Source organism: Scyliorhinus canicula, chromosome 9 (assembly GCF_902713615.1).
Source record: "Scyliorhinus canicula chromosome 9, sScyCan1.1, whole genome shotgun sequence".
NCBI classification, from domain to species: domain Eukaryota; kingdom Metazoa; phylum Chordata; class Chondrichthyes; order Carcharhiniformes; family Scyliorhinidae; genus Scyliorhinus; species Scyliorhinus canicula.
Window position 1 is genome coordinate 104622329 of NC_052154.1, and position 72089 is coordinate 104694417.

Below are 72089 nucleotides of genomic sequence, written 5' to 3' on the forward strand. Positions count from 1 at the left end.
ACAGTCGTGTCTGTATAGGGAATATAGAAGGGGCTAAGTGCGCAGCCTTGCAGGGAGGCCAGTATCGAGAGGACTATTGTGGGGGAGATAGAACATAAAACATAGAACAGTACAGCACAGAACAGGCCCTTCGGCCCTCGATGTTGTGCCGAGCAATGATCACCCCACTCAAACCCACGCATCCACCCTATACCCGTAACCCAACAACCCCCCCCTTAACCTTACTTTTTAGGACACTACGGGAAATTTATCATGGCCAATCCACCTAACCTGCACATCTTTGGACTGTGGGAGGAAACCGGAGCACCCGGAGGAAACCCACGCACACACGGGGAGGACGTGCAGACTCCGCACAGACAGTGACCCAGCCGGGAATCGAACCTGGGAACCTGGAGTTGTGAAGCATTTATGCTAACCACCATGCTACCGTGCTGCCCCAAATGTTGTTTATTCTTAATGATTGTGGTCTGTGGGTCAGAAAGTCGAGGATCCAGTTGCAGAGGGAGGAGCCAAGTCCTAGGTTTTGGGGCTTTCATATGAGTTTGGCTGGGATTATGGTGGTGAAGGCCGAGCTGTTGTCAATAAATAGGAGTCTGACGTAGGAGTCCTTGTCGAGATGCTCCAGGGATGAGTGTAGGGCCAGGGAAATGGCGTCTGCTGTGGACCGGTTGCAGCGGTATGTGAATTGCAGAGGATTTAGGCTTCCTGGGAGTATGGAGAGAGAGGCTAGAGACAGGGAGAGAGAGGCTAGAGACAGCGAGAGAGAGGCTAGAGACAGGGAGAGAGAGGCTAGAGACAGGGAGAGAGAGGCTAGAGACAGGGAGAGAAAGGCTAGAGACAGGGATAGAGAGGCTAGAGACAGGGATAGAGAGGCTAGAGACAGGGATAGAGAGGCTAGAGACAGGGAGAGAGAGGCTAGAGACAGGGAGAGAGAGGCTAGAGACAGGGAGAGAGAGGCTAGAGACAGGGAGAGAGAGGCTAGAGACAGGGAGAGAGAGGCTAGAGACAGGGAGAGAGAGGCTAGAGACAGTGAGAGAGAGGCTAGAGACAGGGAGAGAGAGGCTAGAGACAGGGAGAGAGAGGCTAGAGACAGGGAGAGAGAGGCTAGAGACAGGGAGAGAGAGGCTAGAGACAGGGAGAGAGAGGCTAGAGACAGGGAGAGAGAGGCTAGAGACAGGGAGAGAGAGGCTAGAGACAGGGAGAGAGAGGCTAGAGACAGCGAGAGAGAGGCTAGAGACAGGGAGAGAGAGGCTAGAGACAGGGAGAGAGAGGCTAGAGACAGGGAGAGAGAGGCTAGAGACAGGGAGAGAGAGGCTAGAGACAGGGATAGAGAGGCTAGAGACAGGGAGAGAGAGGCTAGAGACAGGGAGAGAGAGGCTAGAGACAGGGCGAGAGAGGCTAGAGACAGGGCGAGAGAGGCTAGAGACAGGGAGAGAGAGGCTAGAGACAGTGAGAGAGAGGCTAGAGACAGGGAGAGAGAGGCTAGAGACAGGGCGAGAGAGGCTAGAGAAAAGGAGAGAGAGGCTAGCGACAGGGAGAGAGAGACTAGAGACAGGGCGAGAGAGGCTAGAGACAGGGATAGAGAGGCTAGAGACAGGGAGAGAGAGGCTAGAGACAGGGAGAGAGAGGCTAGAGACAGGGATAGAGAGGCTAGAGACAGGGATAGAGAGGCTAGAGACAGTGAGAGAGAGGCTAGAGACAGGGAGAGAGAGGCTAGAGACAGGGAGAGAGAGGCTAGAGACAGGGAGAGAGAGGCTAGAGACAGGGCGAGAGAGGCTAGAGAAAGGGCGAGAGAGGCTAGAGACAGGGAGAGAGAGGCTAGAGACAGGGAGAGAGAGGCTAGAGACAGGGAGAGAGAGGCTAGAGACAGGGAAATAGAGGCTAGAGACAGGGAGAGAGAGGCTAGAGACAGGGCGAGAGAGGCTAGCGACAGGGAGAGAGAGGCTAGAGACAGGGAGAGAGAGGCGAGAGACAGGGAGAGAGAGGCTAGAGACAGGGCGAGAGAGGCTAGAGAAAAGGAGAGAGAGGCTAGCGACAGGGAGAGAGAGACTAGAGACAGGGCGAGAGAGGCTAGAGAAAGGGAGAGAGAGGCTAGAGACAGGGAGAGAGAGGCTAGAGACTGGGAGAGAGAGGCTAGAGACAGGGCGAGAGAGGCTAGAGATACGGAGAGAGAGGCTAGAGACAGGGAGAGAGAGGCTAGAGACAGGGAGAGAGAGGCTAGAGACAGGGAGAGAGAGGCTAGAGACAGGGCGAGAGAGGCTAGAGAAAGGGAGAGAGAGGCTAGAGAAAGGGAGAGAGAGGCTAGAGAAAGGGAGAGAGAGGCTAGAGACAGGGCGAGAGAGGCTAGAGAAAGGGAGAGAGAGGCTAGAGACAGGGCGAGAGAGGCTAGAGACAGGGAGAGAGAGTTCCAGCTCAGGGTACTGAACTGAGTGGGAAGCTGCCAGAACCTAGAGGGAACTTGACCTATAACTGAACTCAGTGGTGATATGATTAAATGTATACAGGCTCTCCCAAAATTTGAAGAGAAGGAAGTAGAAACGTTTCATTAGGCTTTTGAGAAAATAGTAACCCAAATGGAGCAGCCAAAAGCAAAGTGGACATTCCCCCTGCAGAGTAAATTGACGGGGTGGGCACAGGAAGTTTATCCAACCTGACAGAGCAGGAGTCTAAGAATTATGAGACAGTAAATAAGGCTATCCTGGATGCAGATGAATTGGCTTCCGAAGCATAAGTAAAATTCTCAGAATTTAAGGAGACAGCTGGGACTTATGCAGAATTTGAAAGCGTGAAGCAGAACAATTTTAATAGGTTGGTACGAGCATTGGAGTTGAGACTACCTATGAGGCTCTGAGAGAGGTCATTCTCTTAGAGGAGTGTAATAATTCCTTACCTTGTGTAATAACAACCCATGTTGAAGATCAGAGGGTTCAAACTGCAAGGCAAGCAGCAATTATGGCTGACGATTTTGAGCTCATCCATAAATTTAAACCTCTGTTCCATCACCCCATAACTTTGAAAAGGATAGGAAGTGGGAGAATGAGAGGAAGGCAGGTAGTCAAGGTAGGGAGTGAATAGCTGGGAATCCTCTGAGCTCTCCTTCTCAGACCAGGAAAGAAGGTACTGAGGCTGGAGATGAGACTTGGAAGGTGTTACCATTGTAACAAGTTGGGACACATTTGTTCAGCGTGTTGAAAGTTGCAAGGAAGGCCCGTGGGACTTGTGGGGGTTCATGAGGCGTATTCTGAAAAGGGAGCGAAAGTAAAGAATACTGTGGTGCAGACTGTCACGCTAACCTTGGGAGGCTTAAGGTAAACACTGCTGTGGGGGCAAGTGCAAGGAATGCGGTAGATGAGAGATTTGCCGGAGTTGTGTCTAAGCTCCAGGCCCTGTGGCCTTTGATGTCCTTGACGGGCATCCTCTGGAGGACCTATCCCTGGAGGGTCCCGGCTGACTTACCAGTGTTACAGGCGGCATTGTGCCACCCAATTCTGCCCACTGCCCTTGAGATGCACCCGTGTCAGGAGGGAGAGCTTTGGAAGAACTGATGACCGCCATTGTCTCCTTGGTGGCAAGCCCTGGGTTGGCCTCCAGCACCTCCTCCTCCCTGTTGGTGCCCTTCGGACCCTGGGAATCCACCTGGGATGGAGGGACAACTGGATTGAGGTCCAGAGGCTCCTCAGTCATTTGGTTCTGCCAGTCCTGGCGCTCCCCAATGTCTGTATCATGGTGTTGAGGCCCTCAGCAAAGTTCCTCAGTGACTGGGTCCTCAGTCATGGTTGTCACAGACTGAACCATGCCACTCAAGATGTGGCATTGTGCTTCAGGCTATCCACTGTGGCTGCCATGCTAACCATGTTTGCCTCAGTGCCATACATTGTCAATACCATCTTCTGTACCCAAACCCTTTGGGACTCCTCTAATCCGCTATGGACTCACTAGAATGTCACTATCATCGTCTCCTGAATGTCACAACAGTGTCCTATCATCTGCATCAGCTCTGGGAGAACCTTGTCCAGAGGCTCGGCATCTGACTGGGATCTGGCTGAGTCCTGGGATCCAGCAGATCTCCAACTTCTGCCTGCCTTGAATGTTCCAGTCCCCACCTGATGTGCATCAACAAATGTGCAGTGATCACCAGATTGTGTCCCTGAAGCCTGTCCACTAATGTCGCCCACCATGGTGTGTGTCTCTGCACTGGTGGAAGGTGCAGGTGATAACTGTGACACCTTGCTGGTGGTCTCCTTGGAACTCTCCTCAGAGGTGTGCCCTTGAGTGGCCGGGTTGGGGGGGGGGGGGGGGGGTGGCGCCTACTGATGGCCTGGCCCAATCAGATGGTGATCCTGTGAGAAAGTGGACATGTGGTCAGTGAGAGCAAAGGATATTTTGTGTGACATGAATAACTCACTTGAGACAGGTCATCTGGGTGAAGGGGCAGTGGGTCCTCACCACTGTGGTTCAGGCCAACCTCGCTGTCAGTGACTGTTCTCTCCTTAGACAACCCCGCGATTTCCAGGGTCTGTCCCTCATAGGGGGTGAGGCCGTCTATCTCTGGCACCTCTGGCAGATTCCAAGATCTCCCAAAGTTGCACTGGAAGTCTTGGTCAAGAAAGAACAGAAGATGTGCTGTATTTATAATGGACCAAGAGGCTCCTCCAGATAGACTCTCTGAAGGGAATGGGAGCAGATGGCTGTGGAGATTAATGCCAGGGTTCAAACCCTGAACACCAGCTCAATGGTCTCATAGGAATGGTCAAGATCAGCTAGTGCAATTTCAAATTTATTTTTAAAATTTAGAGTACCCAATTAATTCTTTTTCCAATTAAGGGGCAATTTAGCATGGCCAACTCACCTACCCTGCACATCTTTGGGTTATGGGTTGGAGACCCATGCAGACACGGGGAGAATGTGCAAACTCCACACCGACAGTGACCCGGGGCCAGAATCAAGCCCAGGTCCTCAGCGCCGTGATGCAGGAGTGCTAACCACTGCACCGCCATGGCGCAAGCAATTTCAAATATTGTTTCCCAAGAATGGAAGCACACACTTCACCCTCTGCTTAACAAACCACAAATCTAACTATGTTGACACAATGGACAGCTATAAACCTGACTCTAAACTGTCGTGTGTGGCTTGGCTAAATTTCAAATCAGCAGGTGCGACTGTCGTGGAAGAATCTGGTACCTAAAAGGTTAACATGGGGCTAAATACAGCACCGCCCATAGCAATGATGTAAGAAGACACGTGACCTAGAGCTGAGGCCAGTTGAGATATAGGTAGCAACATGCAATGAGCCAATATGGGGTCCTCTCGACAGCTATACCTTTCACCCTCCCAGATACTCACCATCATTGCATCCTACCCTTCCACATTTCACAGTTTTCACCGGGTATAGTGGAGGAAGAGGAGCAGATGAGAGAGGAAGAGAAGTTTCCTGACGAAAGAACTCTGTCACTCAACCTTATACTCACAGTCATCAGCTCAGATACTGACCACCATGGGTGGGATTCTCTGATCCTGAGGCTAAGTGTTGACGCCATCATAAACGCCGTCGCGTTTCTCGACGTCGTCAACATAGTCTCAGGAGCAGTGATTTTGACCCCTACAGGGGGTCAGCATGGCACTGGAGCGACCCATGCCAATCCAGCTGCCGATAGCGGCGTCAGATGGGCGCCGCAGGTCTACGCATGCGCAGTGTGACCTGTGCGATTGTGGCATGCGCGGTGGCTCCCTTCTCTGCACTGGCCCCGATGCAACATGGCGGAGGGCTACAGGGGTCGGCGCAAAACAAAAGTGGCCCCCAGCCCGAGAGGCCGGCCCGCCGTCGGTAGGCCCGATCGTGGGCCAGGCCACAGCGGAGGCCCCCCCCCCGGGTCAGACCCCCCCCCCATCGCCCCACCAGGCCATCCCCAGATGGATGGACGCTGAGGTCCCGCCGTGTAAGACCACACGTGGACGGCGCAGGCAGTACTCAGATTTTTTTACGGCCGCTCGGTCCATACTGGGCGGCGAATCACCGGGGAGGGGGGGGGGGGCGCATAGAGTGGCCCCCAACCAGCACCGCGCCGGCGCCAACGGCGCCGATTCTCCGTCTCCGAGAATCGGCAGACTGGCATCGGGGCGGCGTTGTGCGATTCGCGTCTGGCCCGGCGATTCTCCGGCCTGGTCTGGGCTGAGAGAATCCCGCCCCATGTGTGCCTTAGGGGATTGCTTTGAGTGGGGGATCCGCATGTGGTGAGACACGAGGTACGGAGAATCCGCAAGGGCAAGGGGAGTAAATGCCATGTCGCCAGAGGGTTAGGTTACTGTGCAGGACTCAGATGAAAATTTTGATAGGGCAGGCTGGGAACTGGTAGACAATGAAATCCACAATACCTTGCCAAAGCTAAGAGAAAGCTTCAAGGAGCAGGAAGGAGTCCAACACTAATAATGTATAGATCTTTGAATAGAGCTTGGAATCCAGTATGATGTGTTGGCCAGCTCCATGAGAACACTTATGGACCCATAAGACCAGCAGACGTGGAAGCAGAAGGAGGCCATTCTGCCAATCGAGTCTGCTCCAACATTTAATGTTGGCCAAGTCGCACGAGTATGTACCGCGTTGGCCAACACTGTCTATCTCATACGCTGCAGGAAAGGATGTCCCGAAGCGTGGTACATTCCGAAGCCGTTCAGACCATGTGACAATGGATGAACGGACATTGTGCGACAATCGCCAGGCAGGAATGTTCTCTTCCAGTCGGGAAACACTTCAGCAGTCAAGGGCATTCAGCCTCTGATTTTTGGGTATGCGTTCTCCAAGGCATCCTTCAGGACATACGACAACACAGAATAGCCGAGCAGAAACTTACAACCAAGTTCTGCACACATGAGTACGGCCTCAACCGGGACCTTGGATTCATGTCACTTTACATTCATCCCCCACCATCTGGCCTGGACTTGCGAAATCCTACCAACTGTCCTGGCATGAGACAATTCACACCTCTTTAACCTGGGGTTACCCCAATCTCTGGATCTGGAAAGACATAGGCTGGGATTCTCCCGAAATCGACGGGGCGGCCCGTACTGGCACGAAAGAGCGGCGCAAACCACTCTGGCGTCGGGTCGCCCGTTAGTTGCGGAATCCTCCACTCTTCCGGGAGCTACGCCAACACTGGAGGGTTTGGCGCCATGGCAACCGATGCCGATGGGCTTCCGCAGGCTGGCATGAGTTGGCTCATGCGCAGGACCGCCAGCGTGCTCTGGCGCATGCACAGAACAGCTGCCGTGATCCCTGCGCATGCGCAGGGGGTTTCTTCTCTGCGCCGGCCATGGCGGAGCTTTACTGAGGCCGGCGCGGAGGGAAAGAGTGGGCCCACGGCACAGCCCCACCCGCAGATTGGAGGGCCCCGATCGCGGGCCAGCCCCCCCTCCCGCAGGGCCGGATCCCCCCGCGCCACCCGAGGACCCGCTAGCCGTCCTCAAAGCCAGATCCGCCGGTATGGACGATGTCTAATCAACGCCAGTGGGACTGCCCGAAAACGGGCGGCCGCTCGGCCCATCGGTGCCCGGAGAAATGCCAGGGGCCGCTGTCAACAGCGTGGCATGATCCCCGCCCCCGCCGGAAAACCGGCGTCGGAGAATTCGGCACCGGCGCCAAAGCAGCGGGGTGGGATTCACGTCGCCTATATATATGTCCCTGGAACCTACCTCTTCATTCACCTGAGGAAGGAGCAGTGCTCCGATAGCTAGTGTTTGAAACAAATCTGTTGGACTTTAACCTGGTGTTGTAAGACTTCTTACTGTGCCCACCCCAGTCCAATACCGGCATCTCCACATCATGTCAAGATGAAGACAGTGGACACTAGATCGTTGATCCATGATAATAGCACTGGCGTTGGATCAGCATCATACACTGATTGACAGTGTGATCTGCCTCCATTATTCACACTTCCGACAGTCTGTCCCTCATGGACAGAATGGCCTCATGGATATTACACATGGGCATTTATATGGCACCTTGAATATAGTAAATCACTTCACAGGGGTGTTAACAATATGAATTTGACCCCAAACCATGAAAAAAAGAGCCTCAAGGTTTACAGGAGCATCTGAAAGGAGGACAAAGTCGTGCCATGTAGAGAAACACAGATGTTTCAGGAAGGAATTCCAGAGCGGTGGAATGATTAAAACTGAGAGGCCTGCATGAAGGGAGCAGAGATCGGTGATTATGGGGCTGAAGGAGATGGCAGAGACAGTGAGTAGAAAAGCCATGGAAAGGCCATAAACTGCAGCAGCCAGTACCCACAAAAAAGCATGCGCTTCCCATTTAATAAACTTTTCCAGAACGATGGCAAACGGAATCACTTTGCCGAGTATTGCAAGTCAAAGCCACAGCAACTTTCCACTACAAGTCACATTGCAGCTAGCTACCCCTCCAAGATTCGGAACATGAACAATGTGAATGAGTTGGAGGTAAATCCAAATAACCAGATCATTGGACCCCTTAAAATATTCAACTGCAAAAGTGTCAACGTTATCACGGGAAAAGGTGAAATATTCATAACTTGCTCACAGCAATGCAAAATTGAAAGTCAAGGTCAGCACTGGGGCAAAATGCAATGTATTGCTGAAGCCACATCTGTGGGAAATTGAGCCCTGTGCTGCACTAGATTCCACCAACAAAGTAAACCTTGTAGCATATGGTAGACAAACCATAAACGGGGAAGGTGTAGTCACACAGGGCAAGTTCCAGTTACACCTCATCGACCAGGATGCTGCTGGGTGTCCAGGACAGCATTGCACTGGGGCCAATCCACCTGGGGCTGGCTGTACACACCTTACAGCACCAAGCCCCATGTTAATGTACAAACACCTGTTCAAGTGTGATATCATTGGGAAGCTGCCTGTCATATATCACATGATGGCTGGATGACTCAATAACACCTGCTGCCTGCGCTGCAAGAAGAGTAACCCTTGCCATGAAGCAGAAGGTAGTTGCCGAATTGGGTAGAATGATAAGACTGGATGTCATAGCCCTTATAGATGAGGCCACAGAGCGGATTGCGGAGTGAGCTCCGGTAAAGAAAGATGGCACCGTCAGGATCTGCATTTACCCAATCACCTAAATAAAACACAACTGAGACCCCCACCTCAGTGGACATCTTCAGTGTTCAGTATGTCCATGTCTCCGATGGGCAGATACAGATTCCACTACATGCCCTATGGTATCCGATGGTGAAGTCTGCCAACGGTCAGTGCGACTGTTCTCTGCAGGGTAACCTTGTGAAATTATGATGACATCTTGGTTGGGGTACATTGCAAACACATGATGCACATCTGCGCTTGGTCCTCGATGGAACCAGGACCACACCGTTGAAGCTCAACCTTGTTAAATGCAGATTCAGGATCAGTCAGATCCCTTACGTGGACCAGCTGCTTACCGCAGAAGATGTGAAGCCAGACCCAGAAAGGCAAGAGTTATAATTCTCCTCCTGAGGATAAGAATGGCTGCAGTGTTTACTTGACACAACAAATTATCTATCAAAGTCCGTTCCCTGTTACAACATCAGGTCCTTGTTGACAGTCCCAGGGCCCGTCCTCCTCCGGAAGCATGCGTGGAGCCATAAGTCAGATCCCCTGGTCGAGAAGGTTCTGCTCCTCCATGTCAATCACAGCATGCCTACATGGCACACCATGACAGTCTCCCTCAGGGACTTGGCACCCGCAGGTTCCCCAGCGACTATCACCAACACGTCCACCCCTTTGGCACCCGCAGGTTCCCCAGTGACTATCACCAACACGTCCACCCCTTTGGCACCCGCAGGTTCCCCAGTGACTATCATCAACACGCCCATCCTACACCATCTACCACCATCACCACCACTTGGCTGCCTCAGGACTTGGCACCGTCAGCCTCCCCAGTGACCATTACCACCACCCCCGCCCCTACACCGTTTCCCTCTCCGTCGGCTCATCGGGATGAAGACGAAGACGACACGCTTCCGGAGTCGACGGCCTCGATACCCGTGCCCACACCACAGCCGGGACGGAGGCGATCACGGCGGAAGGTTAAAGCTCCTGTCAAACTCAATCTGTCAGTCCACTTCACCCCCGCTGGACTTTCTTTTAAACAGGGGGTGAATGTGGTGAACCACGTTCCACTGTTACTCACTGCTGTATATATATATTCACTGTTATTGTTTGTTCCATTGTTACTTACTGTTGTTGTTGTTGTTGCTTCTGTTGGCTCTGCCTGTGGCTCCGCCCCTCGGGCTTTGGATATAGTTGGCTGATCTGTGGCCCTGCCCCCTGTGAGGGATCAGCAGCAGGGAGGCACACATCTCAGTGTATTAATGCCACAATTTAGTTCTATAACTCGCTCCGTCTATTATTGATTGTCCATTAGCCTGGCTGTTTACCTCCGGGCTGTTCAAGGACTTTGCACATACATGGGATTTTTGAACATATTACAAGCAACTCCCTATATCCACACTTGAATGTTTTGGTGGAAAAATGTCTCCATGGCAACACAGATTTCTACACCGCTAACTTAGTCTGTGCAATCTGCCAAGAGAGGGTCTGCCCTCATCAGCACAGAGAATGCTCTCCAGAAACACCTGAACCATGATCCCTCTTGTAACCCAAAGTGCAAATATGACCATAATGCTTGCAGATTCTGTACTCTGGAGCCTGGGCAGGAAGTCAGAATTCACATCTGAAACATGAAAAATGAAAAAATGAAAATCGCTTTATTGTCACGAGTAGGCTTCAATGAAGTTTACTGTGAAAAGCCCCTAGTCGCCACATTCCGGCGCCTGTCTGGGGAGGCTGGTACGGGAATAGAACCGTGCTGCTGGCCTGCTTGGTCTGCTTTCAAAGCCAGCGATTTAGCTGAGTGAGCTAAACAGCAGTGACCCCAAACCAAACAGTTATGTGGCCACCTCAGATGGTGCCCTGTATGTCAGAAACTGGCATCATCTGTTATAGGTACCCGAAGCAGCACCGTCAACTGCCACACAGTTTGTCACACCAAGTCCACAATCTGCATCCTCTATGCCATTGGAGGTGGGCCACCTCTTGCCCTGCAGCCACACTGCATACCCAAGGCACGCCTGGTGCCATCCGCCATGTGAGCAATAACCCGAGTGTAATTATGCACTCAGGGCAACTGAACAGGCTAAACCCTAAGCTCAAGCACTACGTACTTGGGCAGCATGGTAGCATGGTGGTTAGCATAAATGCTTCACAGCTCCAGGGTCCCAGGTTCGGTTCCCGGCTGGGTCACTGTCTGTGCGGAGTCTGTACGTCCTCTCCGTGTGTGCGTGGGTTTCCTCCGGGTGCTCCGGTTTCCTCCCACAGTCCAAAGATGTGTGGGTTAGGTGGATTGGCCATGCTAAATTGCCCGTAGTGTTCTAAAAAGTAAGGTTAAGGGGGGGGTTGTTGGGTTACGGGTATAGGGTGGATACGTGGGTTTGAGTAGGGTGATCATTGCTCGGCACAACATTGAAGGGCCTGTACTGTTCTATGTACTGCCTTTGCTGTGCCTTTGTTTAAAAGGAGGGGGAAGAGATACACTGGGCTTGCACCAGGTTTTGTGGTCCAGGTTTGTGCTCTGTGCATTGTAAACAGTTATTACTATTATTATTATTATTTTTATTCCGTTACCACCAGCCAACATTATCATATGCATGTGGGTACGGGTGGTCCCGACTATAATGGGGACGATGTGGACTATGTTTTCACATGTACACGGTGGCGACCTGTACACAGGGAGTGACGTGTGGGTTGTGTGGGAGGTCTCACCAGTGTGGCCACACACTCAGCATGTGTGAGCTGCTGAAGAACTCAGAAATAAACCATTAAACTTGTTAGTCTTTTGTCATCGCAGCAACTTTACTTCATGAGTTAGTATAGCTAAATTCATTAATAGAGCTGGAGATTAATGAAATAAACAGCCTCAGCTAAAAGTGATGGACACTGGAACATCAAGGGCCAAGGGTTCGTTGATCTCACTGGGATGCTAGTCCAGGGCTCGGTATTGGCCAGAAGATCGTGCAGCATCCACTTCATAAAACTGCTTCAATCTCCACAGACAAACAAATAATAAATCCCCTGGGCTGCAGCAATATCTTGCATTTATATAGCACTTCTAAAGTACAAAAGACAGAATTTAATATCAAAACTCTGAGCAAATATGTAGTAAGGTGCCTAAAACTTGGTTAAAGAAAGTTTTAAGGAAAATCTTGAGGAATTTAGGGAACTTAAATGCAGAAAGAGGGAGGATTTCAGGTAGAAGGTTCTGGAATTTTGGTCCTCAGCAGCTAAAAGCAGTTAAATATTAGGCCCTCAACATATTGTACACTCTCCACTGCAGAAGCAGAACAGTTTGTGAAGAGCCAATCTCTCCTGTCTGGAATAAGGCCCGGTGGGAAAACATTTCAGGAGGTAGTGAGATAATTGAAAAAAGGAACAAGAGTCACCCCAGTACAAAACAAAATTGTTAAATGGCGTCAGTTGAAAAATACTAACTCTGGTCACATGTTTGTACAGGATATGCAGTTTGCTGGGATGCCAAATACAGTCAGTATGGCGCTTAGCCAGTTCCCTATATAATTCAGAGACAGGCTGGCTGGGGACAAGGCTAATCAGTGATAAATACTTCTGTGCAGACTGGAAAGTCTGTAAAGTAGGTAAACTGCTTGCAGCAAAACTGGAACATTGGCCCAAAGAATGGAAAATCCTAAATGCTAGCTGTTAAGAGTCCTGGAGCCTATAACATGCCTGAACAGTGAGTTCTGGAGGCTGTAACAGACCTGAGCACTGAGCACTGGAGCCTGTAAGAGGCCTGGGCACTGGAGCCTGTAACAGGCCTGAGCACTGAGGCCTGTAACAGGCCTGAGCATTGGAGCCTGTAACAGGCCTGAGCACTGGAGCCTGTAACAGGCCTGAGCATTGTAACAGGCCTAAGCACTGAGCACTGGAGCCTGTAACAGGCCTAAGCACTGAGCACTGGAGCCTGTAACAGGCCTGAGCATTGTAACAGGCCTGAGTACTGGAGTCGGTAATTGGTCTGAGCACTGACTACTGGAGCCTGTAACAGGCTTGAGCACTGCAGCCTGTAATAAGCTGAGCACTGAGTACTGGAGCCTGTAGCAAGCCTGAGCACTGGAGCCTGCAAAATGCCTGAGCACTGAGCACTAGAGCCTGTAAGAGGCCTGAGCACTGTGGTGATTGTAGATCTGAACAAAAGCAACATGAAGCGCGACAAGAACAACAAAAATCGCAAGAAGCACAGCAGAAACGAGAACAAGAACAGCAAGAACAAAAGCAACATGAAGCGTGACAAGAACAACAAAAATCGCAAGAAGCACTGCAGAAACAAGAACAACAACAGCACCAACAAAAACTACAAGCACAACGATAAAAACTACAAGAAGAACAACAAAACCAACAAGAAGCATAACAAAGATAGCGACAACAACAAAGACAGAAACGACAAAAACAGCAACAAGAACGGCAACGAAAACAACAAAGGCAGGAACGACAGAAACAACAGCAATGAAACAACGACTTGTACAAAATGGTACAACTCTGCACATGAAGGACAATGCCAAAGCACACTGCAAAACAATGACAAGACTACAAACATGCCATGGGATGACAACGAATCGCACAAACTCACATCTGCTCCAGAACAAGCAAGCACACCAGCTTTCAAGGCAGATGACATAATAAATCGATACCACAAGTACAGAAAAAAGTCCATGTCAGTCAACATCAGTGGTTCGACCATGCAAACACCATGGGATGACGCATTGGTTACTTAAAATTACAAGAACACTGACAACATTCACCACGTCAGCAACAACAAAAGAAAAAACTCGGAACAAATTCATCAAGTATGGACTCATAAATGTTTTTATTGACTGGACTCATAAATATAAATTGGCTTTGTAAAATATGCAATAGCACCATCACTTGTATAGATACACATATCATAAGTAACTGTTTTGTACAATTTTCTTTAACGATGTACAGAAAATATGTAAAGAGAAAAGGGGGGATGTGGTGATCGTAGATCTGAGTAGATGCAATACAACTGATCAAGCACTAGAGGGAGCATGGGGGAGCTATAAATACACCGGGACAGGAAGTGAGGACACACTTCACAGAAGGCAGAACTCGTAGCAGGACACACAGACACAGGCAGGCAGCATTTGAGGTAGCCGTAAGTTAAGCCCTGAAGAGAGAACAAATTCACAATAAAGCATCTTCTCCACATTTGAGACTACGAGCTTTATTAAGTCACGAGGAACAACACAAGCACTGAAGCTTGTAATAGGCCTGAGCACTGTGTACTGGAGCCTGTAACTGGCCTGAGCACTGAGTACTGGAGCTTGTAACTGGCCTGAGTGCTGTGTACTGGAGCCTGTAACTGGCCCTGAGTGCTGTGTACTGGAGCCTGTAACTGGCCTGGGTGCTGTGTACTGGAGCCTGTAACTGGCCTGGGTGCTGTGTACTGGAGCCTGTAACTGGCCTGGGTGCTGTGTACTGGAGCCTGTAACTGGCCTGGGTGCTGTGTACTGGAGCCTGTAACTGGCCTGAGTGCTGTGTACTGGAGCCTGTAACTGGCCTGGGTGCTGTGTACTGGAGCCTGTAACTGGCCTGGGTGCTGTGTACTGGAGCCTGTAACTGGCCTGGGTGCTGTGTACTGGAGCCTGTAACTGGGCTGGGTGCTGAGTACTGGAGCCTGTAACTGGCCTGGGTGCTGTGTACTGGAGCCTGTAACTGGCCTGAGTGCTGTGTACTGGAGCCTGTAACTGGCCTGGGTGCTGTGTACTGGAGCTTGTAACTGGCCTGAGTGCTGTGTACTGGAGCCTGTAACTGGCCCTGAGTGCTGTGTACTGGAGCCTGTAACTGGGCTGGGTGCTGTGTACTGGAGCCTGTAACTGGGCTGGGTGCTGTGTACTGGAGCCTGTAACTGGGCTGGGCACGGAGCACTGGAGCCTGTAACTGGCCCTGAGTGCTGTGTACTGGAGCCTGTAACTGGCCTGGGTGCTGTGTACTGGAGCCTGTAACTGGGGTGCTGTGTACTGGAGCCTGTAACTGGGCTGGGCACGGAGCACTGGAGCCTGTAACTGGGCTGGGTGCTGTGTACTGGAGCCTGTAACTGGGCTGGGCACGGAGCACTGGAGCCTGTAACTGGCCCTGAGTGCTGTGTACTGGAGCCTGTAACTGGGCTGGGCACGGAGCACTGGAGCCTGTAACTGGCCCTGAGTGCTGTGTACTGGAGCCTGTAACTGGCCCTGAGTGCTGTGTACTGGAGCCTGTAACTGGGCTGGGCACGGAGCACTGGAGCCTGTAACTGGCCTGGGTGCTGTGTACTGGAGCCTGTAACTGGCCTGGGTGCTGTGTACTGGAGCCTGTAACTGGCCTGAGTGCTGTGTACTGGAGCCTGTAACTGGCCTGAGTGTTGTGTACTGGAGCCTGTAACTGGCCTGGGTGCTGTGTACTGGAGCCTGTAACTGGCCTGGGTGCTGTGTACTGGAGCCTGTAACTGGCCTGAGTGTTGTGTACTGGAGCCTGTAACTGGCCTGGGTGCTGTGTACTGGAGCCTGTAACTGGGCTGGGTGCTGTGTACTGGAGCCTGTAACTGGCCTGGGTGCTGTGTACTGGAGCCTGTAACTGGCCTGGGTGCTGTGTACTGGAGCCTGTAACTGGCCCTGAGTGCTGTGTACTGGAGCCTGTAACTGGGCTGGGCACGGAGCACTGGAGCCTGTAACTGGGCTGGGTGCTGTGTACTGGAGCCTGTAACTGGCCTGGGTGCTGAGTACTGGAGCCTGTAACTGGGCTGGGTGCTGTGTACTGGAGCCTGTAACTGGCCTGAGTGCTGTGTACTGGAGCCTGTAACTGGCCTGAGTGCTGTGTACTGGAGCCTGTAACTGGCCTGGGTGCTGTGTACTGGAGCCTGTAACTGGGCTGGGTGCTGAGTACTGGAGCCTGTAACTGGGCTGGGTGCTGTGTACTGGAGCCTGTAACTGGGCTGGGTGCTGAGTACTGGAGCCTGTAACTGGGCTGGGTGCTGTGTACTGGAGCCTGTAACTGGGCTGGGTGCTGTGTACTGGAGCCTGTAACTGGCCTGAGTGCTGTGTACTGGAGCCTGTAACTGGCCCTGAGTGCTGTGTACTGGAGCCTGTAACTGGCCCTGAGTGCTGTGTACTGGAGCCTGTAACTGGGCTGGGTGCTGAGTACTGGAGCCTGTAACTGGGCTGGGTGCTGTGTACTGGAGCCTGTAACTGGCCTGGGTGCTGTGTACTGGAGCCTGTAACTGGGCTGGGTGCTGAGTACTGGAGCCTGTAACTGGGCTGGGTGCTGAGTACTGGAGCCTGTAACTGGCCTGGGTGCTGTGTACTGGAGCCTGTAACTGGCCTGAGTGCTGTGTACTGGAGCCTGTAACTGGCCCTGAGTGCTGTGTACTGGAGCCTGTAACTGGCCTGAGTGCTGTGTACTGGAGCCTGTAACTGGCCCTGAGTGCTGTGTACTGGAGCCTGTAACTGGCCTGGGTGCTGTGTACTGGAGCCTGTAACTGGGCTGGGTGCTGTGTACTGGAGCCTGTAACTGGCCTGGGTGCTGTGTACTGGAGCCTGTAACTGGGCTGGGCACGGAGCACTGGAGCCTGTAACTGGCCTGGGTGCTGTGTACTGGAGCCTGTAACTGGCCTGGGTGCTGTGTACTGGAGCCTGTAACTGGCCTGGGTGCTGTGTACTGGAGCCTGTAACTGGGCTGGGCACGGAGCACTGGAGCCTGTAACTGGCCTGGGTGCTGAGTACTGGAGCCTGTAACTGGGCTGGGCACGGAGCACTGGAGCCTGTAACTGGGCTGGGCACGGAGCACTGGAGCCTGTAACTGGCCTGGGTGCTGTGTACTGGAGCCTGTAACTGGGCTGGGCACGGAGCACTGGAGCCTGAAATTGGCCTGAGCACTGAGCACTGGAGCCTGTAACTGGTCTTAGCACTGAGTACTGGAGCCTGAAGTTAACCTGAGCACTGAGTACTGGCACTTGTAACCGGCCCAGGCACTGAGCACTGGAGCCTGTAACTTGATGTGTTATCTGTGTTGGTCTAACATCGACTGCAACTGGATGCAGTAAAATGAGAAACAGGCTTCCGACACAGGAGATGGTCCAACACTGTTTTACTGAACCTATTGATTGCTGTACATAATCTGCTGTGGGTTGACACTCTATGAACCTAACTGATAACCTCCTACTGGCTTGACCAGACTAGCTCTCTGTGGTGATAACCACTGTAGATATGCATACTTGCAGTAGGGGGATGTATGGCTGTACCTGTAATACAGGTTCCTCCGGTAAGCCCCTGCCGGCTAGCTCCGCCCACAGGGAGCTTGTGTATCAATATGAGTGTGAGTCACTCAGACTCTAGTTTTCAGTTGCAGCCGGAGGAATACCATCACACAGCAATAAAGCCTCGATTGAACTTGTCTCTCGTCTTTGACTGTAATTGTTCGCGCCACACTCTCTACCACATGGTGATGATGTTCATTGGCCCGTGCACTGCGACTATCTCTCTAGCCGTGTCCTGTGAGAGAGGGAGAGCCTTAATGCCCTGTGGGCTTTATAGTGGTGGTGTCCTGTCTGGTGATTGGTTATTCTGTGTTGTGTGTGTTCATTGGTTATCCTGTGTGTCAATCACTGCCTGTCTGCATCTCATAATATACATGAGTAGATATTATGACATCTCCCACTTTTAAAATAAATTTTGGAACGTGGCTGTTTATGCATGCATACCTATGTACAAATGGGGAATGAATGAACATATGTACATGTGAAGGTGTCTATCGTGCAGATACAGAGCAAACTGAACAACATTTACAAGATGTAAGTCTATAGATTCAGTCTTTGTGGTGGGCGACGAATTCTTATGGAGGGAGGGACGCCGGCACCTGGACAGACGGGATCTCGGTGGCCTTGTGGACAGGTGGGATCTCTGCCAGATCGGTGGACTCATGATGCAAGACGTCCGGAGGAGGCATGATGACATGCGGAGAAGTGCGGTCGGGTGATGGGCAGGGAACTTTACGCAGCGCCTTCCTGTTGCGCCGTAATATGAAGCCATCAGCCATTTGGACAACGAAAGACCTGGGAGCAGCCTGTCTGATGACAACAGCTGGGGCTGACCAATCTCCCTCAGGCAGCTGAACGCAAACAACTGGAGACAGCGCAGGCAGATCCGTGGCATGAGCATCATACATGATCTTTTGCTGGTCCCTGGATCACTGCACCTTTTGCAGCACCGTGAGGTGGTCAGGGTCTGGAACATGGATGGCTGGAACAGTCGTCCTTCGGTTGCGGTTCATGAGCAACTGTGCTGGAGACAAACCAGTCGACAGCAGGGTTGTCCTGTATGTCAATAGCGCCAGGTTGAAATCCGAGGCTGTATCTGCAGCCTTGCACAGCAACCGCTTGACAATATGGACCCCTTTCTTGGCCTTCCCATTTGATTGCAGGTAATGGGGACTGGATGTGATGTGACTAAAGTGATAGGATCGTGCAAAGTCGGACCACTCTTGGCTGTAGAAACATGGACCGTTGTCACTCATTACCGTAAGTGGTACCCTATGCCTGGCAAACGCCTCTTTGCAGGCTTTGATGACGGACTTGGATGTGAGGTCCGACAGTTTCACCACAGAACATAGAACATTACAGCGCAGTACAGGCCCTTCGGCCCTTGACATTGCGCCAACCTGTGAAACCCCTCTAAAGCCCATCTACACTATTCCCTTATCGTCCATATGCCTATCCAATGACCATTTGAATGCGTTTAGTGTTGGCGAGTCCACTACTGTTGCAGGCAGGGCATTCCATGCCCTTACTACTCTCTGAGTAAAGAATCAATACCTCTAACATCTGTCCTATATCTATCTCCCCTCAATTTAAAGCTATGTCCCCTCGTACTGGACATCACCATCCAAGGAAAAAGGCTTTCAATGTCCACCCCATCTAATCCTCTGATCATCTTGTATGCCTCAATTAAGTCACCTCTTAACCTTCTTCTCTCTAACGAAAACAGCCTCAAGTCCTTCAGCTTTTCCTCGTAGGATCTTCCCTCCATACCAGGCAACATCCTTGTAAATCTCCTCTGTACCCTTTCCAATGCTTCCACATCCTTCCTATAATGCAGCGACCAGAACTGCACGCAATACTCCAAATGCGGCCGCACCAGAGTTTTGTACAACCGCAACATGACCTCATGGCTCCAAAACTCAATTCCTCTACCAATAAAAGTTAACACACCGTACGCCTTCTTAACAACCCTCTCAACCTGAGTGGCAACTTTCAGGGATCTATGTACATGGACACCGAGAGCTCTCTGCTCGTCCACACTACCAAGAATCTTACCATTAGCCCAGTACTCTGTCTTCCTGTTATTCCTTCCAAAATGAATCACCTCACACTTTTCTGCATTAAACTCCATTTGCCACCTGTCAGCCCAGCTCTACAGATTATCTATGTCCCTCTGTAACTTGTAACATCCTTCTGGACTTTCCACAACTCCACCGACTTTAGTGTCATCTGCAAATTTACTCACCTATCCTTCTACGCCCTCCTCCAGGTCATTAAAAAAAATGGCAAACAGCAGCGGCCCCAAAACAGATCCTTGTGGTACACCACTAGTAATTGGACACCAGTCAGAACATTTCCCATCAACCACCACCCTTTGTCTTCTATCAGCTAGCCAATTTCTGATCCAAACTGCTAAATCACCCTGAATCCCATGCCTCTGTATTTTCTGTAATAGCCTACCTTGGGGAACCTTATCAAACACTTTACTGAAATCCATATACACCACATAAACTGCTTTACCCTCATCCACCTGTTTGGTCACCTTCTCGAAGAACTCAATGAGGTTTGTGAGGCACGACCTACCCTTCACAAAACCATGTTGACTATCTCTAATCAAATTATTCCTTTCCAGATGATAATACATCCTATCTCTTATAAACCTTTCCGAGACTTTTCCCACAACAGAAGTAAGGCTCACTGGTCTATAGTTATCGGGGTTATCTCTACTCCCCTTCTTGAACAAGGGGACATCATTTGCTATACTCCAGTCTTCTGGCACTATTCCTGTAGACAAAGATGACTTAAAGATCAAAGCCAAATGCTCAGCAATCTCCTCCCTAGCTTCCCAGGGGACTTATCTATTTTCACACTTTCCAGAATCGCTAACACCTCCTCCTTATGAACCTCAAGCCCTTCTAGTCTAGTAGCCTGTATCTCAGTATTCTCCTCGACAACTTTGTCTTTTTCCTGCGTGAATACAGACGAAAAATACTCATTTAGCACCTCTCCTATCTCCTCGGACTCCACGCACAAGTTCCCACTACTGTCCTTGACTGGCCCTACTCTTACCTTAGTCATTCTTTTGTTCATGACATATCTATAGAAAGCTATAGGGTTATCCTTGATCCTACCTGCCAAAGACTTCTCGTGTCCTCGCCTGGCTCTTTTTAGCTCTCTCTTTAGAGCCTTCCTAGCTAACTTGTAACTCTCAAGCGCCCTTACTGAACCATCACGTCTCATCTTTACATAAGCCTCCTTCTTCCTCTTGACAAGTGTTTCAACTGCTTTAGTAAACCATGGTTCCCTCGCTCGATCACTTCCTCCCTGCCTAACAGGTACATACTTATCAAGGACATGCAGTAGCTGTTCCTTGAACATGCTCCACATTTCCATTGTGCCCATCCCCTGCAGTTTTCCTCTCCAGCCGATGCATCCTAAGTCTTGCCTCATCGCATCATAATTGCCTTTCCCCCAGATTTCCCCCTTTCTTGCCCTGCGGTATATACCTATCCCTTTCCATCGCTAAAGTAAACGTAATCGAATTGTGGTCACTATCACCAAAGTGCTCACCTACCTCCAAATTTGACACCTGTCCTGGTTCATTACCCAATACCAAATCCAATATGGCCTCGCCTCTTGTTGGCCTATCTACATACTGCATCAGGAAACCCTCCTGCACACATTGGACAAAAACGGACCCATCTAAAGTACTCGAACTACAGTGTTTCCAGTCAATATTTGGAAAGTTAAAGTCCCCCATAACAACTACCCTGTTTCTTTCGCTCCTATCCAGAATCATCTTTTCAATCCTTTCCTCTACATCTCTGGAACTTTTCGGAGGCCTATAGAAAAGCCCTAACAGGGTGACCTCTCCTTTCCTGTTTCTTAACTCAGCCCATACTACCTCAGTATTCGAGTCCTCATCAAATGTCCTCTCAGCCACCGTAATGCTGTATTTGACTAACAATGCCACCTTCCCTGTACTTACTGAAATATCTAAACCCCGGCACCTGCAACAACCATTCCTGTCCCTGCTCTATCCATGTCTCTGAAATGGTCACAACATCGAAGTCCCAGGTACCAACCCATGCCGCAAGCTCACCCACCTTATGCTCCTGACATTGAAGTAGACGCACTTTAAACCACCTTCCTTCCTGCCAGTACACGTCTGCAACTTTGAAACCTTACTCATAACCTCACTACTATCAGCTTCATGTGTACTGGAGCTACAATTCAGGTTCCCAATCCCCTGCTGAACTAGTTTAAACCCTCCTCGAAGAGCATTAGCAAACCTCCCCCCCAGGATATTGGTACCCCTCTGGTCCAGGTATAGACCATCCTGTTTGTAGAGGACCCACCTACCCCAGAATGAGCCCCAATTGTCCAGGAATCTGAAACCCTCCCTCCTACACCATCCCTGCAGCCACGTGTTCAACTGCTCTCTCTCCCTATTGCTCGACTTGCTAGCATGTGGCACGGGTAACAACCCAGAGATAATAACTCTGTTTGTCCTGGATCTAAGTTTCCACCTTAGCTCCCTGAATTCCTGCCTTACATCCCTATCCCTTTTCCTACCTATGTCATTGGTACCTATGTGGACCACGACTTGGGGCTGCTCCCCCTCCCCCTTAAAGATCCCGAAAACACGATCAGAGACATCGTGGACCCTGGCACCTGGGAGGCAACACACCAACCGCGAGTCTCTCTCGTTCCCACAGAACCTCCTATCTATCCCCCTAACAATGGAGTCTCCAATGACTAATGTTCTTCTCCTCTCCCCCCTCCCCTTCTGAGCAACAGGGACAGACTCTGTGCCAGAGACCTGACCCCCATGGCTGACCCCTGGTAAGTCGTCCTCCCCAGCAGTATCCAAAGCGGTATACCTGTTACGAAGGGGAATGACCACAGGGGATCCCTGCACTGACTGCTTACCCCCAGCCCCTCTCACCCTCACCCATCTATCTTTAGTCTTTGGCGTAACTACCTCCCAGAAGCTTCTTTCTATGACCACCTCTGCCTCCCGAATGATCCGAAGTTCATCCAGCTCCAGCTCCAGTTCCCTGACACAGTTTTTGAGGAGCTGGAGTTGGGTGCACTTCCCACAGATGAAATCAGCAGGGACACTGACGGCGTCCCTCACCTCAAACATTCTGCAGGAGGAGCATTGTACTGTCTTCCCTGCCATCTCCTCTAGATGAAAAACAAGGAAAAGAAAGAGCTTACCTGATATTCCCTCAACCCCTTAGGTTAGAGGAGGTGGAAGGGTGGGGGACACTGCAAGTGTAGTGTCTCGGGTTTAGCAACCGCCCGACTTGTATACAGGTACTCACCTTCCCAACAGGCCCCTGCTCCCGCCGAAAATCCGGAGGCTGCTCCCGCTGAAAGGTAAGCAAATTTAAAGGCACTCACTCACCTTCCTGACAGGCCTCTGCTCCAGCCGAAAATCCGGAGGCCGCTCCTGCTTCCCAACAACTGCGGTTGTTTTTTTTGGTTAGAGGAGGGGGTGGGGGGGGGGGGGGGGGAACACTGAGGAAGTGTTCGGGTTTAACTGTCACTTGACAACAGCCCCTACACAAACCACCTTCAAATTACGGTGACCTCACTGCACGTATGCAAATTTCCCCGGAACACCCAATCAGTAGCTCCCCTCTACTGCCCTCTGCTGGATGCTTGCCTTCACTTGAACACCTAGGGTCTCTTGCACAGGTACACCTTCAAATTACGCTGACCGCACTGCACGTATGCAAATTTCCCCGGAACAGCCAATCAGTAGCTCCCCTTTACTTCCCTCTGCTGGAAGGTAGCTGGAGAAGTAGTCGACCAGGACCACGTAATCACACCCATTGGCGCTAAAGAGGTCTATCCCCACCTTGGACCATGGTCATGATCTTGTGCTGTTGCAGCATTTCCTTGGGCTGAGCTGGTTGAAACTTCTGGCATGTTGTGCAGTTGAGGACTGTGTTGGCAATGTCCTGGCTGATGCCTGGCCAGTAAACTGCCTGCTGAGCTCTGCATCGACATTTCTCAACCCCCAGGTGACCCTCATGGATCTGTCTGAGCACCATGTTTTGCATGCTTTGGGGAATGACAATCCTATCTAATTTAAGAAGGATCCCCTCAACAACCGTCAGCTCATCCTTAACGTTGAAGAACTGGGGGCACAGCCCCTTTTGCCAGCCATGGGCGAGGTGCTTCATCACGCGCTGCAGTAGGGGATCTATGGCAGTTTCTTCGCGCATTTGTATAACTTGTTCATCAGTGGCTGGGAGGTTGCTGCCACACAGCTGCACCTGTGCTTTAATGTGGCGAATGAAGTCGCCCTGTTCACACAACATGGTGACGGATCGGGACAGGGCATCCGCGACAATCAGCTCCTTGCCAGGTGTGTAGACGAGTTCAAAGTCATACCAGCGGAGACGAAGAAGAATTTGCTGTAGCTGAGGTGTCATGTCATTAAATCCTTTTGGATTATGTGGACTAAAGGCCTGTGGTCTGTTTCCACCGTGAACTTTAGCAGGCCGTATACGTAGTCATGAAACTTGACTATTCCTGTCAGCAGACCCAAGCACTCCTTTTTGATCTGGGCATACCGTTGTTCGGTCGGAGTCATGACCCTGGAGGCGTATGCCACTGGAGCGCAGGACAAGGAGTCATCTCGCTGGAGGAGCACCGCCCCAATGCCGTCTGTGGATATCTTGGTGTCCTTGATTGGGTCAAAGAATGCCAGTACTGGGGCTGTGGTGAGCTTCAGCTCAAGCCACTCCGCTTGATATGCGGGAAGCCACTGGAACATTGTCGACTTTTTTACGAGATGCCGGAGGGCTGTGGTGTGGGATACCATGTTGAGAATGAATTTCCCGAGAAAATTCACCATCCCGAGGAAATGGAGGACCACCTTTTTGTCCTCTGGGGTCTTCACGGCATTGATTGCTAGCACCTTGTCAGCGTCAGGTTGCACACCCTGCTGTGAAATGTGGTCATCCAGAAACTTGATAGCGGACCTACCAAATGAACATTTGGCCCTGTTGAGCTGGAGGCCGTTTTCATGTATCCTCTGGAAAACTTGTTTGAGGCGAGCGATGTGATCCTGGGGCGTCGTGGACCAGATGATAACGTCGTCCACATAGACTCGCACCCCCTCAATGCCCTCCATCATTTGCTTCATTATGCGATGAAATCCTTTGGAAGCTGATATGATACCGAAAGGCATGCGGTTGTAGCAATACCTGCCGAACGGAGTGTTAAACGCAGGGCCGGTTTTAAGCCTATTTGACCAATTTCATCAAATTGGGCCCCGCACCTTAAGGGGGCCCCGCGCCAGCGGCGACAGAGTTACCGTTTGAAGCCTTTTCTGTATTCTAAGAGGAACTATAGGGTAGTTTTTACTTTTGGGGAACACACCGCATTACCGTCGACAAATCCTTCAGCCCTGCGCCGCCAAATCCTTCCGCCCGGGTAAGTAAGTTTCAAAATTTTAGTATATCAAGCATTTAATGTTTTTTTTTGGTTAAAGACGAGCATACTACACGAAATATAAACATACATAAATTTTTACTTTTGTAGAGTAGGGGCCCCGCCATCACTTTTCTAATTGGGCCCGCAATTCCTAGCACCGGCCCTGGTTAAACGTGCACAGCTTCCAACTGGACATGTCCAGCTGTATCTGCCAGAACCCACGGGAGGCGTCCAGCTTGGTAAAGAATTTGGCATGAGCCATCTCGGAGGTTAAGTCTTCACGCTTTGGGATCAGGTAGTGCTCGCACATGATGATGCGATTCAGGTCTTTGGGATCAATGCAAATGCGGAGTTCACCAGAGGGCTTCCTGACGCAGCCCATGGAGCTGACCCAGTCTGTTGGTTCTGTGACCTTTGAGATGATACTCTGGTCTTGGAGCTCTCGTAGCTGCGTTTTCAGACAATCCTTGAGAGGGGCCGGCACCCTGCGTGGTGCATGGATGACTGTGATGGCATTCGGTTTGAGCAATATCTTGTAGTGATATGGGAGCGTGCCCATTCTATCAAACAGGTTGTGGTATTGCATGAGAATGTCGTCTATCTCAGCCTGGAGATTTACATTGGGCGAGGCAGTCGCCGATGTTGAGGATATGACATGCATGCGCTGGACCAGATTTAGGAGTTTGCAAGCGCGAGCACCGAGCAGGGATGCCTTGTCAGGCCGGACGATCTCGAATCGTAATGTCGCTTTGATTGCCTTGTGAGATACACCTAGCTGACACGATCCACTGGCAGCTATGGCATTGCCATTGTAGTCAAGGAGCTGGCAGGCTGGTGGAAGAATGCCAGGTTGGTTTCGGATGCTGTCGAGGTCCAACTGTGATTTGAGGTTTGCAGATGCGCCAGTGTCCAATTTAAATCGGATGCGAGACCGGTTAACCGTGATGACAGCACACCACTCGTCGTCAGGATCCACAGTGAGGATTGAAAGGCGGTTTGCAGGCACGGTGGAGGCCAGCTCGCACGTGGTGATTATGCCCACCCGGTATGGAGACTCGAGGCAGTCAGCATCGGGGTCCGTTGGACTATCGGGATCTGAATCCTGCATGCCTTGTTGTATGCAGCGGACACGTCTGTGCTGCAGCTGGGTTCGCTGGCTGTTGGTTGGTGGAGCAGACCTGCATAAGGCCGCGTAAGGCCCAGGCTTTCCACACTGTAGACGTCGCCTTCCTTTGGCTGGACATTGCCGCTTTAAATGGGCGGAGCCACAATTTGGACACATCATGACGCTGATGTCTGCGCGTTTTGTGCGCCATCGCGCATGCGCAGTGCGGTCGGCCGACGTTCGCACATGCGCATCAGAGTCTTCAGCCTCGTCGTCCACCTGGTAGTGGCGCGCATGCATAGGGACACGGTAAAAGCGCGCAAAACAGCCACTCTCCTCGATGCTCAGGCCTTGCATTTTTGCGATGACCTGCACCCTTTCTGCCTCGTGGGAGACTAGTTTTGCATTTTCTGCCACCCTGATGCGGGAGTAATGATTCCTGGCATGCTCATGGACAACGCACGTTTCAATGGCGACAGAGAGGATCAACTGTTTGATTTTGAGGAGCTGCTCCCGCAGGGAGTCGGACTGGACCCCGAAAACGATCTGATCCCGGATCATGGAAACAGCCGTCTAGTCATAATTACATGACGGCGCTAGGATGCGGAGATGGGTCAAGAAGGACTAAAAAACTTCATCCTTACCCTGAAGCCTCGGTTGGAAGATGTACCGTTCAAAGCTCTCATTCACCTCAATGTCGCAGTGGTTGTCGAATTTCAGCAGAACCGTCTTGAACTTTGTCTTGTCTTCGCCATCGGCAAACGTGAGCGAGTTATAGATGTGGAAGGCGTGGTCCCCCGTAGTCGACAGGAACAGCGCGATCTTTCGGCAATCTGATGCTGCCTCGAGGTCGGAGGCCTCGATATACAGGAGGAACTTTTGTTTGAAGACTTTCCAGTTGGCTCCGAGGTTGCCGGAGATCCGGAGTTGCGGAGGGGGTTGGATCTTTTCCATGCCGCTGGATGGCTGAGTTCCGGTTGTTGCAGATTCACTCGAGGTAGGTTTGTTCGAGTTAATAGCTCTCTGGTACCACCATGTGTTATCTGTGTTGGTCTAACATCGACTGCAACTGGATGCAGTGAAACGAGAAACAGGCTTCAACACAGGAGATGGTCCAACATTGTTTTATTGAACCTGTTAATTGCTGTACATAATCTGCTGTGGGTTGACACTATTAACCTAACTGATAACCTCCTACTGGCTTGACCAGACTAGCGCTCTATCACATGGTGATGATGTTCATTGGCCTGTGCACTGCGACTATCTCCCTGGCCGTATCCTGTGAGAGAGGGAGAGCCTTAATGCCCTGTGGGCTTTATCGTGGTGGTGTCCTGTCTGGTGATTGGTAATTCTGTGTCGTGTGTGTTCATTGGTTATCCTGCGTGTCAATCATTGCCTGTCTGCATCTCATGATATACATGAGTGGATATTATGACATGACTGTCCTGAGCACTGAGTACTGGAGCCTGTAACTGGCCTGAGAATTGAGCGGGCTAATCACTGTGCCACTGATTTGTGATCCAATTTGCCTGTTGGACCTGCGAAAGGTGCGTTGATAACATGCCAAATTGGTTGGCCTGCAATTCCCTCGGACACATTCCACAGGAGGTAAAAGTGGGAGATAATCCTGGTCAGCCATATGTCGTGAAGAATGTTGAAGCATCTACCTTCATGTGGTGAATGTATTACTGCTACCATTCACCATTGTATTGCATCACATTGTATTGTATTATGTTGATGCCCTTGTGGGCTCTGCCTATGGCTCCGCCCCACGGAGGAGATATATAGATCTGTAGCCTGTAGGCGGCACTCAGTATAGAGCAGTCACAAGCAGGCACAGATCTAGCGGATTAAAACCACTGTTCACTTCAACTCTTCGTCTCGTGTGAATTGATGGTCGCATCAATTTAATCAGCTGCAATATCGCTTTGGAAGCAGCCCTCAAACCTGATCGACCGGAACTTGACCCACAGGCAGCTGAAGCCAAAGGAATATTTTCGCACTGGCTCCATTGTTTTCAGGCCTACCTCGCCGCCTCCTCCTCGCCCGCCCTCATCGAGGAACAGAAACTGAGTCTCCTCCACGCCCAGATGAGCCAGAGAATCTCCGTGCTGATCAAGGAAGTGACCACGTACGCAGACGTGGTCGCGATCCTGAAAAGACAGTATATGAGGCCGGTGAACGAAGTGTTCGCGCGGCATCTCCTCACCACTCGTTGCCAACGCCCCGGGGAATCGCTGGAGGAAAACCTTCGCGACCTGAGGGTACTCGCTCGAATACTACAATTATAATCACGGCCTCACAGCATATGGAACTCGCCATCCGGGACACCGATGTGGCCGGAGTCCAGTCCAACTATGTCAGACAGCGCCTGCTTGAAAAGGGAGCCCTTGACCTAGAAGAGACGGTTAAACTATCCACCTCCTTAGAAGTAGCTTTCCAGACCCTCAATGCGTTCCCCTCCGACCACGCGATTCCCTCGTGTACACCCAACCAGAGGGTGTCCCAGGCCTGTGCCACGCGGCTGTCCGCCCAATCCGGGGGGCTGCCCTGCTATTTCTGTGGCCAGAACCAGCACCTCAGGCAGCGTTGCCCGGCTCGGAACGCGACCTGTAGCGACTGCGGCAAGAAAGGACACTTTCCCAAAGTCTGCCTGGCCAGATCCAAAGCTCCTAAATCGCAGGCCCAACTTACAGACTCACAGGCCCGCAGACCCCACAGCGTGGCTGCGTGCCTGCCAGTACCACCCCCTTCGGACGCGTCATCAACCTCATGCTATCCGTGGGGGCCGCCATCTTTAACCCTACCCTACACGTGCGACTCATGGGGGCCACCATCTTGGCCGCCATCTTCAACGCCACCTGACACGTGCGACCAACGGGAGCCGCCATCTTGGGACCACCCCGCTACCTCCGACCACGCCGGCTACCCGCAGCTCGCCACTGTCACCCTCGACCAGTCACAGCCCAAGCACCTCTGGAACTCGATGATGACCATCCGGGTCAATGGGCACGAAACGCCCTGTCTGTTTGACTCTGGGAGCACGGAGAGCTTCATACATCCAGACACGGTAAGGCGCTGTTCTCACCAGATTTCCCCCGCATCCCAAACAATCTCCCTCGCTTCCGGATCACATTCAGTGCAAATCCGGGGATACTGTGTCGCGAACCTCGATATACAGGGTGCCAAGTAGGCCAATTTTAAACTATATATCCTCCCCCATCTCTGCACTCCTCTCCTGTTAGGACTGGATTTCCAGTGCAGCTTCAGGAGTCTGAACCTGAAGTTCGGCGGGCCCCTACCCCCTCTCACCGTATGTAGCCTCGCGACCCTTAAGGTCGCCCCTCCCTCGCTCTTCGCGAACCTCACCGCCGATTGTAAACCCGTTGCCACCAGGAGCAGGCGGTAGAGTGCCCAGGACAGGACTTTTATCAAATCAGAGGTCCAGCGGCTCCTGAGGGAGGGGATCATCTAGGCCAGTAATAAACCCTGGTGAGCCCAAGTGGTGGTCGTCAGGACCGGGGAGAAGAACTGAATGGTTGTAGACTACAGCCAGACCATAAATCGGTACACGCAACCCGATGCGTACCCCCTTCCCCGCATAGCGGACATGGTGAATCAGATTGCCCACTACCGGGTTTTCTCCATGGTAGATCTGAAGTCCGCCTACCACCAGCTTCCAATCCGCCCGGAGGACCTTTGAGGCAGACGGCTGCCCCTTCCACTTCCTCCGGGTTCCCTTCGGCGTCACCAACGGGGTCTTGGTCTTCCAAAGAACGATGGACCGAATGGTGGGCCAGTACGGGCTGCGGGCCACATTTCCGTACTTGGATAATGTCACCATCTGCGGCCATGATCAGCAGGACCACAATGCCAATCTTCAGAAGTTCCTCCAACCCGCCCAAGCCCTCAATCTCACATACAACAAGGAGAAATGCATTTTCCACACAACCCGACTAGCCATCCTCGGCTACGTCATGGAAAACGGAGCCCTAGGGCCCGTCCCCGACTGCATCTCCCCCTCCCCCACTGGCCCAAGGCCCTGAAAAGATGCCTCGGGTTCTTTTCATATTATGCCCAGTGGGTCCCCAACTATACGGACAAAGCCCGCCCACTTATCAAAACCACCACCTTTCCCCTGTCGACTGAGGCCCGCCTGGCCTTCAGCCGCATCAAGGCAGACATTACTAAGTCCATACCCTTCCAGCTGGAGAGCGATGCGTCAGATGTTGCCCTGGCCGCTACCCTTAACCAGGCAGGCAGGCCCGTGGCCTTTTTTTCCCGTACCCTTAACGCCTCCGAGATCTGACACTCCTCCGTTGAAAAAGAAGCTCTTGCCATTGTGGAAGCTGTGCGGCATTGGAGCCACTACCTGGCTGGTAGGAGGTTCACCCTCGTCACCGACCAACAGTAACCTTTATGTTCAACAATACACAGCGGGGCAAGATCAAGAATGATAAAATCTTGAGGTGGAAGATCAAACTCTCCACCTATAATTACAATATTGTGTATCGTCCGGGGAAGCTCAACGAGCCCCCAGATGCCCTGTCCTGTGTCACATGTGCCAGCGCGCAAGATGACCGACTCCGGGCTGTCCACAATGACCTCTGTCACCCGGGGGTCACCTGGCTTCTCCACTTCATTAAGGCCCGCAACCTGCCCTACTCCACTGAGGAAGTCAGGGCCATGACCAGGGACTGCCAAGTCTGCGCGGAGTGTAAGCCGCACTTCTGTCGACCAGACAAGGCCCACCTGGTAAAAGCATCCCGGCCCTTTGAGCACCTCAGCATCGACTTCAAAGGGCCCCTCCCCTCCACTGACCACAACACGTATTTTCTTAACGTCGTTGACGAGTATTCTCGTTTCCCCTTTGCCATACCATGCCCCGACATGACCGCGGCCACTGTCATTAAGGTCCTGCATAGTATCGTCACCCTGTTCGGTTCCCCACTTACCACAGTGGTCCACAGTGACCGGGGCTCCTTGTTTATGAGCGACGAACTGCGTCAGTCCCTGCTCGGTAAGAGCATTGCTTCAAGCAGGACGACAAGCTACAACCCCCGGGGAAACGGATAGGTGGAGAGGGAGAACGCGACGGTATGGAAGGCCGTCCTTCTGGCCCTACGGTCTAGGAGTCTCCCAGTTTCCCGCTGGCAGGAGGTCCTCCCCGGCGTGCTCCACTCCATTCGGTTGCTCCTCTGCACAGCCACGAACGAGACCCCTCACGACCGTCTATTTGCCTTCCCCAGGAAATCCACCTCCGGGGTCTCACTTCCATCCTGGCTGACAACACCGGGGCCTGTCCTCCTCCGAAAGCACGTGAGGAGCCATAAATCCGACCCCCTGGTTGAGAGGGTCCAGCTGTTTCACGCCAACCCTCAGTATGACTACGTGGCGCACCACGACGGCCGACAAGATACAGTCTCCCTCCGGGACCTGGCACCCGCCGGTTACCCTGCGACCATCACCTACCCCACCCCCCCACCCTGCACCGAACACCGCCCCCGTACCTACATGGCCTACACCCCTCCCTCCCCCCATTGCCGACCTACAGTGATGAAGTTCCAGAACACACACACCCGGAGTCAACGAACCCAACACCCGTGCCCGCAGCAATGAGTACAACACCCGTGCCCGCAGCAATGAGTACAACACCCGTGCCCGCAGCAATGAGTACAACACCCGTGCCCGCAGCAATGAGTACAACACCCATGCCCGCAGCAATGAGTACAACACCCGTGCCCGCAGCAATGAGTACAACACCCGTGCCCGCAGCAATGAGTACAACACCCGTGCCCGCAGCGAAACCGGAGCTCAGGCAATTGCAGCGAACGACCAAGGCGCCGGACAGACTCAATTTGTGAGCCCACTGCACCCCCCGCTGGACTTCAATTTTTAATAGGGGGTGAATGTGGTGAATGCATTCCTGCTACCATTCACCATTGTATTGCATCACATTGTATTGTATTACGTTGATGCCCTTGTGGGCTCCGCCTATGGATCCGCCCCCTCGGGGGAGGTATATAGACCTGCAGCCTGTAGGCGGCTCTCAGTACAGAGCAGTCACAGGCAGGCACAGATCTAGCTGATTAAAACCACCGTTCACTTCAATTCTCCGTCTCGTGTGAATTGATGGTCGCATCACATCACGATCTGTGGCTCTGGACTGCAGCTTGCATGAAAACGTGTGTGTCGTCATCACAACGCAGGCTCCTTGAGTGAAGTGTGACACCGCCACCAGCGCCATTCGCAAAGTGGAGTGAGCCAGTAGGCTACAGCAGTGTGCAACCATGCTCACTGAGAGAAAGTAAACCTGTCAGAGACATTTTCAAACTGTTATCATCCAGTCATCCCATCAGTAAAGCCTGTGTGGCGTCAAGCTGATTCCAAACTTGGGAGACTGAGGAAAATCTGGATAAATCTGGGATCTTTAGCCTTCAGAGGAGTTGGGTGAGAGCAAGCCTCAGAAAGAGAGAAAACGTAGGATTTATATAGCACCTTCGCAACTTCAAAACACCTCGGTGCTTCATACTAACTGATATACAGCCAGTGTTGCCATGGTAACACTGCAGTGAGACTTGAACCCATAATCCTTTGGCTCAGATTCAAAGCTACCAGTTTTGGAGCATCAGCTGACACCTTATGTAAGGGAATAAATGATCGAGAAAACATCTGGAGCTTGATTTTCAGATGTGAGAGTAGGACAAGGGAGCACAGGTTCAAACTGGTGAGCGGCTGCCCAGATCGGACACTCCCTGGTAATCTGTGATCAGAGAGAGTGCTGTGGCTCTCCTATCAAGGCCGTGAGATTAAATCAGAGCAGCAAGGCCCAGCTGCGCGCTGCGGATTTACAAACTGAGAACACTGGTTGACGCAGGCTTGGCGGGCCAAAGAGCCTGTTCCTGTGCTGTACTTTACTTTGTTCTTTACAAGGACATGAATAGGATGGGAATAGAGGAATACGGACCCCGGAAGTGTAGAAGATTTTAGTTTAGACGGGCAGCATGGTCGGCGCAGGCTTGGAGGGCCGAAGGGCCTGTTCCTGTGCTGTACTTTTCTTTGTTCTTTACAAACAGACAAAAGTGAATCATGAAATCTGCTGGATTGTTGTAAATTCAAACATTCCAGCAAATGTCAATGAAAATTGAGTGAGAAACATTGGGCGGGATTCTCTAATCCCACGGCAGAGTGTCCACGCCGTTGTAAACGGCGTCATGTTTTACGACGGCGTTAAAGGGCCACTGCCAGGACTAATTCTGGCCCCTACAGGGGGCCAGCATGGCGCTGGAGCGGTTCACCCCATTCCAGCTGCAGTGAACTGTGCGCCGCTGGATCCACACATGGGCAGTGGCGCCGGCGTTTTTCCGTTTTCATTTTAAAAGCTGTTCCATTGAAAAGCACACTGCGTGTGGCAAACTGCCTTGGTAACTTTAAAGATAGAATTATTTTCCAGAAGGAGTTTGAAACTGCCGGTTGAAACTGAATCGGAAGCTCAGGAAAAGGAGCAGTCCCATACAAGTGAGAACACAGGATTCTGGGCCACACCCTTAAAAGGGGTTTTGGTTTATTGGATTTTTTTACTGAATTGGAACAGACAAGGGGGAATTTATTAAGTGTTATATACATAGATTACTGTAGCTGTTGTGTTGTCTTTATGTTTGTAATTGATAAAAAGTTCTTGCTGTGTTTGTACATATATGTTAAGTACATTCCTAGAAATAAACCTTTTTTGATTAAAGTTTCTAGGCAGTCTGCTGAATCAGACCTGAAGCGAAGGCTTTTGGGCCCATGCTAGCCAAATTCAACATAAAGGTTTTGGTCAGGTGAACGTCAGAATACACTTTGGAGTTTCTAAGCCCTGGCCCATCACAAATTGGGGGTTCGTTGGATACAAATCTATCTTTCATGATTGGGTTGGCTTAGTGAACCTATTGACAGTGAGGGGTGAGCATCTTTGTGTTTGTTTCTCAGGTGTTGCATGCCAGCAGTTTAAATAGGGAATGTGTTGTGGACTGTCATGTGAGTATCCCTTTAAGGAAGGTTTTTGTCTTATTGCATAGCTTCGGTGATGTCATTTGTGGGTGGAGCTGGGCCGTGGCTGTGTGGTGAGAGGAGGTTTCAGTTTCAATTTTACTGCTGATGACTCAGAAGGGGAAATAAGTGTTTTTCCCTGTCTTTCTATGTTGTATTGTGTTCAGTTTTGGTCTCCTTACTTGAGAAAGGATGTACTGGCACTGGAGGGTGTGCAGAGGAGATTCACTAGGTTAATCCCAGAGTTGAAGGGGTTGGATTACGAGGACAGGTTGAGTAACTGGGACTGTACTCGTTGGAATTTAGAAGGATGAGGGGGGAATCTTATAGAAACATTTAAAATTATGAAGGGAATAGATAGGATAGATGCGGGCAGGTTGTTTCCACTGGCTGGTGAAAGCAGAACTAGGGGGCATAGCCTCAAAATAAGGGGAAGTAGATTTAGGACTGAGTTTAGGAGGAACTTCTTCACCGAAAGGGTTGTGAATCTATGGAATTCCTTGCCCAGTGAAGCAGTTGAGGCTCCTTCATTAAATGTTTTTAAGGTAAAGATAGATAGTTTTTGAAGAATAAAGGGATTAAGAGTTATGGTGTTCGGGCCGGAAAGTGGAGCTGAGTCCACAAAAGATCAACCATGATCTCATTGGATGGCGGAGCAAGCTCGAGGGGCCAGATGGCCTACTCCTGCTCCTAGTTCTCATGTTCTTATGTTTTCATTTTAAAGAGCTGTTTCAGTAAAAAGCTCCTGAGTTGTGGCTAACTTGAAAGATTATAGTTGTTTTTCAGAAGGAGCTGTTTGAGACTGGATCAGAATTTCAGGAAAAGGACCAGTGTCATTCAAGTGAGAATACAGTGTGCTGGGTCACGCCCTTAAAAACGGGTTTTTGGTTTATTGGATTTTGTTATTGAATTGGAACAGTTAAGGGGGAATTCATTAAATGTCATACATAGATTACTTAGCTGTGTGATGTATTTATGTTTGTAATTGATAAAAAGTCTTGCTGTATATGTTAACTATATTTTTAAAATAAGCTTTATTTGGATTGAAGTGTCCAGGAAGTCTGATGAATCACACCTGAAGCAAAGGCTTTTGTGCTCATCTACCAAATTCAACAAAAAGGTGGTAGGTGCGTGAACTTCACAATAAACGTTGGAGGTTCTAACCCTGGCCCATAACAAATTTGGGGGCTCGTCTGAGATAGAAGGGTGTGTGTTGTGGACAATAGCTCTTTCAGAGGCATAGAAGTTTGGAGAAAGTCATGCGCAGTACCTTACAAATGGAGACTAAAACAAGGCTTTTAGTATTAGCAAAAACATTGCAGTTAACATTGCCTGACAAATTATGAAAAGAAGAGGTGACTGGGGCGGTAGCTGAGCATTTAAAATTGCCTGAGACACAGTCAGAATCATCGGAAATGGCAAGGATTCAATTACAGATAAAGCAGCTTGAACATGAAAAAGAATTAAAGCAGCTTGAATTTGAGAGAAAAAGGAAAAAGAAGGAATAGCCCCATCAAAACAAAAAGCAATAAAAAAGGGGGTACAGATCATGGAAAAAAGGAGAGAGAGGAAAAAGAGTGAGGGACTTTGAACTTCAGAAATTGGACATAAAACATGAAAGTCAGTTAAAGTTTGAGGACATAAAGTGAAAAGTACAGTCTGAGGATAGTGATGAGGATGATGAGAAAGTGCAAGAGCTTCACAGTCGAAGGCTTGGTGGGGATCTATTTAAATATGTCCAAGCATTGCCAAGGTTTGATGAGAAGGATGTAGAAGCTTTTTCACTTCATTTGAGAAGGTGGCTAAACAAATGAAATGGCCACAGGACATGTGAGTATTACTGATTCAAACAAAGTAGGTAGAGCGAGTGAAGTGTTTGCATCACAATCTGAGGACGTATAGTGGGACGTATGAGGAGGTGAAAAAAATCCATCTTAGGTGCATATGTACTGGCGCCTGGAGCCTACAGACAAAGGTTTACAATTTTAAGGAAAGAACCTGGTCAAACATACATGGAGTTTGAAAGGATCAAACAGAGTATTTTGAGAGGTGGATAAGGGCTTTGAAAATAGACCCAATGTTTGAAGCTCTTAGAGAAATTATAATTTTGGACGAGTTTAAAAATTCAATTCCTGATGTAGTGAGAACTCATAGGGAAGAGCAGAGGGCTAAAACTGTGACATTAGCAGCAGAAATGGCAGATGATTATGAATTAGTTCATAAATCAATTTCAGCCTGTGAGGGATAGAAACTGGGGAGAAGAAAAGTACTCACGTGGTGAAGGTAAAGGGGATCTGATGGATGATGATAAGGATAGTGTATATCAGATTTTTTTAAAAATCCAGGACGGTGGAAGAGAAATTAAAAGTTTCAGATGTTTTTACTGAATAAACTAGGCCATGTAAAGTCACAGGGTCGGGGGTTTAAGAAAAGCACTGGGAAGGCTGATATGGTAAAATAGGATAAGCCAGTGGATTTGTTAAAGTGGTGAAGGAAAGCCCATGTGAAGCGAAGAAGGTGCAAAAGATTGTACAGCCTGATCAAGAGGTGATTGATAAGAAGTTGCCAGATCTCTTTGAAAAATTTGCTTGTGTGGGTAAATTTTACTCATGTGAACCAGAAGGTGTAGGTAAAGAAGTCCAAATTTTAAGAGATACGGGAGCTAGTCAATCTTTGATGGTAAGAGTTGGGGCAGCAGGGTAGCATGGTGGTTAGCATAAATGCTTCACAGCTCCAGGGTCCCAGGTTCGATTCCCGGCTGGGTCACTGTCTGTGTGGAGTCTGCACGTCCTCCCCCTGTGTGCGTGGGTTTCCGCCGGGTGCTCCGGTTTCCTCCCACAGTCCAAAGATGTGCGGGTTAGGTGGATTGGCCATGCTAAATTGCCCGTAGTGTCCTAATAAAAGTAAGGTTAAGGGGGGGGTTGTTGGGTTACGGGTATAGGGTGGATACGTGAGTTTGAGTAGGGTGATCATGGCTCGGCACAACACTGAGGGCCGAAGGGCCTGTTCTGTGCTGTACTGTTCTATGTTCTATGTTCTAAGAGAAGAGGAGTTATGTAGTTTGGGAGGAATATTGCCAGAAAAGGTGGTAATATGTGGAATTCAGGGTGAGAAGAGTAGTGTTCCATTATATAAGGTGAGGTTGGAGAGTCCATTGAAGAGTGGTGAGGTGGTAGTAGGAATAATAGAAAAACTATCTTGTCCAGGAATACAGTTTATTTTGGGTAATGATATAGCTGGATGACAGATGGGAGTCATGTGTCCTATGGTTGATCAATCCTATTCAAGTGAGAATACAGTGTGCTGGACCATGCCCTTGAAAGGGTTTTTTGTTTATTGGATTTTGTTATTGACTTGGAACATATCGGGGGGAATTCATTAAGTGTTATATACATACATTACTGTATCTGTTGTTTTATTTTTATGTGTTTATATATATATGTTAACTACATTCCTGGAAATAAACTTTGTTTTGATTAAAGTGCCTAGGAAGTCTGCTGAAACAAAGGCTTTTGGGCCCATTGTAGCCAAATTCAACATAAAGGCTTTGGTCAGGTGAACTTCATAATACACTTTGGAGTTTCTAAACCCCAGCCCATAACAATGGTAACTTGGTTAGTTGGACCCAAAACCCTCTCCTGTAGCTGTCCTGGGAGTGTTGATGGGAACAGTGTAGAGGGAACTTTACTCTGTATCTAACCCTGTACTGTACGTGTCCTGGGAGTGTTTGATGGGAACAGTGTAGAGGGAGCTTTACTCTGTATCTAACCCTGTACTGTACGTGTCCTGGGAGTGTTTGATGGGAACAGTGTAGAGGGAGCTTTACTCTGTATCTAACCCTGTGCTGTACGTGTCCTGGGAGTGTTTGATGGGAACAGTGTAGAGGGAGCTTTACTCTGTATCTAACACCATGTTGTAGCTGTCCTGGGAGTAATTTTTTATTTTTTTTATTTTTTTATATATTTAGAGTACCCAATTCATTTTTTACAATTAAGGGGCAATTTAACGTGACTAACCCACCTACCCTGCACACCTTTTGGGTTGTGGGGGTGAAAACCACACAAACATGGGGAGAATGTGCAAACTCCACACGGACAGTGTCCCAAAGCCGGGATCGAACCTGGGACCTCGGCACCGTGAGGCAGTAGCACTAACCACTGTGCCACCGTGCTGCCCGTCCTGGGAGTATTTGATGGGGACAGTCTAGATGGAGCTTTACTCTCTATCTAACCCATGCTGTACCTGTCCTGGGAGTGTTTGATGGGGACAGTGAAGAGGGAGCTTTGCTCTGTATCTAACCCTGAACTGTACGTGTCCTGGGAGTGTTTGATGGGGACAGTGAAGAGGGAGCTTTGCTCTGTATCTAACCCTGTGCTGTACATGTCCTGGGAGTATTTGATAGGGACAGTGTAGAGAGAGCTTTGCTCTGTATCTAACCCTGTGCTGTACATGTCCTGGGAGTATTTGATAGGGACAGTGTAGAGAGAGCTTTGCTCTGTATCTAACCCTGTGCTGTACATGTCCTGGGAGTATTTGATGGGAACAGTGTAGAGAGAGCTTTACTCTCTATCTAACCCTGAACTGTACGTGTCCTGGGAGTGTTTGATGGGGACAGTGTAGATGGAGCTTTACTCTGTATCTAACCCCGTGCTGTACCTGTCCTGGGAGTGTTTGATGGGGACAGTGTAGAGAGGGAGCTTTACTCTCTATCTAACCCATGCTGTACCTGTCCTGGGAGTGTTTGATGGGAACAGTGTAGAGAGAGCTTTGCTCTGTATCTAACCCTGTGCTGTACATGTCCTGGGAGTGTTTGATGGGGACAGTGTAGATGGAGCTTTACTCTGTATCTAACCCCGTGCTGTACCTGTCCTGGGAGTGTTTGATGGGGACAGTGTAGAGAGGGAGCTTTACTCTGTATCTAACCCTGTGCTGTACCTGTCCTGGGAGTGTTTGATGGGAACAGTGTAGAGAGAGCTTTGCTCTGTATCTAACCCTGTGCTGTACATGTCCTGGGAGTATTTGATGGGAACAGTGTAGAGAGAGCTTTACTCTCTATCTAACCCCGTGCTGTACCTGTCCTGGGAGTGTTTGATGGGGACAGTGTAGATGGAGCTTTACTCTGTATCTAACCCCATGCTGTACCTGTCCCGAGAAGGGCATTGATATTCCACATTTAGTTGAATAGAACATTTGCCAAGAAAAGCAATCAATATAAAAGTGTGTGTGCTTCAGGACTTTGACACTTAAAGCAGATCAAGTGCCCCCAGGCAGCAGTTCAGCATCCCAGCTCAGAGGAATGGCCTGTTGAACCAGCCTCTGAAAAATGCCTTTGCTTCAGTTGGGGATGGTGTGGATCAGAATGATGTCTCTCAGACTCCATCATTGCTTGTTTGTCTCATCCTGCCGGATGGAGACAGTCTGGCCGATGGTCTCCAGCTGCACACGATAAATCCGTATGGAACCACTTTCAGAAACTGGAGATGAGCCAGACACTCTTTTATTCTCTTACCCTCCCCCAGTACCCACCCCCACTGCGTTCTGATGGTTCACAGCTGCAGCCTGGAACCAGCCACAACGTGAAAATTAGGAAAAACTGATTAACAAATCCAAAGAAGGAGTTGGATTTCACTGATCCCAGTCGCAGGGCTCAGTGATCCTGTCTTAATCCACCTGGATTTCACTGATCCCAGTCTGAGGGCTCAGTGACCCGGTCATAATCCACCTGGATTTCACTGATCCCAGACTCAGGGCTCAGTGATGCCACCATAATCCGCCTGGATTACACCTATCCCAGTCTCAGGGCTCAGTGATCCTGTCAGAATCCACCTGGATAACACTGATCCCAGTCTCAGGGCTCAGTGATCCTGTCAGAATCTGCCTGGATTACACCGATCCCAGTCTGAGGGCTCAGTGATCCTGTCATAATCCACCTGGATTACACCGATCCCAGTCTCAGGGCTCAGCGATCCTGTCATAATCCACCTGGATAACACCGATCCCAGTCTCAGGGCTCAGCGATCCTGTCATAATCCACCTGGATAACACTGATCCCAGTCTCAGGGCTCAGTGATCCTGCATAATCCACCTGGATTACGCCGATCCCAGTCTCAGGGCTCAGCGATCCTGTCATAATCCACCTGGATTAGACTGATTCCAGTCTCAGGGCTCAGTGATCCTGTCATAATCCACCTGGATTACACCGATCCCAGTCTCAGGGCTCAGCGATCCTGTCATAATCCACCTGGATTAGACTGATCCCAGTCTCAGGGCTCAGTGATCCTGTCATAATCCACCTGGATTACACCGATCCCAGTCTCAGGGCTCAGTGATCCTGTCATAATCCACCTGGATTACACCGATCCCAGTCACAGGGCTCAGTGATCCGGTCATAATCCACCTGGATTACACTGATCCCAGTCACAGGGCTCAGTGATCCCACCATAATCCACCTGGATTACACCGATCCCAGTCACAGGGCTCAGTGATCCGGTCATAATCTGCCTGGATTACACTGATCCCAGTCTCAGGGCTCAGTGATCCCACCATAGTCCACCTGGATTACACCGATCCCAGTCTCAGGGCTCAGTGACCCGGTCATAATCTGCCTGGATTACACTGATCCCAGTCTCAGGGCTCAGTGATCCCACCATAGTCCACCTGGATTACACCGATCCCAGTCTCAGGGCTCAGTGATCCTGTCATGATCCACCTGGATTACACTGATCCCAGTCTCAGGGCTCAGTGATCCTGTCATAATCCACCTGGATTACACCGATCCCAGTCTCAGGGCTCAGTGATCCCACCATAATCGACCTGGATTACACTGATCCCAGTCTCAGGGCTCAGTGATCCTGTCAGAATCTGCCTGGATTACACTGATCCCAGTCTCAGGGCTCAGTGATCCTGTCATAATCTGCCTGGATTACACTGATCCCAGTCTCAGGGCTCAGTGATCCGGTCATTAATCCACTAGATTCCACTGATCCCACTTTCATGACCCAGTGATCAGGTAATTACCCCTCTGGATTCGACTGTCCCATCCCCGGACCCAGTGATCCGGTTATGATCCCTATGGATTCCCCTGATCCCGTCTCGGGCCCCTGTGATCCAGTCATTTCCCCTCTGGATTCCACTGATCCCAGTCTCAGTAGTGATCCAATCATTTCCCTTCTGGATTCCACTGATCCCAGTCTCAGGAAACAGTGATCCTGTCATTAACCCCTCGTAGTCCACTAATCCAAGTTTTGGGACACAGTGGTCTGATCAAAATCCCTCAGGAATCTACTGATCCCAGTCTCAGGACACAGAGATCCAGTCATGATCCCTCTGTATTCCCTTGATCTCAATGTCCAGGACAGAAAGATCCAGTCATGATCCCTCTTACTCGCAGTGACTTAACACGGGAGGTGGGGACTGGGCAGATGTTGTCTCTTTTCAGATCACTTTCACACAACAGAAAATAACCTTTTGTTAATATTGAGATGTCTTGTTAAAACCTCGAGCTGACAATGTGATTCCACTGGAGCCATGCTCCATGGAGCACAGAATGAACTCACGGAGTATGAATGAAATCAGCTTCCCATTATTATATTTGGAAACATGTGGAGATAATAGAGAGGGTACAGTGTGCATTTGCTCAGAGACACCGAGATAGGGAATATAGCTACAAAGAGAGAATTGATATTTGAGCAGTGCTATGTTTGGGAAAGAGGACTCGCACACACATTTACATTTTTATCTTTTGTGACGTTCTGCACAAGTTGCTCCTTCAGCCCTCGATAGGTCCATTTGGCACACACAGAAGAAGGGCATGCTTATCATCTGCTTTGACACCTGTCCTGTTCACTGTGTGTCCATCTGTCTTTGTGCCGGAGAAAATCACCCACAACAAAGGGAGAAGTGCCAGACAGGCGGGGAAAGCTCAAGCCACCTTCCTCCACTTCGAGGAGCAAGCGGCAGAAGGTACGATCGGCATCTCCCAAAGAAAATCATCCACTAATTTTCACCTACCCGCCAAAACTGTGAATGCCTTTTAATGTTGGTGACTATTCCGCCAATCTCTAATGACCTCTTCACTCTATCGTAGCCATCACCAAGCAAAGGAGGAGACCATCAGCCCCCACACCATTTTGGATGAGAATCTGAGGGCTCATTAGATGTAGAGCCATCACAGCATTCACCCACCCACCCCCTCCACCAGTACAGAAGTACACACCCCTGTGCAACCTGCTTTCGGAGCAGGCTTGGGGTCACCACCTCATGAGCACAGCACCGATTTGGGTCCACAACAGGCAGAGGCAGTGCCAGTTAAGGTGACCGGCACTCAGATGACTGCTGGAGAATAGGGGTCTGTTGAGACTGAGTCTGGTGACAAGCCTCTGGAATTGGCCCTCAGAGAGATGTTGCTGATCAATGACACACAGGGGCACATTGGGCAGGGTTGTTAGCGGCCGTCACCAGATTAGAAGAGAGTGTGGAGGAGGCTCTCCGCGTTCAGTCTGATGACCATGGCACCAACATGCCAACGCATCGAGGTCACCATTGGAAGGGAGATCTTGGACAGTACATTATGCCAGATATACCCATGGGCCTGCACACCATCGTACCAGCCATGAGAACGCTCCAGCAGGGACTAGGCCAGAGTGGTATGGGGCACCTCGATCTTCCTCCAGCAGCTCATTCTCCTCAGGAACTCAGGGAAGTGTCCTCGGACACCCACAGGAAGGAGGAGCTTCAGCCGGACACCCAATGGCCATCCAGCCAGGATTTCCCAGGGCTGACTAGCCACTCCAATTCCCCTCTGCCTGTGACCCTCATCAGCTCCAGTTCCTCAGGCCGAGGAGGGTGAACCTGCCCCATAACAGGAGACCCAAAGGAGGTCAAAGCCTCCCAATCCTCAGCCCTCTAAAGGACACCCGCCAAGGCCATCATAGACAACATTGTGTAGAAATCAGCAGGCTGCCTCCAAGACTGCTGTGGATGTTGGGGAAGGAGCCAGGGTCGGACAGGGTAAGAATAATTAAGAAATCACGAGAGCACAAGGGTGGCACAGGTGTTCACTTACTTTGTATACTTTGCACATTATTATAATCCCAGATCAGAGCCCAACAGTTGCTAGGATACTGGACAAAAACAATAATATTTTTAATTTTTCAGACTGTGAGGAAAGGATACTTTGCTCCTGGGGTGACCCCACCCACAAATAAAGATATGGTACATTAAAACTAACTTTATTACTAACACAGTACTACTAGCTTTAACATCATCCAAGAAATAGCTTCCCAGTACCAATTAAACAATGCTGACCAATAAGATGAAACACTCTGAAACAGAGAATCCAATCCAAAGTGTTGACAGCGGGACTGAATCGGTGGACTTCCACGACAGAAAAATTGGCGCCGCTCCTGGAGCAATTCCGGGACCGTTAATAGGCTAGTACCAGCACCACGGGGATAATGAGCGATTCCAAGGAAAAATGGTGTCGGATTCACCGGGGTCAGGATTGGCACTCGAGAGGCTGACTAGCTGCAGCTGCATATAAGCACTTCGCTCCCCACACACACTCAGCCCAGCCAACAAGATGGCAGCACAGAGACCGGCAACCCGGCTCGCAGACATGGAGCTGGAGACCTTGCGGGATGCCGTGGAGGAGGGGTGTGCCACCCTGTACCCGGGGTGGGAAGGAGGTTTCCACCCACCTCTATACAATAGGCTTGGCGCCAGGGCCCCACCGCCAGGACCTGCCAACAGTGCAGGAAGACATTGCACAACCTCCTCAGGGCAGCCAGGGTGAATAGGCACCTGGCACCGCCCGTGTTCCACATACCCGTGATCCTCTAAATCCCCCCCCCCCCATTCCCGCCACCTCGCACAGGGTGACCAGATCCCACCCGCTGGCATTGTGTGCGCACCACATGCCAGTAACCATACCGGCCACCATGGACAGGTGCCCTGGCCACTAGCTACCCACCCCTGTGCTGCATGCGTCTGTATGTCTAACACTGTGGACTGCATTCTCCATCGGCGGGATCCTCCAATTTGCCGGCAACACACCCTCACATCCCCACCACCATCACCCCCACAACTGCCCACACCCCCCCACCACCCCCAAACCCCACCACACCCCCCACCACCCCCAAACCCCACCACACCACCCACCACCCCATACTCGCCCAACCCCCCCTACCAACACCACCTCCACACCCTCACATCCCCACCACCATCACCCCCACAACTGCCCACACCCCCCACCACCCCCAAACCCCACCACACCACTCACCACCCCATACTCGCCCAACCCCCCCTACCAACACCACCTCCACACCCTCACATCCCCACCACCATCACCCCCACAACTGCCCACACCACCCCCAAACCCCACCACACCACCCACCACCCCCATACTCGCCCAACCCCCCCTACCAATACCACCTCCACACCCTCACATCCCCACCACCATCACCCCCACAACTGCCCACACCTCCCACCGCCCCCAAACCCCACCACATCACCCACTACCCCATACTCGCCCAACCCCCCCTACGAACACCACCTCCACACCCTCACATCCCCACCACCATCACCCCCACAACTGCCCACACCCCCACCTCCCCAAACCCCACCACACCCCCCACCACCCCCAAACCCCACCACACCACCCACCACCCCCATACTCGCCCAACCCCCCCCGACCAACACCACCTCCACAACTGCCCACACCCCCCACCACTCCCAAACCCCACCACACCACCCACCACCCCCATACCCGCCCAACCCCCCTACCAACACCACCCCCACAACTGCCCACACCCCCACCACCCCCAAACCCCACCACACCCCCCACCTCCCCCAAACCCCACCACACCACCCACCACCCCCATACCCACCCAACCCCCCCCAACAACACCACCCCCACACCCTCCCGTACCACACCCACAATCCCCCCCACCACCATCCCCACACCCGCCTCACATCCCCCACCACAACCACCCCAACACCCTCCCATACCCCCCCCCCCCCACCACCATCACCACACCCCCCACCTTGTGGTATCGCCGCTTCCAACCCCAACCCCATCTCCAAGGGGATAGCAGCAAGGAAGAGGAAACAGACAGTGATGAGAGCCCTTGAACCGCAGCCTGAGACACCCGGAGCACCTGTCTGGGGATGACGGTGACTTCCTGTCACAGCTATCTCCAATACTCTCCACCATCACACCGACACTCACTCTCGTTGGGCATATTAGTGAACAGGCTCCTGGGGCACTAGCAGGTGTGGACCATACACATGCTGTGGGACATGAGGTGGAGGTAGGAAGTCTGAGGGGGCGGATGGTCAGAGGGTGGCCCGATCCCAGGGACTAGCTGCCATCCAGACGGGTTTCGGGTTTCTGGAAAGGGCGGTCCCATTGATAGTGGAGATGCAGTCACAGAGCAAGGGACTGCATGATGGGGTGTCTACAACCATCCAGTGCCTGCAGGTACAGGTGGAGGCATCCAACCACCTACAGGAGCAGGAAGTGATGTTGGCCATTTGTGCAACGCAGGCCAACACTACATGGGTGGCGCCCACGATGGAGGCCTTAGGGGCAAAGGCATCAGCCATGGGTTAGGATATCCAAGGCCAAGAGCAATCTGTGTGGTCAGTGACCGGGGCACAGGACGGGACTGCTTTGTTACAGGCGGCCATGTACCAGGGCCAATGTACCAATGTACATTGCAGAAGCGCTGCAGTGCTTGGCCCAGTCACAGCAGGTCATGGCTGAGGGTGATGCCAACATAGCCTGGGTGCTGGCAGACCTGAGCCTTGCACAAAGGGAGTTGGAACAATCACTGGCTGATGTGGCACAGACCAAGAAGGAGGTGGTCCACTCCCTGTGCTCCATGACCGTGAGCAATGAGACCTTGGTCGAGACGGGAGCGGGCCTCCAGGGCTGGCAATGCCAGGTGACATGGGAGCCACAGAGGTTGCCTCCATTCTCAACCCCGTCCCAAGGATTAGCGCAGAGGGCACCGGGCACCCTGAGGGAGTTGGTGGTGATGTGGCCCTTGCCGGTGACCCCCGCAGGGGTGATTCTAACACCACAGTGCCTCAGACTCCGCTCCTCTTGTCACATGGGCAGCAGGCAGAACTGGGCGGCACCACACCACCTGGGACACCTGAGCAGCAGTCCCGTTGCCCCTCAAGACGGCCACCAAAGAAGACCTAGATCACATGGTGGAAATCACAGCAGGCTGCCTCCATTCCTGATGTACCATCTGGGGATCCACCTAGGTGTAGCATTAAGGCCCGTAAGGTCAGAAAGTTAGACACCAGTTAGGTTGGCACGGGTGCAGCACACAATACATAGGCACAGGCATCGGGTGAGCATGGAGTATTGTACTACTGCCATGGGACTGTCCCTTTAAGAAAGGTTTTTGTCTTATCACATTACTTCAGTGATGTCATTGTGTGGGTGGAGCTGGGCTGTGGCTGTGTGTGGCTGTTTTACTTTCGCATTCAGTTTTGACTGCTGTGGACTACAGGCAGTGAAAATAAGTATTTTGGTCTGTCCCTCTCTATTTTCATTTTAAAGAGTTGTTCCAGAAAAAACCCATTGATTATAACCAACTCCTTTGGTAACTTAAAATATACAGTTTGCTTTCCGGAAGGGGTTAAACCTGCTGGTGAGACGGGATCAGAATCTCAGGAAAAGCCAATCTTATTCAAGTAAGAATGCAGAGTGCTGGGCCACGCCCTTGAGTAAGGGTTTTAGGTTTATGGGATTTTGTTTTTGAATTGGAATAGTTCAGGGGGAATTCATTAAGTGTTATACATAGATTACTGTTGCCGGGTGGTGTCTTTATGTTTGTAATTAATAAAAAATCTTGCTGTTTGTTTATGTATAAATGTTAACTAAGTTCTTAGTATAAAGCTTATTTTGATTAAAGTGTCTGGGAAGACTGTTGAATCACACCTGAAGGGAAGGCTCTTGTGCTCATCCCAGCCAAATTCAACATAAAGGTTGGAGGTCAGGTGGACTTTGGAGTTTCTAAGCCCTGGCCCATAACACTACTCAGTAGAACATTGAATATAGAACATACAGTGCAGAAGGAGGCCATTCGGCCCATCGAGTCTGCACCGACCCACTTAAGCCCTCACTTCCACCCTATCCCCCCCAACCCAATAACCCCTCCTAAACGTTTTTGGACACTAAGGGAAATTTAGCGCGCCCAATCCACTTAACCTGCACGTCTTTGGATAGTGGGAGGAAACCGGAGCACCCGGAGGAAACCCACGCTGACACGGGGAGAACGTGCAGACTCCACACAGACAGTGACCCAGCCGGGAATCGAACCTGGGACCCTGGTGCTGTGAAGCCACAGTGCTAACCACTGTGCTACCGTGCTGCCCTAAATTGGAGAATGTGGGCATCGATCCCACTACCTGTTACATGCAAAGCAAGCGCTCTACCATCTGAGATAATTCCCCCAGTAGAGAAGATGTATGAAAAGATCAGATCAGACCATACGAGGGTCATTTAGGAGTCTAATAACAGTGATGAACAAGCTGTTTTTGAATCTGTTTGTCCGTGTTCTCAGACTTTTGTATCTCCTGCCCGATGTAAGAAGTTGGAAGAGTGAATAGCCGGGTGGGAGGAGTCTTTGATTATGCTGCCTGCTTTCGCAAAGCAGTGGGAGGTATAGACAGAGTCAATGGATGGAAGGCAGGTCCACGGGATGGACTGTTCTGTGTTGATGACTCTCTGCAGTTTCTTACAATCTTGGGCCGAGCAGTTGCCATACCAGGCTGTGATGCAGCCAGATAGGATGCTTTCCATGGTGCATCTGTAAAAGATGGTAAGAGTCAATGTGGACATGCCGAATTTCCTTAGATTCCCGAGAATGTATAGGTGCTGTTGTGCTTTCTTGGTCATAGCATCAACGTGGGAGGAACAGGACAGAGTTTTGGTGATGTGCACACCTAGTAATTTGAAGCTGTCAACCATCTCCACCTCGGCCCCGTTGATGCAGACAGGTGTACGATAATTTGCTTCCCGAAGTCAATGACCAGCTCTTTAGTTTTGTTGACATTAAGGTTCTCTATCTCCCTCCTGTACTGTGACTCATCGTTGTGCGTATGGGGAGTTATAGTAGGGAACTAAGTATGCAGCCTTGCAGGGCCCCAAATTTGAGGACTATCATGGAGGTGGTATTGTTGTTTAACATTACTCAGTATGGTGTGAACACACACTCCCTGTTCTCCCCAGTCACAGTATGGTGTGAACACACACTCCCTGTTCTCCCCAGTCACAGTATGGTGTGTACACACACTCCCTGTTCTCCCCAGTCACAGTATGGTGTGTACACACACTCCCTGTTCTCCCCAGTCACAGTATGGTGTGTACACACACTCCCTGTTCTCCCCAGTCACAGTATGGTGTGTACACACACTCCCTGTTCTCCCCAGTCACAGTATGGTGTGTACACACACTCCCTGTTCTCCCCAGTCACAGTATGGTGTGTACACACACTGCCTCTTCTCCCCATTCAGAGTCTGGTGTGTACACACACTACCTGCTCCCACATCTCTCCTCCTTAAATAGGGAGCTGCCTCAAGTGGCAGTTATCTGTCATTTTGCTAAAAGTAGTTGTCTCCATTAAATGATTATTAGTGTCGCAGATAGTTGAGCAACCTCAGAAGTCATCAGAGTTTCTATTTCAGAGGGCTTTTGAAGTTGCACAGAGAGAGGCACACATGGACATGTGACTATGTGAGACGTAGATTGGGAGAATAGTTGAGAATATGGTTCCTGTGGGATTTCAGTGCAGAGGGTCAAAGATGTGCTCCTTTTTCAACATTTTGTCAGCCTCCAGTTGTTGGTGAGTTTCCTTCCTTGCCACCAAACTGAATGAGTCATGTATAAATTATTAGCTAATTGACAAATTAAATAAGGTGAGAGAGAAATGGCAGGGCTGGTGTTTGCTGTGACTGCAGGATGTGGGAATGTGTGGAATGCGTTTCAATCCTGGACAACCATATCTACAGAAAGTAATTGCAGCTTAGGCAACGCCTGCTCAGAGTTGCTGAACTGGAGTCCAGGCTGCTGGAATTGTGGGGTGTCAAGAGAGGGGAAAGAGTTACCTCAACACTTTGTTTCATGAGGCAGTAACACCCCTGAGTTTAGGCAGAACTTGGAAGTTATTTATGGTGTGGGACAAGCGGGTGGGACTGAGTCAGGCAGGTACGGGGACCACCATGTAGTGACGGAGAAGCCTCTGCCCCTGACACTGTCGAGAACATAGAACATACAGTGCAGAAGGAGGCCATTCGGCCCATCGAGTCTGCACCGACCCACTTTAAGCCCTCACTTCCACCCTATCCCCGTAACCCAATAACCCCATCTAACCTTTTTTTTGACACTACGAGCAATTTAGCATGCCCAGTCCACCTAACCTGCACATCTTTGGACTGTGGGAGGAAACAGGAGCACCCGGGGGAAACCCACACAGACACGGTGAGAACGTGCAGATTCTGCAGACAGTGACGGGGAATCGAACCTGGGACCCTGGCGCTGTGAAGCCACAGTACTAATCATTGTGCTACCGTGCTGCCTAACTGGTACTCACTGCCTGTGTGGATGGAGAGAAGGTGAATGAGTGGACTGACCACGGAGAAGGACACCATTCAAGTGGAGGGAGTGAAGAGGAATGTGGTAGTGACAGGAAATCCCTATATGCTCAGGGATATAGATACTGTTCTCTGCAGCCGTGACTAGGAGTTCCAGACGTTGTGTTACCTGCCTGGTTCCAGGATTAAGGACACCTGCTCGGGGGTGGAGAGGGACCAGGACTGGGGGGGGGGGGATCCAGATGTTGTGGTCCGCATGTTAACCAAAAATATATGTGGAACCAGAAATGACTCAGAGAATTTGGGAAGCTAGGGGCCAAAGCTAAAATATAGAACACCAAAGGTAATCCACCTCAGGATTGTCACCTGAGCAATGTGCAAATTGACAAAGGGTCAAGCAGATTCGTGAATCAAAACTTGTGGCTCATGGGGTCACCTGGGAAGAATTGGTTTTGATTCATGGGGCACTGGCATCAGTACTCAGGGAGACTGAGCTATTCCATTGGGATGGATTCCACTTGAACCGGGCTGGTACCAATGTCCATGCTAATTATATTACGAGGAGTTTTATATTATGAGGTAGCTCTGATAGTAAAAGCCGTCATTACTGGGAAAGGATTTAACCTCAGAAGATCATGAAGTAGAATCATGCGTATTGGAATTAAGAATATTGACAGTCAGGAAACATTGGAGGGGGTAGTTTAAAGGCTCTCTAATAGAGGCTATACCATGAAGCAGAGCATTTACAAGAAACTCTTGGAGCCTGTAGCACAGGCAAGAAATATTTTAATCTTCATTTAGACTCAGACAATCAAATTGGTAATAGTGGTCTACTCTAGAAGATGAGTTTGTGGAATGTTTTTCTGCAAGTTACTTGGGCACTGCTTGTGGAATCAATTTGAGATCAAACTATCAACCATCTAGTATTGAGTAACAAAGCAGGATTATTAGTAATATTGTATAGGAGCCTCTCGCAAATAGTGATCACAATACATGCTGTCAAAAAAAGTTTGAATGCACTGGATACTGCAAAGGCTGTGGACCCTGACAAAATCCAGGTAATAGGACTGAAGACTTGTGCTCCAGTCTCTAGCCAAGCTGTTCCAGTACAGCTACAACCCTGGCATGTACCTGGCAATGTGGAAAATTGCCCAGGTGTGACCTGTCCACAAGAAACAAGACAAATCTAACCCAGTCAATTACCACCGTATCAGTCTACTCTCCATCATCAGTAAATTAATGGAATGTGTCATCAACTGCGCAATGAAGCAGCACTTGCTTCGCAATAACCTACTGACTGATGTTCAGTTTGAGTTCCGCCAGGGTCACTCAGCTCCTGACCTCAGTACAGCCTTGGTTCAAACATGGACAAAGAGCTGAACTCCAGAGGTGAGAGTGACTGCCCTTGACATCAAGGCAGCATTTGACCAAGTGTAGCATCAAGGGTCCCTAGCTAAACTGGAGTCAATGGGAATCAAGGGGAAAACTTCAACCACCACAAGCATCTCAGCTCCAGGACATCACTGCAGGTATTCCAGAGGTATTGTCCTAGGCCCAACCACTTTCAGCAGCTTCATTAATGATCTCCCTTTCAACATAAGGTCAGATGTGGGATGTTCACAGATGACTGCACAACATTCAGCATCATTTTTGTGACTCCTCAGATACTGATTTAGTCCATGTCAAAATGCAGCAAGGCCTGGACAATATTCAGGCTTGAGCTGACAAATAACACAAATGCAAGGCAATGACCATTGTAAGCGTTATTCCTGTTTCTTCCCTTATTTCCGCTTTTATTTTAGCTGTTACATTTTTGATCCATGAATGATTCATGGACCTGTCCTTAAGGCGGTCTGTATCTTTACATCAAGCAGAAGAAAACAGTGGTCTGTGCCTTTGATTCAAGCAGAGGATTTCAGCAGCAGGAGAGACCACTGTGTTAGTCTGTGCTGGTTCAAACCATAATTGTGGATTGTCCGGCACCAACGACAGAGATTGGTTGGAATTCAGTTTGATTGATTCAGCTGGTGGCCAATGAACTGGCCCAAAAGACTGGGCCCTGCCTGGTAACAGGTGGTGATTGGATCTGATCTCATTGCAATGTTTTCAGAGTCACAAGGGTTCCAGTTTCATTTGTGTTTTGATACTGACAGCCTGGATGAAGAGATCCAACTAACATTGAAGCAATCCTCTCCAGAAGGCCAATGTGGGGCTGATTCTCTCTCCAGCAAGTCTGAGTGCCGCTGTCTTGAGACTGCAGAAGCCGGAAGTTAAACCGTGAATTGGGAACAAGGTTTGATAGGAAATAAAAGTATATCTCCAGAAAGGTATAGGCCTGAATGTGATCCCTGAGCTGAAGGCCCAGTTTGATAAGAACTAAAGTGTCTCTTCGGAAAGCATGCTGCCTGTGAGTACTGCATTCTTTTTCTAAACTATAAGGACCCAAAATGAATAGCTCGACAAAGAAGACCATTAACGGACTGCAAACCAGGGACTTTAATCAGAAAAAAACACAATTTGAAGCAAAGGCTCTTATCTTTTGACCTTCATCCTCATTATTTTTACCCCTTTCCACCTCTCTGTGTTTGTGGATTGAGGATGGGACAGTTAAAGTGGGGAGTAGATATTATCTTGTTGTAGTTACTGCATAGTTCAATATAGTTCTCATTACAAATAAACAGTAATTGTGTTTATGTTTACAAACCTGGTGACTGTAATTATTGGGCAGCTAAGGATCAGATTTAAGTATTTTTCTGAGAATTATTGGTTAATTCACATGTGTTGTGACTTTGGGGCAGATGGGGCTGGAATTGACCGTGCACTTGCCCAGCGTGGTATAACAGCAACTGCAGCAAGAGAATCCAAACATCGTCCCTTCACATTCAATGCGCTACCATCACTGAATCCCCATTATAAACATCCTAAGGGGTTACAATTGACCAGAAATTAAACTGAACTGGCCTGATAAATATTGTGGCTAACAGAGCAGGTCAGAGACTGGGAATCCTGTGGCAGGTAACTCACCTCCTGACTCCCCAAAGCCTGTCCACCATCTACAAGTCAGGAGTGCAATGGAATACTCTCCATGCCTGGACGAGTGCAACTCCAACAACACACAAGAAGCTTGATACAATCCAGGACAAAGCAGCCCGCTTGATTAACACCACTTCCAGAAACATTCACTCCTCCAACACTAACGTATAGGAGCAGCCGTGTGTACCATCCACAAGATGCACTGCAGTCCCCAGTACCTTCCAAACCCACGACCACTACTGTTTAGAAGAACAAGAGAAGCAGATACTGGGAACTTGCAAATATATCACTGTCCCTTCAATGTCGCTGGGTTTAAATCCTGGATCTCCCTCCCTCACAGCACTGTGGCTGTACTTACCCCTTGGGGACTGCAAGATGGCAGCTCACCACCCTTTCTCATGGGTAACTAGAGATGGGCAATAAATGTTGGTCTAGCCAGCAAAGCTCTCATATCTTGAATGAAAAAAAACATTGAATTATCTTAAGTTTTAAAGTGACATTCCAATCGCAAACAAGGGGCTGGATTCTCCGCCCATTGATGCTGAAATTGTGTTCGGCGCTGGAATGGAGAATCCAGCTTCACGTATGGAATCGGGACCGACGTCGGTTCAGCGATTCTCTGGCTCCGAAAAGCAGAGTACTTGGGGAGTATGCCGTGCACAGTATCCACCACCGGAGGCTATTGCCAGAGGCCCACCCCGCTATTCATCGCCCCAGACCGGTGGCTGCGGGCTCAGTCCGCTGCCGGCAGAGTCCGGGGTGGGAAGATTGGAGAGCAGGGGAGACCTCATGTGGGACTGGGCCTTTATTGTGCTGGCGGTCCGGGTCGGGTGAGCGGCCGATTGGGGGCACTATTTCTGCGGTCCAGGTCTGAGCCCACCATGGAGCATGGCACGGCCACTGGAAGCCACCGCTGTGCACATGCGCGGGAGGGGTGAGAATTTCACCCCACAGTTTTCACGATGGCGTGGGGATATAGTCCCCAAAACTGAGAATCCAGCCCAAGAATTTTAAATTGAAACAAAACCAATGGCATAGGTAAGAGAGAGAATCAGTAATGCTAACTGGATAAATAGACTACAAGGTATTGAAGCCGAATAGACAGTGGGAAACATTGAAATAAATAATTCAATATCTTCAACCAAAGTACATTTCATTTAAAAAATACTCATCAAGGAAGACCCATCCATGGCTGACTCAGGAGATTAAAGATATTGTTCGATTAAAAGAAGGGGCTTATAATGTTGAAAAAATAATAGTAAGTCCGAGGGTTGGAAGTGTTTTACATACCAGCAAAGGGCCACCTCAATGTTGATTAAAAAGTAAAAAAAATAAACTGAGAGTAAACGAGCCAGAGATATAAAACAGATTGTGAGAGATTTTATAATTACATAAAAAGAAGACAGTAGCTAAATTAAATGTTGGCCCCTTGAAGCAGAAACAGGCTAAATCATTATGAGGAAACAGAAAATAACAGAAGCATTGAACAAAGAGTGTGTGGCTGTCTTCAGTTGGGAAATACTGGAATGTATTATTAAGGTTGCCTTAACAAGGCACTTAGAAAAGCCTACCATGATTAGAACAAGGAGGAAACTAGGAGCATTTTATTGGGAGGAAATTCTCTTTGACAAATTAATTTGAGTTTATTTTTGAAGCTAGAACTAAGAGAGTAGATTAACAGGGGTCAGTCGATGTAGATGCTTGACAGCATTTTCCAAACCCATGCCCACTACCATCTAGTATGTCAAGAGCAGCAGGTACCTGGGAACCCCACGACCTGGAGGTTCTCCTCCAAGTCACTTACCACCCTGCAAATATATTGCTGCTCTTTCTCTGTTGCTGGGGCAACATTCTGGAACTCTATCCCTAACAGCACAGTGGGTGTACCTACAACTCAATGACTGCAGCAGTTCAAGAAGGCAACTCACCGCCACCTTCTGAAGGCAACTAGCGATGGCCTAACCAACGATGCTCACACCCCATAAAAAATGAATAATATATATAATGATAATCACTTATTGTAACAAGTAGGCTTCAATGAAGTAACTGTGAAAAGCCCCGAGTCGCCACATTCCGGCACCTGTTCGGGGAGGCTGGAAGAGGAATTGAACCCGCGCTGCTGGTCTTGTTCTGCACTACAAGCCAGCTGTCTTAGCATATATATGGATTTCCAATAAGCATTCAATAAGGTGTCAGAAAAAAAGGTTAATAAGCAAGATAAGGGCTCATGGAGTTAGGATAGCATTTTAGCATGGATAGAGGACTGGGTAACACATACAAAGCAAAGAGTGGGCATAAATAAGACTTTTTCATGCTGGCAGATAGTGGATAGTGAGTGCCATGGGATCATTGGTGTTGCCTGAGCTATTTACAATCTATATTAATAACTTAGCTGAAGAGACAGAGTAATGCAACTAGGTTTGATGATAACACCAAGCTAGGTTGAAAGATAAACTAGAGGAAGGAGGCAGAGGCTGCAAAGAGATATGGACAGATTAAGTGAGTGGGCAACAAGATAGCAGGTGGAGTATAATGTGGAGAAGTTTGAAGTTATTCCCTTTGGTCATTAAAATAGAAAGCAGAATATTTTTCAAAATGTGAGAAACTTTGTAAGAAAATTTTATTTTTTAGTATTTCTGGAGTCTACTGTAGTATTCTGTAAAGAACCAGTGAGAGCTGTGGATGTGTGTGTGTGTGTGTGTATATGATTAATTTAATTAAGCTGGGGACTGAGTGTCTACAAAGATGAGGACATCAAAGGGACTAGGTATGAAAGGAAGACATTTGAAGTGAATAGAGTCAAGTTGGATGTTATACAGATAAACACAACATCGGACAAAATTTGCATGAGGAGAGAAATACGGATATGGGCTTAGTTGTTGAATTTCAAAAGGAGATAAGAAGGAGTTTACAATTTAGGAAAGGTCACAAATAAATAAGGCAAAGTTATTCAATTTTCTTTTACCCAAAATTTATGGCTATAAGGAAAACATAAAAGATTTCTATATCCTGGGAAAGGTATATTTCAAAGAAGGATAATGGCCCTGGGAAAATATGGAAGGGAAAAACCATATTTAAGGAGAGTTTGGAAGCTGTATTGTGGTGTGGCCATATAAGATATCCTGGAGAGAGTGCTGTGAAGAAGTGAAATGAGCATCCTTTAGCCACCCCAGAGAAGTAGCTGGGCGTTCCTGAAAGCAAGATGTTGGTTTAAAGTCTTAGATTTCAATGCCGAGTGGGAGAGAGAGAAGCCCTGAGAAATACTTCCCCTACAGTGGGTTGTACCTTGTGGTAATATTACTGGAATTTTATAGACTAAATATCTATAAGGACAATTGCCTAAAGGGGTCTTTGTAAAGGTTAATAAGCAAGATAAGGGCTCATGGAGTTAGGATAGCATTTTAGCATGGATAGAGGACATGGATAAAGGGTTCTGTAAGACTAATTTTAACTGTGTAAATGTAATTTAGTGCCTGAGTTTTCTTTTGTCAATAAATGTTTTAATTTGAAAATTTAAAGTCGCCAGAAGTGTTACTGGTATTTGTGGCCCCTGACTTTATGTATTTTCTGGTGGTAAAATACAAATAGAAAGAAGTTGTGGTCACCTTGTCAAGTTTACCTTTTGGGATTTGGCTCGCACAGTCCTTGTGACCCGTTGGATCGTAACAACTTGTAAGTGATGATGTTCAGAGATGTGGCTGTGCTTGTACAAGGAACACAGAAGGTTCTCTCACTTACAGCAAGTAGTTATATTGGCAGATACTTGTTGGCCTTTATTGCAAGGGTTACAGGAATAAAGAAATTTTGCTACAATTGTACAGGGTTTGGTGAGAACATGTCTGGAATACTGTGTGCAGTTTTTGTCTCCATATTCAAGGAAGGATATAATTGCATTGGAGGTGGTACAGCAAAGATTCGCTGGATTGCTTCCTGGGATGAGGGGGCTAATGAGAGGCTGAGTAAATTGGGTTTATATTCTCTGGGGTTTAGAGGAATGAGAGACAATTTCAATGAGACAATCACCATTCTGGAGGGACTTTATAATAATAATAATAACCGCTTATTGTCACAAGTAGGCTTCAATGAAGTTATTGTGAAAAGCCCCTAGTCACCACATCCTGGCACCGGTCCAGGAATTGAACCCGTGCTGCTGCCTTGTTCTGCATTACAAACCAGCTGTTTAGTCCACTGAGCTAAACTAGCCCAGGGTGGACACTGAGAGATCATTATACTGGCAGGGGAAACAGGCTCAGGATATAGAGCTGATTATGTAGGATTGAGATGAGGAGAGATTCCTTAATTCAAAGAGCTGTAAATCTTTGGAATTTAAAAAAAAATTGAAACATTTTTCATGGGACCTGGGCATTACTGGCAAGACCAGCATTTATTGCCCATCCCTAATTGCCCTTGGGGGCAGTTAAGAGTCAACCACATTGCTGTGGGTCTGGAGTCATATGTATACCAAACCAGTAAGGAGGGCAGATTTCCTTCTCTAAAGGACATTGGTGAACCAAATGGTTTTCTGTGACAATCAACAATGATTTCATGGTCATCTTTAGATTTTTAATTCCAGATTTTTATTGAATTCAAATTTCACCATCTGCAGTGCCAGGATTCGAACCCGGTCCCCAGAGCATTATTCTGGGTTTCTGGTTTACTAGTCCAGTAACAATACCACTACGCCACCGCCTTGATCCCAGAGAGTTGGGAATACATTTGAGTCTGGGATAGACAAATTGTTGATTGACAAGGGGGTCAAAGGTTATGGGGACTCCGATTTCTCACTCAATGTGTTTTCTATCACATCTATCTGTCTCAGTTTATCTGTTCAGTATTTGTCTTCTCCTTCTGTTTCTGCTCTCACTGTTTCTCCCTCATTCTTCTTTTGCTCTCCCAGTTCCCCCCTCTCTCTGTCCCACTTCTCTCAGCCCTCCCTCATCATCCACTCCCCCCTCTTTTTCTCAGTCCACCTCTGACTTTCTCTTGTCAACTCAGTCTCTCCCTCAGTTCCTCTTTCTCAGTCTCTCTTGTTCAGTTCCTCTGTCTCTCTATCTCCGTTCCTCACAGCTCTCAATCTATTCTTTCTCTCAATTTCTCTCTCTCCCTCTCTGTCCTTTTTTCAGTTCCTCTCTCTGTTCCCCTCTCTCTCAGTTCCCCTCTCTGTCTTTCTCAGTTCCCCTCTCCCTGTCTCTCAGTTCCCATTCTCTCAGCCCCGCCCCCCTCTTTCAGTTCCCATTCTCTCAGTTCCCCTCTCAATTCCCCTCTCTGTCTCAGTTCCCCTCTCCCTGTCTCTCAATTCCCATTCTCTCAGTTCCCCCCTCTCTCAGTTCCCAATCTCTCAATTCCCCTCTCTGTCTCTCTCAGTTCCTCTCTCACTATCCCTCTCCCTGTCTCAATTCCCCCCTCTCTCCTCTGTTCCCCTCTCTCTTTCTCAGTTCCCCCTCTCCTCTCTGTTCCTACTCTGTCTTTTCTACCTCTCTGTCTCTCTCAGTTCCTCTCTCTCACTCTGTTCCTCTCTCTCAGTTCCCATTCTCTCGGTCTCTCTGAGTTCCTCTCTCACTCTGTTCCCCTCTCCTCTCTGTTCCTACTCTGTCTTTTCTACCTCTCTGTCTCTCTCAGTTCCTCTCTCTCACTCTGTTCCTCTCTCTCTCAGTTCCCATTCTCTCGGTCTCTCTGAGCTCTCTCACTCTGTTCCCCTCCTCTTTCAGTTCCCCCTCTCTCAGTTCTCATTCTCTCTGTCTCTCTCAGTTCCTCTCTCACCCTGTTCCCCTACTCTCTTTCAGCTCCCCTCTCTCTCAGTTCCCATTCTCTCTGTCACACTCTCTCAGTTCTCACTGTCTCTCAGTTCCTCTCTCACTCAATTCTCCTCTCTTCCTCTCTCACTCTCTCCCTCAGTCTCCCCCCTGTCAGTCTCGCTCTTTCTCAGTATCGCTCTCCCTCTCTCTCTCAGTTCCCCCCACTTCCTGAATTCTCCCCTCTCTCTCGTTCATCTTTCTCTCTCAGTCACTCTCAGTTCCTCTTTCTTTCTCAGCCTCTCCCTCCCCCTGTTGGTTGGATCTCTCTCTCTCTCTCTGGGTGAAGTCTGTCTGATCTGTTCTTAGTGTTTACTCTGTTCCAGTGCAGCGTGGCTCTGCTCTCCTCTTCTCACACTCCTCTCGGTAAGTCTCTCCACTCTCTCAGCGCCGGGGCTGAAGCTGCAGCGGGCGGTGTCACCGGGCAGTCCCGGGAGCAGACTGCTGTACCCGGCTCCGCTCAGCCCGAGCCCGGCTCGGCCCGGCCGCGGTCTTGAATCCTGGGCCGTGTCGGACTGGGGCAACAGGGTGAGTTAAAGAGGCGTCTGGACTGGATTGGGATGTCTCAGGAACAGACTGGGATTAGACTGGAACAGACTGGGTTAGACTGTGATCAGACTGCGATCAGACTGGGAACAGACTCGGTCAGACTGCGCTGGGATTAGACTGGATCAGAATGCGATCAGACTGGGTTAGACTGCGATCAGACTGGGTTAGACTGGGATCAGACTGGGTTAGACCGGGATCAGACTGGGTTAGACCGGGATCAAACTGGGTTAGACTGCGATCAGACTGGGTTAGACAGCGATCAGACTGGGTTAGACTGGGATCAGACTGGGTTAGACAGCGATCAGACTGGGTTAGACTGGGATCAGACTGGGTTAGACTGGGATCAGACTGGGTCAGACTCGGGTCAGTCTGCGAATCAGACTGGGTCAGACTGCGATCAGACTGGGTCAGACTGCGATCAGACTGGGTCAGACTGCGATCAGACTGGGTTAGACTGGGATCAGACTGGGTTAGACAGCGATCAGACTGGGTTAGACTGGGATCAGACTGGGTTAGACTGGGATCAGACTGGGTCAGACTCGGGTCAGTCTGCGAATCAGACTGGGTCAGACTGGGATCAGACAGGGTCAGACTGCGATCAGACTGGGTCAGACTGCGATCACACTGGGTCAGACTGCGATCAGACTGGGTCAGACTGGGGTCAGATCGGGTCCGTCCGATCAGACTGTGATCAGACTGGGTCAGACTGCGATCAGACTGGTTTAGACTGGGATCAGACTGCGATCAGAGTGGGTCAGACTGCGATCTGACTGGGTCAGACTGCGATCTGACTGGGTCAGACTGGGATCAGACTGCGATCAGAGTGGGTCAGACTGCGATCAGAGTGGGTCAGACTGCGATCTGACTGGGTCAGACTGCGATCTGACTGGGTCAGACTGGGTCAGACTGCGATCAGACTATGATCAGACTGGGTCAGACTGCGATCAGACTGGGTTAGACTGCGATCAGACTGGGTCAGACTGCGATCAGACTGGGTTAGACTGCGATCAGACTGGGTCAGACTGGGATCAGACTGGGTTAGACTGTGGTCAGACTGGGTTAGACTGCGATCAGACTGGGTCAGACTGCGATCAGACTGGGTCAGACTGGGATCAGACTGGGTTAGACTGCGATCAGACTGGGTCAGACTGCGATCAGACTGGGTCAGACTGGGTTAGACTGTGGTCAGACTGGGATCAGACTGCGATCAGACTGGGTCAGACTGCGATCAGACTGGGTCAGACTGGGATCAGACTGGGATCAGACTGCGATCAGACTGGGTCAGACTGCGATCAGACTGCGATCAGACTGGGTCAGACTGGGTCAGACTGCGATCAGACTGGGTTAGACTGGGTCAGACTGCGATCAGACTGCGATCAGACTGGGATCAGACTGGATCAGACTGGGATCAGACTGGGTCAGACTGTGATCTCACTGGGTCAGACTGCGGTTAGACTGGGATCAGACTGGGTCAAACTGGGTTAGACTGGGATCAGACTGGGTCAGATGGGATCAGACTGGGTCCTGGGATCAGACTGGGTTAGACTGGGGTCAGACTGCGATCAGACTGCGATCAGACTGCGATCTGACTGGGTTAGACTGGGATCAGACTGGGTCCTGGGATCAGACTGGGTTAGACTGCGATCAGACTGGGGTCAGACTGAGTCGGACTGCGATCAAACTGGTTTAGATTGGGATCAGACTGGGATCTGACTGGGTCAGACTGCGATCAGACTGGGTCAGATGGGTTCAGACTGGGATCAGACTGGGTCAGACTGGGATCAGACTGGGATCAGACTGGGATCAGACTGGGGTCAGACTGGGGTCAGACTGGGATCAGACTGGGGTCAGACTGGTGTCAGACGGGTCAGACTGGGTTAGACTGGGATCAGACTTCGATCAGACTGGGTTAGACTGGGCTCAGACTGGGTCAGACTGCAATCAGACTGGGATCAGACTGGGTCAGACTGCGATCAGACTGGGTCTGACTGGGATCAGACTGGGTTAGACTGGGTCAGACTGCGATCAGACTGGGTCAGACTGGGCTCAGACTGGGTTAGACTGTGATCAAACTGGGTCAGGCTGGGATCAGACTGGGTCAGACTGCGATCAGGCTGGGTCAGACTGGGATCAGACTGGGATCAGACTGGGTCTGACTGGGATCAGACTGGGATCAGACTGGGTTAGACTGCGATCAGACTGGGTCAGACTGCGATCAGACTGGGATCAGACTGTGATCAGGCTGGGTCAGACTGGGATCAGACTGGGATCAGACTGGGTCAGGCTGCGATCAGACTGGGTCAGACTGGGCTCAGACTGGGTTAGACTGGGATCAGACTGGGTCAGACTGGGATCAGACTGGGTCAGACTGGGATCAGACTGGGATCAGACTGGGTCAGACTGCGATCAGACTGGGTCAGACTGGGCTCAGACTGGGGTCAGACTGGGATCAGACTGGGTCAGACTGGGATCAGACTGGGTCAGGCTGGGTCAGACTGGGATCAGACTGGGATCAGACTGGGTCAGACTGGGATCAGGCTGGGTCAGACTGGGATCAGACTGGGTCAGACTGGGATCAGGCTGGGATCAGACTGGGTCAGACTGGGATCAGACTGGGTCAGACTGGGTCAGACTGGGATCAGACTGGGTCAGACTGGGGTCAGACTGAGATCAGACTGGGATCAGACTGGGTCAGACTGGGATCAGACTGGGATCAGACTGGGTCAGACTGGGATCAGGCTGGGTCAGACTGGGATCAGACTGGGTCAGACTGGGATCACGCTGGGATCAGACTGGGTCAGACTGGGTCAGACTGGGTCAGACTGGGATCAGACTGGGATCAGACTGGGTCAGACTGGGATCAGACTGGGTCAGACAGGGATCAGACTGGGTCAGACTGGGATCAGACTGGGTCAGACTGGGATCAGACTGGGTCAGACTGGGATCAGACAGGGTCAGACTGGGATCAGACTGGGATCAGACTGGGTCAGACTGGGGTCAGACTGGGATCAGACTGGGTCAGACTGGGATCAGGCTGGGTCAGACTGGGATCAGACTGGGTCAGACTGGGATCAGACTGCGATCAGGCTGGGTCAGGCTGCGATCAAATTGGGTTAGACTGCGATCAGACTGGGTTAGACTGCGATCAGCCTGGGTTAGACTGGGATCAGACTGGGGTTAGACTGGGATCAGACTGGGTTAGACTGGGATCAGACTGGGTTAGACTGGGATCAGTCTGGGTCATACTGGGTTAGACTGGGATCAGACTGGGGTTAGACTGGGATCAGTCTGGGTCATACTGGGTTAGACTGGGATCAGACTGGGGTTAGACTGGGTCAGACTGCGATCAGACTGGGTTAGACTGGGATCAGACTGGGTCAGACTGGGCTCAGACTGGGTCAGACTGGGTCAGACTGCAATCAGACTGGGTTAGACTGGGTCAGACTGCGATCAGACTGGGTTAGACTGCGATCAGTCTGGGTCAGACTCGGGTCAGTCTGCGATCAGACTGGATCAGACTGCGATCAGACTGGGTCAGACTGCGATCAGACTGGGTCAGACTGGGTTCAGACTGGGATCAGACTGCGAACAGACTGCGATCAGACTGCGATCAGACTGGGATCAGACTGGGGTCAGACTGGAATCAGACTGGGGTTAAACTGGGATCAGACTGGGGTCAGACTGGGATCAGACTGGGATCAGACTGGTTAGACTGGGGTAGACTATGATCAGACTGGGGTTAAACTGGGATCAGACTGGGGTCAGACTGGGATCAGACTGGGTTAGACTGGGATCAGACTGCGATCAGACTGGGGTAGACTGGGATCAGACTGCGATCAGACTGCGATCAGACTGGGGTTAAACTGGGATCAGACTGGAGTAGACTATGATCAGACTGGGATCAGACTGGGTTAGACTATGATCAGGCTGCGATCAGACTGGGGTTAAACTGGGATCAGACTGGGGTAGACTATGATCAGACTGGGATCAGACTGGGTTAGACTGTGATCAGACTGCGATCAGACTGGGGTAGTCTGGGATCAGACTGCGATCAGACTGGGATTAGACTGCGATCAGACTGCGATCAGACTGAGTTAGACTGGGCTCAGACTGGGTTAGACTGCGATCAAACTGGGTCAGGCTGCGATCAGGCTGGGTCAGACTGGGTTAGACTGCGATCAGACTGGGTCAGACTGGGTTAGACTGGGATCAGACTGGGTTAGACTGGGATCAGACTAGGTCAGACTGGGTTAGACTGGGATCAGACTGGGGTTAGACTGGGTCAGACTGCGATCAGACTGGGTTAGACTGGGATCAGACTGGGTCAGACTGGGATAAGACTGGGTTAGACTGCGATCAGTCTGGGTCAGACTCGGGTCAGTCTGCGGTCAGACTGGGTCAGACTGGGATCAGACTGGGGTCAGACTGCGATCAGTCTGGGTCAGACTCGGGTCAGTCTGCGATCAGACTGGGTCAGACTGCGATCAGACTGGGTCAGTCTGCGATCAGACTGGGTTAGACTGGGTTCAGACTGGGTTAGACTGGGTTAGACTGTGATCAGACTGGGGTCAGACTGGGATCAGACTGGGGTTAAACTGGGATCAGACTGGGGTCAGACTGGGATCAGACTGGGATCAGACTGGGTCAGACTGGGATTAGACTGGGGTAGACTGCAATCAGACTGGGATCAGACTGGGTTAGACTGGGTTCAGACTGGGTTAGACTGGGATCAGACTGGGTTAGACTGCGATCAGACTGGGGTCAGACTGGGATCAGACTGGGGTTAAACTGGGATCAGACTGGGGTCAGACTGGGATCAGACTGGGATCAGACTGGGTTAGACTGGGATTAGACTGGGGTAGACTGCAATCAGACTGGGTTAGACTGGGATCAGACTGGGTTAGACTGGGATTAGACTGGGGTAGACTATGATCAGACTGCGATCAGACTGGGGTTAAACTGGGATCAGACTGGGTCAGACTGGGGTCAGACTGGGATTAGACTGCGATCAGACTGGGATCAGACTGGGGTAGACTGGGATCAGACTGCGATCAGACTGGGGTAGACTTGGATCAGACTGCGATCAGACTGGGATTAGACTGCGATCAGACTGGGATTAGACTGGGATCTGACTGGGATCAGACTGGGATCAGACTGGGTTAGACTGGGATCAGACTGGGTTAGACTGGGATCAAACTGGGTTAGACTGCGATCAGACTGGGTCAGACTGGGATCAGACTGGGTTAGACTGGGATCAGACTGGGTTAGACTGGGATCAGACTGGGTTAGACTGCGATCAAACTGGGTTAGACTGGGATCAGACTGGGTTAGACTGGGATCAGGCTGGGTCAGACTGGGATCAGATTGGGTTAGACTGGGACCAGACTGGGGTTAGACTGGGTTAGACTGCGATCAAACTGGGTTAGACTGGGATCTGACTGGGTTAGACTGCGATCAAACTGGGTTAGACTGGGATCAGACTGGGATCAGACTGCAATCAGACTGGGATCAGACTGCAATCAGACTGGGATCAGACTGGGATCAGACTGCGATCAGACTGCGATCAGACTGGGTCAGACTGGGATCAGACTGGGGTCAGACTGCGATCAGACTGGGTCAGACTGCGATCAGACTGGGATTAGACTGGGGTCAGACTGCGATCAGACTGGGATCAGACTGGGCTCAGACTGGGTCAGACTGCGATCAGACTGGGTCAGACTGGGTCAGACTGCGATCAGACTGGGTCAGACTGGGTCAGACTGCGATCAGACTGGGTCAGACTGGGTCAGACTGCGATCAGACTGGGTCAGACTGGGTCAGACTGCGATCAGACTGGGTCAGACTGCGATCAGACTGGGATCAGACTGGGTCAGACTGCGATCAGACTGGGTCAGACTGGGATCAGACTGGGTCAGACTGCAATCAGACTGGGGTCAGACTGGGATCAGACTGGGTCAGACTGCGATCAGACTGGGGTCAGACTGGGTCAGACTGTGATCAGACTGGGATCAGGCTGGGTCAGACTGGGATCAGACTGCGATCAGACTGGGTCAGACTGGGTCAGACTGGGATCAGACTGGGTCTGACTGTGATCAGGCTGCGATCAGACTGGGATCAGACTGCGATCAGACTGGGGTCAGACTGGGTCAGACTGCGATCAGACTGGGATCAGGCTGGGTCAGACTGCGATCAGACTGGGTCAGACTGGGATCAGACTGGGTCAGACTGCGATCAGACTGCGATCAGACTGGGTCAGACTGCGGTTAGACTGGGATCAGACTGGGGTCAGACTGGGGTCAGACTGGGTCAGACTGCGGTTAGACTGGGATCAGACTGGGGTCAGACTGCGATCAGACTGGGTCAGACTGCGGTTAGACTGGGATCAGACTGGGGTCAGACTGGGATCAGACTGGGGTCAGACTGGGATCAGGCTGGGTCAGACTGCGATCAGACTGGGTCAGACTGGGATCAGACTGGGTCAGACTGCGATCAGACTGCGATCAGACTGGGTCAAACTGGGTTAGACTGGGATCAGACTGGGTCAGACTGTGATCTGACTGGGTCAGACTGGGATCAGACTGGGTCAGACTGCGATCAGACTGCGATCAGACTGGGATCAGACTGGGTCAGACTGCGGTTAGACTGGGATCAGACTGAGTCAAACTGGGTTAGACTGGGATCAGACTGAGTCAAACTGGGTTAGACTGGGTCAGACTGGGATCTGACTGGGTCAGACTGCGATCAGACTGGGTCAGACTGTGATCTGACTGGGTCAGACTGCGATCTGACTGGGTTAGACTGGGATCAGACTGGGTCAGACTGGGTCAGACTGCGATCTTACTGGGTTAGACTGGGATCAGACTGGGTCAGACTGTGATCTGACTGCGGTTGGACTGCGATCAGACTGGGTCAAACTGGGTTAGACTGGGATCAGACTGGGTCAGACTGTGATCTGACTGGGTCAGACTGGGTCAAACTGGGTTAGACTGGGATCAGACTGGTTCAGATGGGATCAGACTGCGATCAGACTGCGATCAGACTGCGATCAGACTGCGATCTGACTGGGTTAGACTGGGATCTGACTGGGTTAGACTGGGATCTGACTGGGTTAGACTGGGATCTGACTGGGTTAGACTGGGATCAGACTGGGTCAGACTGGGATCAGACTGGGTTAGACTGGGATCAGACTGGGTCCTGGGATCAGACTGGGTTAGACTGGGATCAGACTGGGTCAGACTGCGATCTGACTGGGTTAGACTGGGATCAGACTGGGTCAGACTGGGTCAGACTGCGATCTGACTGGGTTAGACTGGGATCAGACTGGGTCAGACTGGGTCAGACTGGGATCTGACTGGGTTAGACTGGGATCAGACTGGGTCAGACTGTGATCTGACTGCGGTTAGACTGGGATCAGACTGGGTCAGATGGGATCAGACTGCGATCAGACTGCGATCAGTCTGGTATCAGACTGCGATCAGACTGCGATCTGACTGGGTTAGACTGGGATCTGACTGGGTTAGACTGGGATCAGACTGGGTCAGACTGGGATCAGACTGGGTTAGACTGGGATCAGACTGGGTCCTGGGATCAGACTGGGTTAGACTGGGGTTAGACTGAGTCGGACTGCGATCAAACTGGTTTAGATTGGGGTCAGACTGCGATCAGACTGCGATCAGACTGCGATCAGACTGGGTCAGACTGTGATCTCACTGGGTCAGACTGCGGTTAGACTGGGATCAGACTGGGTCAAACTGGGTTAGACTGGGATCAGACTGGGTCAGACTGTGATCTGACTTGGTCAGACTGTGATCTGACTGGGTCAAACTGGGTTAGACTGGGATCAGACTGGTTCAGATGGGATCAGACTGCAATCAGACTGCGATCAGTCTGGGATCAGACTGCGATCAGACTGCGATCTGACTGGGTTAGACTGGGTCAGACTGCGATCAGACTGGGTCCTGGGATCAGACTGGGTCAGACTGGGTTAGACTGGGGTCAGACTGAGTCGGACTGTGATCAAACTGGTTTAGATTGGGATCAGACTGGGTCAGACTGCAATCAGACTGCGATCAGACTGGGTAGACTATGATCAGACTGGGTTAGACTGGGATCAGACTGGGATCAGACTGCGATCAGACTGGGGTCAGACTGGGATCAGACTGGGGTCAGACTGGGGTCAGACTGGGATCAGACTGGGTTAGACTGGGATCAGACTGGGCTCAGACTGGGTCAGACTGGGTCAGACTGCGATCAGACTGGGATCAGACTGCGATCAGACTGGGTTAGACTGGGCTCAGACTGGGTCAGACTGCAATCAGACTGGGATCAGACTGGGTCAGACTGCGATCAGACTGGGTCAGACTGGGCTCAGACTGGGTCAGACTGCAATCAGACTGGGATCAGACTGGGTCAGACTGCGATCAGACTGGGTTAGACTGGGCTCAGACTCGGTTAGACTGCGATCAGACTGGGTCAGGCTGCGATCAGACTGCGATCAGACTGGGATCAGACTGCGATCAGACTGGGTCAGACTGGGTCAGACTGCGATCTGACTGGGTCAGACTGGGATCAGACTGCGATCAGACTGGGTCAGACTGCAATCAGACTGGGATCAGACTGCGATCAGACTGGGTCAGACTGGGATCTGACTGGGTCAGACTGCGATCAGACTGCGATCAGACTGCGATCTGACTGGGATCAGACTGGAATCAGACTGGGTCAGTCTGCGATCAGACTGAGCCAGACTACGATCAGACTGGGTCAGACTGCGATCAGACTGGGTTAGACCGATCAGACTGGGTCAGTCTGCGATCAGACTGAGCCAGACTACGATCAGACTGGGTCAGACTGCGATCAGACTGGGTCAGACTGCGATCAGACTGGGTCAGACTGCGGTCAGACTGCGATCAGACTGGGTTAGACTGCGATCAGTCTGGGTCAGACTGGGATCAGCCTGGGTCTGACTGGGATCAGACTGGAATCAGACTGCGTTAGACTGGGATCAGACTGGGTCAGACTGGGATCAGGCTGGAATCAGACTGCGTTAGACTGGGATCAGACTGGGTCAGACTGCGATCAGACTGGGTCAGACTGCGATCAGACTGGGATCAGACTGCGATCAGACTGGGTCAGACTGCGATCAGACTGGGTCAGACTGCGATCAGACTGGGTCAGACTGCGATCAGACTGGGTCAGACTGCGATCAGACTGGGTCAGACTGCGATCAGACTGGGTCAGACTGCGATCAGACTGGGTTAGACTGCGATCAGACTGGGTCAGACTGGGTCAGACTGGGATCAGACTGGGGTCAGGCTGCGATCAGACTGGGATCAGACTGGGATCAGAGTGGGATCAGACTGGGGTCAGACTGGGGTCAGACTGCGATCAGACTGGGTCAGACTGCGATCAGACTGGGTCAGACTGCGATCAGACTGGGTCAGACTTGGGTCAGACTGGGTCTGACTGCGATCAGACTGGGTTGAGACTGCGAGCAGAATGGTCAGACTGGGTCAGACTGGGTCTGACTGCGATCAGACTGGGTTAGACTGCGATCAGACTGGGTCAGACTGGGTCAGACTGGGTCTGACTGCGATCAGACTGGGTCAGACTGCGATCAGACTGGGTCAGACTGCGATCAGACTGGGTCAGACTGCGATCAGACTGGGTCAGACTGCGATCAGACTGGGTCAGACTGCGATCAGACTGGGTCAGACTGCGATCAGACTGGGTCAGACTGCGATCAGACTGGGTCAGACTGCGATCAGACTGGGTCAGACTGCGATCAGACTGGGTCAGACTGCGATCAGACTGGGTCTGACTGCGATCAGACTGGGTCTCACTGGGATCAGACTGGGTTAGACTGCGATCAGACTGGGTTAGACTGCGATCAGACTGGGTCACACTGGGATCAGACTGGGTTAGACTGGGATCAGACTGGGTCAGACTGCGATCAGACTGGGTCAGACTGCGATCAGACTGGGTCTCACTGGGATCAGACTGGGTCTGACTGCGATCAGACTGGGTCAGACTGCGATCAGATTGGGTTTGACTGGGATCAGAGTGGATTAGACTGGGTTAGACTGCGATCAGATTGGGTCTGACTGGAATCAGACTGGGATCAGACTGGGATCAGAGTGAATCAGACTGGGTCTAACTGGGATCAGGCAGCGATGAATTTGGGACCAGACTGGGATGAGACTGGATCACATTGGAACAGACTTGGATCAGACGGGCATGTGATTCGGATCAAACTGGGTTAGACTGCGTCAGACTGCTCTACCTAATTCTGCTCTGTCCTGGTCCGCTCAGCCCAGGGTCTGCCCTACTCAGCCTATCTCAGCTTGGCCCGGCCTGACTGCTGTCTCAGATCCTGGGCAATGCCGGACTGGGGCAGCGGGGTGTGTTAAAGGGGCACCTCCAAACCAGGAAATATCTCAAACAGACTGGGATGTCCCAGGATCAGACTGAGATCAGAACGTGTTAGACTGGGATCAGACTGGGATTTCCCTGGGATAGACTGAGATCAAACTGGGATTTCCTTGGATCAAACTGGGATCTCCCTGGGTTGGACTGGCGTCAGACCAGGATTTCCCAGGGTCAGGCTGGAATTTCCCAGGGTCCAACTGGGATCAGAATGGGATTTGGATTAAATTGGATTTGTTTATTGTCACGTGTACCGAGGAATAGTGGAATGTATTTTTCTGCGTGCAGCTCAAATCAGATCGTTCGGAATACATAATAGGGAAACACAAGGTCCACAATGTAAATACATAGAAACAGGCATCAGGTGAAGCATACAGGAGTGTAGTATTAATCAGATCAGTCCATAAGAGGAGTCTGGTAACAGCGGGGAAGAAGCTGTTTTTGAATCTGTTCGTGCGTGTTCTCAGACTTTTGTATCTCTTGCCTGATGGAAGAAGTTGGAAGAGTGAGTAAGCCGGATTGGAAGAATCTTTGATTATGCTGCCTGCTTTCCCCAGGTAGCGGGAGGTATAGATGGAGTCAATGGATGGGAGGCAGGTTTGTGCGATGGACTGGGATGTGTTCACAACTCGATGTAGTTTCTTAAGGTCTTGGGCCGAGCAGTTGCCGTACCAGCCTGAGATGCAGCCAGATAGGATGCTTGCTATGATGCATCCGTAAAAGTTGGTAAGACACAACTCGGACATGCCGAATTTCCTTAGTTGTCTGAGAAAGTATAGGCGTTTCTGCTTTCTTGGTCGTAGCGTCGACGTGAGTGGACAGCAAGTGAATGTTGGTGATGTGCACACCTAGGAATTTAAAGCTGTCAATCATCTCCACCTCGGCCCCGTTAATGCAGACAGGAGTGTGTACAATACTTTGCTTCCTGAAGTCAATGACCAGCTCTTTAGTTTTGCTGGCATTGAGGGAGAGATTCTTGTTGTTACACCATGCCACTACATTCTCCATCTCCCTCCTGTATTTTGACTTGTCATTGTTCGATATGGGACCCACTACGGTCGTGTCGTCAGGAAACTTGCAGATGGAGTTGGAGCCAGATTTTGCCACGCAGTCATGTGTGTATAGGGAGTATAAGGGGCTACGTATGCAGCCTTGGGGGGCCCCGGTATTGAGGACCATCGTGGAGGAGGTGTTGTTTATCCTTACTGATTGTGGTTTATGGATCAGAAAGTCGAGGATCCAGTTGCAGAGTGAGGAGCCAAGTCCCAGATTTTGGAGCTTTGATATGAACTTGGCTGGGATTATGATGTTGAAGGCTGTAGTCAATAAATAGAAGTCTGATGTAGGAGTCCTTCTTGTCGAGATGCTCTAGGGATGAGTGTAGGGCCAGGAAGATGGCGTCTGCTGTGGACAGGTTGTGGCTGTATGCAAATTGCAGTGGGCCTAGCCGTTCTGGGAGTATGGAGTTGATGTGCCTCATGACCAACCTGTCGAAGCACTTCATTACGATCGATTCAAGGGCATCGGATGATAATCATTGAGGCATGTTGCTTGGTTCTTCTTTGGCACCGGTGTGATGGTAGTCTTCTTGAAGCAGGTGGGGACCTCGGAACCGAGTAGGGAGAGGTTGAAGATGTCCGCGAACACATCTGCCAGCTGGTCCCGCAGGCTCTGAGTGCACAACCAGAGATCCCGTCCGGACCAGTCGCCTTCCGACGGTTCACTTTCAGGTTCGGAAGCTGTGACAGTGGGTATGGGTGTGCCCAGGGCTGCTGGGGCAGTTGACAGCAGTTTGATGGTTTTGAACCAAGCATAGAATGCATTGAGTTCATCGGGGAGGGGTGCACTGCTGCCGGAAGTTTTGCGCGGCTTTGCCTTGTAGCCTTTTATGTTGTTTAAGCCTTAGTTCAGCCAATGAGAGTCAGTAACGCTAGTCTGTGACTCTAGCTTGGTCTGATATTGTCTCTTGGCATCCCGGATGACTTCCAGAGGTCGGACCTGGATTTCTTGTATCGGTCAGGGCCGCCTGACTTGAACGCCTCAGTACTGGCCTTCAGTAGGGAGTCAACCTCCAGATTAAGCCATGGTCCCCCCCCGCCCACCCGCCGCAACGCTCACACACATCTTCTACTCCTTCAAAGAATGGGCCCATCCTCGCCCTTGTGACGTGTGCTCTGTATACCACCTTCAGGTGTACCAGCCCCAACCTCGCACATGAGGTGGAGGCGTTCACTCTCCGGAGCATCTCACACCAGAACCCCTCCTCCATATTCTCTCACAATTCTTCCTCCCACTTTGCTTTGATCCTTTCTAGCGGCGCCTTCTCCTCTTCCAAAATAGCTCCGTAAACCGATTATACTACCCCCTTCTCCAGTCCCCCTGTCGTCAGCACCTCCTCCAGCAATGTGGAGGCCGCTCCTCCGGGAAGTTCTGTATCCTTTCTGACAAAATCTCGAATCTACATGTATCTAAACATTACCTCCTGCTCCAGCCCATACTTTGCTCCCAGCTCCTTCAATCCTCCAAACCGACCACCAAGAAACAAATCTTTCAGTGTCTTAATCCCCTTCTCCTCCCATTTCTGAAAATTTCCATCCCACCTCCCTGGCTGAAATCTGTGGTTCTCCTGAATCGGCATTTCCCTTGACCCTGCCCCCAACCCGAAGTGTTGGCGAAACTGCCTCCAAATTCTCAATGAAGCTATTATTACTGGACTCCCTGAGTATTTCTCCGGAGCTATTGGGAGTGGCGC